Genomic DNA, 72,089 nt, shown 5'->3' on the forward strand with positions numbered 1-72,089 from the left:
ATTAATTACTAAATTGTTTATTTTCTATTTTAATAAATATTTTAAATTGTTTATTTAATTCATTAATTACTAAAACTTGAGGAAAGTTTGAAAAAATTACGCTCAGGGTATTATTTTGTTCAATTTTGCAAAACACAGGGTCCAAATTGTCATTTAACAAAATAGATAGTTTGATTGATAACTTTTGTATAACATAGGGGCCAAAATGATATTTACCCTTATTGTAATGCCCCGGATTCCTAATTGTGGTTAATGGCTGGATTAGTAGGCCGGGAGGGCCATAACTGTTTAATTATGCCATTAAATGTGTTTATGCATGTTTATGAGAAGTATATTATAATATGATGTTAAATGCGTGCATGTGAGTCCACATTTGTTTATAGGGGTATTTTGGTAATTTGGCCCGTTGAGGGTATAATTGTATATTTGTATACGCATTGATAATATATTGTGAGACCACATTATAATGTGGATTGGTTCGAGTATTTCGACATGAGACGATCTTTAAACATTATTTATCGGTTTGGTCATAACAGGTTTGAGCTCGGGGCTCGGGGTGAGTCTCGGGGTGTTATTAATGACTATAGCGTTACCGGGGATTTTAGGGTAACGGGATGTGAATTATTGGTGTTTGAGGATATTGAGGTTAGCGGGAATTGGGAAGCGTTAATTATAATTAACGGGTTTAGCGGAATGTACCAATTTTGCCCTTGAGTTGGTTTAAAAGGCTTAGGATGACACAAGGGTATTTTGGTCTTTTTGGGAGGATATATGTGACTTAAGTGGCTTAGAAAGCTGTAGAATAAACAGAGTAAAAACAGGGGTTTGCCTCCTTCTCTTCCCGTACCTTCTCCTTGCTTCATCCTTTTCATTTCTCCTTTGAGGTTTTGAGCTCTAGGTGTGGATTCAAGCTAGGGAAAACTTAAAGGCTGGGTTGGGGACTTGGTTCAGCTTGTAAGGGAGGTTCAAAACAGATTTCAAGGTGAGTTTTGGCCATTTTGCACAGCTGGTGCTCTGTTTTCGTTTAAGTTGTTAGTTCATGGTTTTTGTTGTGGGGAGTGAGGATTAAAGGGAGTTTTTTATGTTGTTTTGATTGGGGTTTGATGAGGGTGAGCTATGGGTGTTATTTGGGGGTTTAATTGTGTGTTTGGAAGAAGTTTAGAGAGGGTTTGAAGGGCTGGTTTGAGAGGAAAGAGCTCAGGAAAAAAAAACTAGTTCGTGTGGCCGATTTAGCCATTCTGGGCTGAGCGCCGCGGCGCAGCAGGGGAGCGCCGCGGCCCTTGGCGTCTGGCAGATGGGGAGCCTCTCTGTTTGGAGGCGCGCCGTGTGACGTGCTGCGTCATGGCACATCTCCAAGGGGCCATTTTGTATGTATGAGCATGCCTTGGTGCTTGATCATTAGTCAAGTCTTGCACCAAGTAACCTCAGGGGTAGAGAATGGCACTTTTGTAATTATGCATATGTCTCCCAGACAAAAATCATATATGTTCCTTGGAAGACTTTATTTGCTTAGAATGCTCCTTAGGGGGGGTGACCTGGTGACTTAGGGAAGCACCATGGCCACCAGCAGATAGGGGCATAAGCTGTGTACTCCCTTGCCCTATCAAGGCCTTATATGAATAAAATGATGCTTTGCCATGTCCCTTTGTGTATGCATTCTTTATAGTCTATGTGTTGCTTGTTTGTTACCTTCGTTGGGCCATTGCGTGCCACTTGACTGTGTTGTTGGCTCTGATTGTTGTGTGGGATGTTGCCTCTGGATAGTTTGCCTCGTGTTTGCTCCCGCTTCATAATTGCCCTTACTTGTGTGAGACTTGTAATGTGGCTAACCATTGAGTTTGCTTGCCGCAGGTGTGAATTCTAGGCTGACTTGCTAGTTGAAAGTGCTAACAAGTGCCGCACGTTTCGCCCATTCGAGTATCGAAGTTGGCGGCCCGTGACAGTTGGTATCAGAGCTTAGATTGAGAAAGCTTGGGGACTCTGCAGGATGGTGAGCAACACTCAACGGATTGAAGCGCTGGAGAGGCGCGTTGGAGAGCTTGATGGCCTGAACGAGAGAGTCAGGGATCTCAGATCTGCCAGGCTAGAAGCAGAGACGACTAACGCACTAAGCCGCGTGGCTGTGTTGGAGCGGGATACGACCAATCTACTGGCCCGCATAACAGCAATCGAGAGGAGAGAAAACTTTTCAAGCACATCCCATAGTCCTCCGAGGGAGGAACGTATGGAGGCAATGGAACGAGCGATGAAGGACCTACAAGAATCACTAAATGACCTTGTAGAGAATTGCAGGGTGTCGGTTGAGGCAATCAAAGAAGAAATGTTGCAGATGAACACCAAGCTAAACCTCACCATGAGGGCAGTTGGGAGCCAGCCTGCAACCGGACCCATTGGCATGGAATATGGCAGAGTAAAAGTCTCGGAGCCGAGGCCCTATGGTGGGGCTAGAGACGCGAAGGACTTGGAGAATTTCCTTTTTGATATGGAGCATTACTTCCGAGCCGTGAGAGCTGAATCGGAAGATGGCAAGGTGGCCATGGCGACGATGTACTTGTCTGCGGATGCCAAAGTGTGGTGGAGGACAAAGTATGACGATATTCAGAACGGCAGATGCACCATAACAACCTGGGAAGATCTCAAGAGAGAGCTGAAGACACAGTTTCTCCCAGAAAATGTCGCCTACATAGCTCGACGCCAGTTGAGAGAGCTGAAGCACACTGGCACAATCCGAGAATATGTTAAGAAATTCTCTGGATTGATGCTAGATATAAAAGACATGTCCGAAGTGGACAAACTCTTTGCGTTTTTAGAAGGTCTAAAACCGTGGGCAAAGCAAGAGCTCGAGAGACAGAGGGTGGCCGACCTAGCCACTGCTCAGGCTGCTGCTGAACGATTAACTGATTACTCATCAGGGAACATTCAATCCAAGAAGACCAATCCGTCGACCAGTGGAAGTAATGCTGGGAGTAAAAAGTTTGGGAAATCTTGGCAGAGCAAGAGTGGGGGAGGAGAGAAAAGAATTGTGGAGTCTAGCGCTCCTAGCAAAGGCGGCAACCCCCAGTTCAAGAAGCCTCTTACATGTTGGATCTGTACCGGGCCTCATAAGTCAATAGAGTGCCCTCACAAAGGCCAGATGAGTGCCCTCCAGGCGACATTTGCCCAAGCAGAACAAAATAACGTAGAGGAGGAGGAGGAGGAGGAGTATACGCACATGGGTGCCCTCAGGATGCTGAATGCTCTCAAGAAACACGGTGCGAAAGTGAAGAAGACCCCCGGAAAGGGATTAATGTATGTGGACGCCGCCCTAAACGGTAAGATGGCCGGAAGTGTGATGATCGACACGGGCGCCACTCACAACTTCATTTCGGAGATCGAAGCTAGACGTTTGGGACTAAAATGGGAGAATGACCATGGCCGCATGAAAGCGGTTAACTCAGAAGCCTTGGCCACAACCGGCGTGGCTAAAAAGGTGAACATGAAGATTGGCTCGTGGGAGGGGCAGACCGACTTGGTTGTCGTGCGAATGGACGACTTTGATGTGATATTGGGTATGGACTTCCTTACGGAAAAGGGAGCCATTCCCATCCCTGCTACGGGAAGCTTACTCATAATGGGGGAGACACCTGCAGTGGTGCCTGCTAAAGTAGAGTAGCCCCCAGAAACCAAGCTGCTGTCAGCCTTGCAGTTGAAGAAGGGCGTGAGAAGACAAGAGCCCACGTATATTATCCTACCCACAATATACGAGGATACGGTGGATGAAGTCATCCCACCAGAAATTCGATTGGTCTTGAAGAAGTATGGGGATGTGATGCCGGACCAACTCCCCAAAGCCTTACCACCTAGAAGGGGGATTGATCACCAGATTGAGCTGGTGCCGGGAGCCAAACCACCTGCAAAGGCGGCCTATAGAATGGCGCCCCCCGAACTAGCAGAACTGAGGAAGCAGTTGAAGGACTTACTAGAGGCAGGCTTCATCAGGCCATCGAAGGCACCATATGGTGCACCCGTGCTATTTCAGAAAAAGCACGACGGGAGCTTGAGACTATGTATTGATTACCGGGCTCTCAATAAGGTGACAGTGCGTAATACATACCCCATTCCCTTGATCGCCGACTTATTCGACCAGTTGAGTGGAGCGAAATTCTTTACAAAACTGGACTTAAGATCAGGCTACTATCAAGTGCGGATAGCAGAAGGGGATGAGCCGAAGACAACGTGTGTGACTCGATATGGGGCATACGAGTTCCGAGTCATGCCGTTTGGGTTAACAAACGCACCAGCCACATTCTGTACGTTGATGAACCAAGTCTTCCAGGAATACTTAGACAAGTTTGTGGTAGTCTACTTGGATGACATTGTGGTCTATAGCTCTACAATAGAAGAACATCAACGACACTTATCTCAAGTGTTTCAGAAATTGAGAGAGAACCAACTCTATGTGAAGCGAGAGAAATGCTCCTTCGCACAGGAGAGAATCAAGTTCCTAGGCCACATAGTAGAATGTGGTCGGATCCGCATGGATCTAGAGAAGGTGCGGGCCATTCAAGACTGGAAGGCCCCCACAAATTTGAAGGAATTACGCTCTTTCCTTGGTCTAGCCAACTATTATCGGAGATTTGTTGAGGGCTATTCAAGAAGGGCGACACCCTTGACAGAGTTGTTGAAGAAGGGTGTAACTTGGACGTGGACCGATAGATGTGTAGAAGCATTTGAGAGTCTGAAGGAAGCCATGATGCGAGATCCTGTCCTAGCCTTACCAGATGTTGGTAGGCCCTTTGAAGTGCAGACAGATGCGTCTGATTTTGCCTTGGGAGGGGTGCTTGTACAAGAGGGCCACCCCGTAGCTTACGAAAGCCGCAAACTCACGGAGGTAGAGAGGCGGTACACTGCCCAAGAGAAGGAGCTTCTCGCAGTAATTCATTGTCTACGAGTGTGGAGGCACTACTTGTTGGGGTCGAAGTTTGTGGTGAAGACAGATAATGCTGCAGTGAGTCATTTCCTCACCCAGCCAAAGCTTACCCCTAAGCAAGCACGTTGGCAGGAGTTCATAGCAGAGTTCGACTTTCATTTCGAACACAAGGCGGGCCGTCTAAACCAGGCAGCTGATGCCCTGAGTCGCAAAGCTGAGTTAGCGGCTCTAAAATTGCTGGCTAATATGTCGGCTAGCATGGTGACCACTCCACTCCGAAGGCGCATTAAGGAGAACCTGGAGAAAGACCCGGTGGTGAAGACCATCATGAATCTCGCAAAAGAGGGAAAGACTCGCCAATTTTGGGTAGAAGACGATCTTTTGTGGGCCAAGGGTGGCCGCTTATATGTTCCCAAGATGGGAGATTTGCGGAGGACACTAATGAGTGAGTGTCACGACACCTTGTGGGCGGGTCATCCAGGGTGGCAGAGAACCCATGCCTTGTTGAAGCAGGGATATTACTGGCCACAAATGCGCGACGATATCGTGGAGTATACCAAAACTTGTCTCACCTGCCAGCAAGACAAAGTGGAGAGACACAAGACGCCAGGGTTGTTAGAACCTTTGTTAGTCCCAAGCCGACCATGGGGGAGTGTGTCGCTTGACTTCATTACAAGTTTACCAAAGAAGGGAGACTTGAGTGCGATCTTAGTGATCGTGGACAGATTTTCAAAGTATGCAACCTTCATACCGGTGTCAAAGTATTGCTCGGCAGAAGAGACAGCAAGACTTTTCTTCAAGTATGTAGTTAAGTATTGGGGAGTACCCCAAAATATGGTTAGTGACCGTGATGGGAGATTCACAGGGACCTTTTGGTCGAAGTTATTCAACCTTTTGGGGTCACAACTAAATATTTCCTCGAGCTACCATCCTCAAACTGATGGACAAACTGAAAGATTCAATGGGATGCTAGAAGAGTATTTGCGGCACTTCGTCAGTGCTAACCAAAAGAATTGGCCGCAACTACTAGATGTAGCTCAATTTTGTTTCAACTCTCAGAAGAGTTCTTCATCAAACAAGAGCGCTTTTGAAGTTGTTAATGGTCAGCAACCGCTGTTACCCCACACAGTGGATGAGTATCGCGGAAGAAATCCGAGAGCCTTTAATTTCACAAAAGACTGGAAGAAAACCACCGAGATTGCCCGAGCCTACCTGGAGAAGGCATCAAAGAGAATGAAAAAATGGGCGGATCAGAAGAGGCGACCGCCGGAATTCAAAGCAGGCGACTTAGTGATGATCAAGCTGAGGCCCGAACAACTGAGATTCCGAGGGAATAAGGACATCAGACTCGTCCGAAAATACGAGGGTCCTGTTCCAGTCATCTCGAAAGTGGGCCTGACCTCCTACAAAGTCAGCTTACCAGAATGGATGAAGATACACCCGGTCTTGCACGTCAGCAACCTCAAACCGTATCACGAAGATCCAGAAGAGCCAGCGCGTAACCAGTCTACCAGAGAAGGAGTCAGCATCAAGCCACGAAGCAGCAGACAACCTGAAGAAATCCTAGCAGAGAGGACCGTGGTCGTGGATAGAAAGAAGAAGAAAGAGTTTCTGGTGAAGTGGAAAGGGCTCGGGGATGAAGAAATTTGCTGGGAAAGGGCGGAGGACTTGCACAAGCATACGCAGAAGATTGAAGATCAGCATGGGGCAAGTTCGTCGAGGACGCCGAAGATTTAAGTGGGGGAGAGTGTGATGTGCTGCGTCATGGCACATCTCCAAGGGGCCATTTTGTATGTATGAGCATGCCTTGGTGCTTGATCATTAGTCAAGTCTTGCACCAAGTAACCTCAGGGGTAGGGAATGGCACTTTTGTAATTATGCATATGTCTCCCAGACAAAAATCATATATGTTCCTGGGAAGACTTTATTTGCTTAGAATGCTCCTTAGGGGGGGGTGACCTGGTGACTTAGGGAAGCACCATGGCCACCAGCAGATAGGGGCATAAGCTGTGTACTCCCTTGCCCTATCAAGGCCTTATATGAATAAAATGATGCTTTGCCATGTCCCTTTGTGTATGCATTCTTTATAGTCTATGTGTTGCTTGTTTGTTACCTTCGTTGGGCCATTGCGTGCCACTTGACTGTGTTGTTGGCTCTGATTGTTGTGTGGGATGTTGCCTCTGGATAGTTTGCCTCGTGTTTGCTCCCGCTTCATAATTGCCCTTACTTGTGTGAGACTTGTAATGTGGCTAACCATTGAGTTTGCTTGCCGCAGGTGTGAATTCTAGGCTGACTTGCTAGTTGAAAGTGCTAACAAGTGCCGCACGTTTCGCCCATTTGAGTATCGAAGTTGGCGGCCCGTGACACGCCGCAGCGTAGCAGAGGGGGGCCGCGGCCCTTAAGGCCAATTTTGCTAAAATGTGGTTTTTAGCTTAGGGATTCAAACCATAGGCCTCGGGGTTGGATCTAGTACCCGGTTGGGTAGTATTTGATGTCTCAGGGGCTAGGATTTGAGTTTAGGAACCCTCGATTATCATTTTTATTGATAAATTCTATAATTTGGTTATGACCAGGTGACCGTCAAGGATTTTAAAGGTTGATCGTTCTCAGGGGTCGTTCATATAATATTCTCACTCGAACTAGAGGTAAGAAAACAGTGTATGAATACAGTTGCACCCTGTATAGGTATATGACATGCATGGTTTGATATTGAGGCATGTTGGTTGATTTATGTGGACATGGATTGCATGTTAAATGCTAGTGAACGCCGATTACCTGTTTGAGACACTGACTAGTCAGGGACCGACTCTAAAGTCGATGACCACGCATTGAATGGCTCTATGGCATTAATGTGGGACTGACCCTAAGGTCGAAGAACTTGTAAGCACTTGCCTGGTCTACGACCAGATGACTATAGCCAAGGTATATGACCCCGGTGACCGTTTGTCACGTGGCTAAGGGACGTTGTCCATAGTTTCGACCCTAGAGTCGTGAGGAAGGTTATGTTGGCGACCAATCACCATGCACCTGTCCTGAACATGCTTATGAAAGAAATCACCTATCAGTTAAGCCCTGGTGACCCTATCGTCACATGGCTAGAGGGAGCGATGCTCATTATTGTGACTTTTGGCTATTGTCACCTATTTGTTGGACTGATAGTCCTGAATGGTTATTGTGATTGTTGTTGATATTACATCATGTTTTATTATGTTTTCTTGCTGGGCCTCGGCTCATGGGTGCTATGTGGTGCAGGTAAAGGAAAGGAAAAGCTTGGCCAGCCTTGAGTGGAAAGCTTGGGCGATGTGATGTACATACAGGGCCGCTTGACTGCTACGGTCAAGGAGTTCTCAGAGGGACTAGGGGTTTGCCCTATTTTTGCCGCTTAGGCCGGCGGGGATTGTAAATTTGAAACTGTAGCGACTCTTTTGTATTATGAACACCTTGTAAACGTTTTAAAAGGCTCATGAGCTGTTTATCTACTTAATGAAATGTACCCTTTCCTTTTTATTGGTTTTTCACCTTAACCTGTTAATGGTACCTAGATCACGTTTTTAACCAAAGGACTCGGGTAGCGAGTCAAATTTCCGGTTCACCGTTCACCGTTCACCGTAACTGTTCTGGGGTAACCAGGGCGTTACACTTATATATATATATATATATCTTCTATATAAAATATGTGTAGATAACCGAAATTCTTGGTTTTAACCGTTTCTTTTGTTAACTTTAACAAAATATTTTGAATATTTAACAAAATAAATTCAAATATTATAAAATATCATTAGATATTTATTAATTATATTAATATAAATTTAAATGTTATAAAATATCATTATTAAATTTTAATACTATAAAATATTATTACATATTATAAATTCAAATATTATAAAATATCATTATTATAATAATATTTAATAGTTAGACTAGATATTTAATAATTATATTAATATAAATTCCAATGTTATAAAATATTATTATTATTATAATGTATAATACATAATAAATATATTATATATAAGTGTAGTGTGCAAAAGTAGTATGACTGTGTTAAATAAGAAATTAGAATAACATTTATCTTCTATTAAGAATAAAAAAGTTTATTATTTAATTATTGAGATGTGATTTAAATAATATCATGGATGTTTTGTACCTTAAATAATGTAGTTTATGATCTAAAAGATTATCGTATTATTTATTTAAAAAAAAACCATAAACAATATTTTGGTTAAAATTTTCTTTTAATACGTTTATGTCATTATTTTATATATAATATTATTTATTTAAAATTTATATGACAATCATAAAAAATTAATAAATTTTCTAAATAAAATTAAGCACCTAGCATATATCTCTTCTATATAATAAGTGTGTAGATAACAGAAATTCTTGGTTTTAACAGTTTTTTATTTTTTTTAATGTTAACTTTAACGAAATATTCTTATATTTTAACGGTAGTTTGTAGATACTTAAACTTAAATAAAATAAAATAAAAAATTAAAATATGATATTTTTGAGATATTTTACTATGATAATTATTTAAAAATAATTAATAATTAAACAAATTAAAATATGATATATTTTTAGATATTTTACAATAACAATTATTTAAAAATAATAAAATTATTTTATAACTTAAATAAAAATTAATTTAATTTAAACTCACTTATTAGAATAATATCATATTAAATATATAATATAATCTACTGTCAATTAGTAACAAATTAATTTTTTAAAAAAACTAGCAAGAAACTTAAATTTAAAATATATGTATAATATTTAATATTACATTAAAGATATAATATATAATTGTCACTTCCAAATTCAAAAAATAGAACTAACATAAACTTAAACAAAAATAAATAAATTATTTAATTAAAATATGATATTTATTTAAAATTTATATGACATTAATATAAATTTAATAAAAATAATTAATAAATTCTATAGATGAAACTAAGCAAAAATGCTATTATAATTATAAACATATAACAAAAGATAAAAATGAGGGAAAATTTTATATGAAAATTTTATATTATATATACATATATAATTATATTGGAATAATTGTAATAAAGTATAATATTATGATTATTTATTTTATTAAAATAAATATTATTAAAAAATTAACACATGTCATTAAACTAAAAAAAAATGCAAAAGAGACATATAGAGGTTGTGCTTAGCACTCCTCTTTTAAGTATTGTACTATAGATACTCCTCATTAAGAAGATTTTATATATAATAATAATAATCTTACTCGTGAGACTTTTTCATAAGTTAACTAATAAGTTTAATTAAGTTTTTGTGAGAATTTTATTTTTAAATATTGAATATTTAACCATCAATATAACATATACGCCATTGTTTTTTTTAACAATTTTAATTCATTTTAAAATATAAAAAAGCTAAGAAAAATCAATTAATTTATTAAGAAAGAAAGTAATTTGAGCATTATGAAAAAATTGTTGACCAAAATAATGCCGAGTGGTTTATTATTAATTTTACAAATATAGAATACCCGATATGAATTTTTCATATTAAAAGACATCAAAGTTATATTTCAATAAAACACATTATGCACGGCAAATATTTATGAATTGAGTGAAAAAAAAAAAAAAAAATTTTACCCCTACTATTATTTTGAGTTTTTTTTTTGGATAAAATTTTGAGTTTTTTTAACAGTGTGGTTTAGTCTAGAAATTTTTTCAAATAATAGGCAAACTTGATATTATCTTATTCTATATAATAATAACAATTATTGAGGCGAAAGATCCATGCCAACCGACAAAAGGTTGCTAATTGGCGGAAGAGAAACATAACCAGAAACAACAATAATCATACAATTTTATAAACAATTGAATATTTGTGATATATATAACATATTCATCGTCCTCAATGTATTGATGAGATACAGCCAATTATATGTTTGTCACCGTCCCCACCACCACCAGTGAGCTTGTAATCAATGTGTCCTAAGATAAATACCATCGATCTCTATTCTCTTCGTTGATCACATATAATTACTAATCAGACCGAGTCTCAGATTGTTTCAGTCCCACAAGGCATGGATGTACGAACGAAAGAAGAACAAGAACCACTACTACTATCCAGAAGCTACTGGCGATGGACCAAGCAAGACTTCTTCCCGGAGCCTTCTTTCGAGAGCTTCGCATCATACGGAGCAGCCGTCTCTGACACCTACTCTCGCTTCAAGGAGCGCCTTCTCCACCGCACCACCGAAACCACGGAGCTTGTCCACCTCCGCAGAGAGAGCGGCCACGACATGAACCGTTGCCTAACATGGTGGGACCTCATCTGGCTCAGCTTTGGCGCCGTCGTTGGCACCGCCGTATTCACTATCACAGGCCAAGAAGCTCACGACCACGCCGGACCCGCTATTGTTCTCTCATACGCTGTCTCAGGCCTCTCTGCTATGCTCTCTGTCTTCTGCTACACCGAATTCGCAGTCGAGATTCCCACCGCTGGAGGCTCGTTCTCCTATTTGAGGATAGAGTTAGGGGACTTCATCGCGTTCATTGCCGCCGGTAACCTTATATTGGAAGCCATAATCGGCGCGGCCGCAGTGGGTCGGTCCTGGTCATCTTACTTCGCCAGTTTGTTAACAAACGACTCTGATTATCTTCGAATTCGGGTAAATTATTTCCCTAAAGGCTTTGATCTTTTGGACCCAGTTGCCTTTTTGGTTATCGTTATCACAAATGCAATAGCAATAAGTGGGACTAAAAGGACCTCTGTCTTGAATTGGATCAGTTGCATACTTAGTCTTATGGTTATTGTGTTCATAATAGTTATGGGAATTGTTCATGGTGAGGTTTCGAATCTGAAACCATATTTCCCAAATGGAGAGAAGGGTGTTTTTGAGGCTGCAGCCATTGTATACATGTCATATGTAGGTTTCGATATGGTGGCCACCATGGCAGAGGAAACTAAGCAACCCTCTAGAGATATCCCAATTGGTTTGGTCGGTTCAATGGGTATGATCACTGTGATTTATTGCCTAATGGCTTTGTCATTGACCATGCTGCAGAAATACACTGATATAGATCGAAACGCAGCGTTTTCAGTTGCTTTTGGAAAGATTGGCATGAATTGGGCTAAGTATTTGGTCGGTATATGTGCCCTCAAGGGTATGACTTCGAGTATGCTTGTTATGTCCCTCGGCCAAGCTCGCTACATCACTCAAATTGCAAGAGCTCATATGATTCCACCATGGTTTGCTCTTGTTCATCCAAAATCTGGTACCCCAGTTTATGCTACTCTTCTGATAACCATTACTGGCTCAGTCATAACATTTTTTACGAGTTTACGTGTTTTGTCAAGCGTTATCTCGATCAGTACGCTCTCTATTTTTATGCTTATAGCTATTGCATTGCTAGTCAGGAGGTACTACATTAGGGAAGTTACAGAAAAGGAAGATTTGATCAAGTTTATTACTTGTTTATCTCTTGTGATTGGTTCTTCTATTGGATTTACTATACTTAGGAACATGAATAGGCGAGGGTGGATTGAGTATTGTGTGGCTGCTTTGATTTGGTTTGTGGGGAATTTAGGGATGACACTGCTTCCAAAGCAGAGAGTTCCAAAGGTTGGGGAGTTCCTATGGTTCCATGGCTGCCATCACTGTCTATTGTGGTGAATATTTTTCTTATGGGGTCTTTGGGAATGGTGGCATTCTTGAGGTTCTTCGTATGCACTGCGCTGATGCTTCTTTACTATTTGTTTGTTGGTCTCCATGCAACCTATGATGTAGGCGTAGCTTGTTCCATATGAATAAAAGTAAAAAAATTGAACATTCTTTGTGTGTGTGCCGGCGGGGGGTAATTAACTGTTAAAGTTACTTGCTTTTACAAATGTAGCATTTAAGTTTTTTTTTTCTGGCAAAAGACTCTAATATTACATATTTATTATACATTTTTTTTATACTGTTATCCGTTGGTTAAAATAGGAACTTCAGATATGGACTATTGCCGTTAAAATAGAAAATATTGGGAACTTAAATATTTCAATTTTAAAAAAACCAGGACTCAGTCACCAATTTCTATATAATTATTTTTTTCAAGAAGATTAAATACTCTATAATTGACATATAAAAAAATATTTAGTAGATTTTTTTAAGGGGAATTGACTATCCTAGACAAGTTGTGGTTTTGACACTATTTAATCTCCTATTATTTTTTAATTTACAAAATTAAGACAAAATAATTTGTTTACCACATACGAGTTTCTCTATATTTTTCTTCACATCATTCAAATATTATATACTTAAACATTTTTATTAATTAAAATAACAGAAAAAAATAAATTAAAAACTAATAAATTTGGAGAGAGATAAAGAAAATTGAATAATTTATATAGTATTTAATATTCTTGAAAATAAAATAATTATATGGAAATTGGCAGCTAAAGTCTTCGTTTTTTCAAAATTGAATCATTTAAGTCTCTGATCCTTTCTTTTTTAGCAACAATATAGTCCCTAATATTCATGTTTAGTTCTCATTTTATCCGACAGATAACAGTATGAGGAAAATGTGCAACAATTATGTAACGTTAGGGACTTTTGTAAGCAAAATAAAAATTAAATAAAGAACTTAAAATGCTACACTTGTAAAATAACGTAAACTTAAAACGCTAATAACCCTTCTTTCTCCCCCCACAATGTTTTGGTTTATGGCAAACAATGAAAAATCTCAAATTTTTACTTTTATGCATATGGAACAGGCTACGCGTGCATCATAGGTTGCACGGAGACTAACAAATCTAAGAAACCATTTTTTATAGGTTAATTATATAGTATTTAATATTCTTGAAAATAAAATAATTATATGGAAATTGGTAGCTAAAGTCCTTGTTTCTTCAAAATTGAATTATTTAAGTCACCGATCATTTCTTTTTTAGCGGCAATAGTCCCTAACATTCTGTAGAGGCTGATTCCTAAAATTGATTAAATTGGCACATTAACCTGTCAAGAACAAAGAAGGAGGCGAAAGTTTAATTGGGAGCACCGGTGGAGTGTCAGCCAAAGGAACCTCGATGCTCAAGTTAGTCAGATTGTAGTGAAAGATAACTAAAAAGTAAAATAATAACGTAAGTAATAGTGAATGAGTGAGTAGAATGATGAACGGGTGATGACGGAGCTTCACAGCCCGATCAGGTCAGTCTGACTAGTTCGTGGTCAAGTGAGGCGGAGCTCGACAGTCTGGTCAGGTAAGTTGGACTGGTTCGACTTGCTTGACAGGATAAACTCGAGAGAATATTGCTAGTCAAAGAGAGTATCCAGAGTAATGGTTATCAGATGGATTACTACTTTCCCCTTAGCGTCTTCCATATAGTCTTTTTCTTTATTGTTGATCCTCCACCTTCCTAATCTGCCTCACTTGCTCCCACTGGTTCTCCTCTGAAATTCATGGAAAATGTTATATGTATCTTGAGTGTTTCAAGGTCCCTAACTGTAACGCCCTAATTTCTCATAATATTACTGAGAACACAACATTGAATCATAAACATAAATGTTTCTCTTTTATTTAAGAAAATACTATAAAATAAAGGGATCATATGTTCTTACAAAATAAATAAGGTTTTTAACAAAATTAAATAAGCAACATTCGAATAAATGAAATAAAAATCCTTAAAGAAAATGCTTTCATAAATAAAATCATAGGCTCTTTGTAATAACCTGTAATTTTTTTTATTTATTTTGTTTCATGTAAAAATTATTATGTGAATTAATTTTTTTATTAAGAGTATGAATAATAATTAAAATAATAATTGGTGAATATTATTTTAATTAAATAAGAGTGAGTTGATCGCTTTAGATCATAGTGTGAGGATTTAGATGTGAAATAAATCTAAGATGAGAAATATTTATTTTAAAGTCCCTAGAATAATCTTAAAATTTTAATTGGAGGCACATTAGAATTTTGGACATCTAGTTCAAAGGGTTTTAGTATATGATTTTATGTGTTTGGAATCCACATAAAATCATAGAATCATCATTTTAGACTATGATTTTATGACTTATTCACTTAGAGTCTATGAATAATTCAAGAAGAATTTTATGGCATTAAGGTTATGATTTTATGTTGAAATGACTCACATAAAATCATAGACATAAGTTAAACCAAAGTTGCATTGTTTAGTGCTTAGAACATTGTAATGCCTCAAATTTCCTAATAAGGTTTAGGACCTTGATTAGGAGTCTAAGAGGGACATAATTGATTTATTATGCAATTAAATGATAATATGCATGTTTAGGTGTATTAAATATGCATGTGAGCCAATTTTTGATTAATTTGGTGATTTTCATATTTTGGCCATTTCAGGCATATTTGGCATATATGTGATATGTGTGTGGTGCTTCATTATTTGGATATGCTAGGGTTACTCTGCACGAGATGATCCTAGGAGGTAAGCTAGTGGGAAAGTCACAACGAGATTTATACTTGATTAGTTGTGAGTCAATGGGTATTTAGCACATTACCGAGTTATTGGGTAATGATAATAAATATTTGATGATAAATTGAGAGTGTTATCCCCAAAATTTCAGTTCGATGATGTGACAATCAGAAGTGACAAGTGGCAATGCATGGTCAATAAATGACACATTAATAGTCAATAAATGTATTGGCTCTTCGGAGTTGTGATATTACTGGTCATGAAAATTATTTATTTGGTTTGGAAGTGATTTGACCGACCAGGTAGAATTTTTGTCTGACCGGTAAATATTTTTGACTGACCAGTAAAATGTTCTAGCCGACCGGTCATTTGTTTTGCCCGACCAGTAAAGTGTTTTCTTAGACCAGAAATGTCTCATGCTAGACTAGAAATATGTCATGCTAGACCAGAGATGTGTCATGCTAGACCAGAGGTGTGCTAGAGGAGTGCTTTGCCTATACCGACCAGAGGTGTGCTTTGCCTATACCGACCAGAGGTGTGCTTTGCCTATGCCGACGAGAGGTGCTTGCCTATGTCTACCGGTGAGTTGTCTTGGCCGATCAGTCACTTTGGGGATGGATTTGGTTGGTCCACGGATCATAATCTCAGAAGTTACCGTCTAGTGACTCTTCAGTAAAGCCTCAGTATCAGCTTCAATCCGAATCATTCTCAACTGCCGCAGGAATCTCTCAGATATCCCGGAATAATAGATATATTATTGTAATTTAAATTTATTTATATTTTATTAATTAAAGTCTGTTGGAAGAACCAAGGACATGATCAACATTTTTGGTGCTTTCATTGAGAGTGAAGAGAAGAAACACACTGCTACCTTACCAATATGGCTCCCAAGAATACCAGCATGACCTCTAAAAAACTGAGTATGTCAAAAAAGCCTGCTAGAATAGAAGGTCTTGGACCGCAGAACCCAGAAACTGAGCCCAGGGTCTTTCTCGAGGAGACCACTCTAGAAGTTGAACAACTCCAGGAAGAAATAGGCATTTTCCAAGAGGAGATGATGCAATTCAATGCTCGACAGGAGTCTTTCGCTGAAGAGATGGCTAGGCAGAGAGCTACGTTAGAGCAGCAAAGACGCGATATGGAGGCAAGAAGCGAAGAGATTAGACAACGACATGAGGAAGTCGACCGGAGACATCGTGAAACAACACTTGCTCTAGAAGCGGCTACCCAATTGGCCCAAGCCAATGCTCATGCCGCGGTACAAGCATCCACCCAGGGAGCAAGAAATAATAATGCTGGTCGGAGGACCACTAGCAGAACTAATTCTTGGGGACCGGATAGAAGCAGGAGTAACCCCCCTGGTCGAGAAGATGATGGGGTCCGATCCGAAACTGCCTCAACTCCAAGGGAGAACTCTAGAACCCCCTCCAGGAGCCACCAATCAGAAACTTCTAGATCAGGGAGTCACCGATCGGGCAGTAAAAAGACTCCACCCAGGCAGGATCAGACCAGGACTCCTCGACATAAAAGGACTTCATAGTTCAAAGATGGGCATGGTCAAGATGAGGCCGATAGTCATCACACCGACCGGTAAAAAGATAAAGAAGACAGCAACCCACAAGGAGGAAAAGACTGCCCAGGACGTACCGAAAAGCCTCCACTGCACCCCGGCCAGCAGCGTAGTGGGAGAGAGCAAGTCTCGCGTAGTAAGCCCTCTGAAAAATAAAAAAGTATGGTGTTCGATCGGGTAGGAGAGCGTGCTTCCCGGAAGGATCTAAGGGACGTTATCACCAACAAGAGGAGGACCGTCCCGGTTGAAGGGAAAAATTTTAACCGCCCTGCCAGTCAAGTAGGAATACTTGACGACAGTGCACCAAATGGTAATGCCCGACTAGGCGGTCAAGGCCTTGAAACTTCGTCAGTTGCACCAGCCATCCAAGCCCAGCTTGACGTGCTAACGGCTGCAGTGCAAGGTTTGTCAAAATGACCTTCCGGGATGGATGCGATAGACCACCGGAGTGGCAGCCCATTTTGTGCCCAGATTAGAGTAGCCCAGCCGCGAGAAAAATATAAAGCACTGGTGCTACCAGTATATACAGAAAAGACAAATCCCATTAGACATGTTGGGAAATTCAAGGACCAGATGGAACTGCTCGGGGTAAGTGGCGATTATCGGTATAGAGTTTTCCCAACTACATTGTCGGATACTGCCCAGGAATGGTATTGGAAGTTTAAGCCGAAATCCATTACCTCTTGGGAAGCATTTAGGAAGGAGTTTTGTAAACAATTCAGTGCTGCTCGGACTCCACCAGTTTATGCCAACCACTTGGCTGATATCAAACAAGGGAAGGATGAATCTCTAAAGAATTATATACAAAGATTCATGAGAGAAGCCAATAGAGCAATTGTTGTCGGAGACGAGGGGAAGATGGTTGCCATATCCTCTGGAATCACTTATTGAAGCCCTTTGTGGGATAGTATACATAGAAATCCAATTTCAACACTTCAACAATTTCTTGACCGAGCAGACAAGTATATGAAATTGGATGATGCAATCGACAAATAGGAGAATGGCATAAACAATCCGGGCGGATCAGCTGACCCTCCTAAGAATGGTGGAAAGAAACGTGGGAATAACAGGTTTGATCACCATGAAGAAAAGAAGGCTAAGTTGAGTTCAAACGAAAAGCCAACCAAGTATGAGCCTCAGTTCACTAATTACACCACTCTCTCGACTAGCCGAGCGGAAATATATCTTGCTAGTCATGAAAAGGTTCCCTACAAGAAACCTCCACCCATCAGGAAAGAGATGAGTAAGAGAGACATGAATAAGTTTGGTCGTTTCCATGGAGATTATGGTCATGGCACGAATGAATGCAATCACCTCAAGGACAAGATAGAATTTATTCTCTGGTCGGGCAAGTTGAGAAAGTACTGGGCAGAGACACCCCAAGGAGAAGGAGGCAACAACAATTATGGGTTCAAACGACAGAGATCTCCACCCTTGCAACCTGGACCTGTGGACTTTACCTTAGACACTATATGTGGAGGTCCACACTACTTGGTTGAGGATAATAACAAAGCAAGGGAGAGGTATGCCCAGATACTTTGACATGAGTTGGAGTGCTAGGATTAGATTGGGTGAATGGAGCTTGATCAAGAACCACTGGAATGGCGAGCATCGGATGATATATTATCACTAAATACCGCTTTCAGAGTGGTAGTTTAATTTCATGTTGTTTAACTTGTTATTTAAATTTGGTTTATGAGATGGTTATTTGCTGACCAGTCATCTATTTTTGAACAACTTTTGTTTTTTAAGACTCGTTATTAGACACATTTTGACCTTTTTTAATTTACGAGTAATAAAAGAGATTACGCGTAGCGTGGTCGATAAAATCGGACAGTGTTCAACTGGCCGATACGTTCAAGCAGTGTTCAACTGCTCGAATAATTTCAATATATTCTATGTGTTTCACGAGCAATTAACTGCTCGAACAGATTTGGTCAAGTAGCAAGTGACCAAGGATCTTTCAACCCTCGATCACTTGGGGGGCACATGGGGTATACTGGTATATAATTTAACACAGGCAATAAGAGCACGAGTTAAGATATCTGTTTTTAGGCTGACTTGTAAATTTTCGAAGTCAAAAAAGGTCATTAAGCTAACTTGTTTGACAAAGCTTAAGTAACTTGGAATTTTTTAAAATTTCAAGTTAGAAGCATATATTCGTGTGATAATAAACATTATGCTCATAAAATGTTAGAGCAATAATAGTGTGAGAATGTTTACTTAGTAGGGACTTATGAAATGTCTAGAATTTCTAAGTTAGAAAACTAAGTACTCATGCGAAAATATAAGACATACATCAGAGTGACTTTACTATTCACAAAAAACTTATAATGTTTTAAGTCTAAAAAGACTTAGCATGTTTCAAGTTAGCAAAGAAAAGTGAAGTATAAATGCCAAAAACTCGACCATACAAGAAAAATATCAAAGCTACTAAGCAGCAGTTGTCTTCACAAAAGTATAAGAAAAAAAGAGTAAACTACTAGCCAGATACAAAGTTCAGCTGGTAAGGTGCAAAGTTTTCCTGGTCGGGAGAGCAGATACAACTTCCCTGATCGACTGAGCATGTTTCACTAGTTGAGTAGGAAACTCTGTTGATGGATAGGAAGCTCTCAGGTCGGCTAAGAGTGTCTACAGGTCTGGTAAATTAGTCCCTGACTGGTTAACCCCATCGTTGACATTCAAAACCTTGACCAGCTCCTTATAGTCTATTACTCGGTGTTGAGCATGACTAACAGTGATGAGTGAACCAAACAAACACAAACAAATGAATGCAAAGAAAAAATATTTACTACCCAGATAAAAATTTATGAGAGCAACAACAATAATCATAAATTTTTGGTGCCTAAATGCATAAGCCATAAAGTTTTGTACAAGCCCAAGGAGCTAGGAGGGCCATGTATCCGAGCGGCTTGAAGGGGCATGCCGAGGACCTGAAGGCAGGAGCCCGAGCGGGTTCGTGCGCATCCCAAGGCTAGTGCATCCGAGGAGCAACTGCGCGTGCGTCTGAGCGGCAGGGCGTGTCCGAGGAGCTTAGGTGCGTGCGTCCGAATGACTAGGTGCGTGAGTTCGGGCGGCAGGGCGTGTCCGAGGAGCTTAGGTGCATGCGTCCAAACGACTAGGTGCGTGCATCTGGGGGACAGGGCATGTCCGAGGAGCTTAGGTGCGTGTGTCCGGATGGCTAGGTGCATACGTCCGAGCGGCAGGGCGTGTCCTACGAATTTAGGTGCATGCATCCGAGCGGCTGGGGTGGTGTCCGAGAAGCTGAGGGGCATCCGAGGAGCTGGTAGGTGCGCATCCGAGTGGCTGTGCCGCACGTCCGAGAAGCCAGGTGCACCAAGGGAGGCGCGCATCCGAGGAGCTCTGCCCTGATGCCGAGGAGCCAACATGCCAAGGGCTGCTATCCGAGGAGGTTATGTGCCCCAAACAGAGATGGCATCCCCAAGGAGCAAGGCGGAAGTCTAAGCAACAGGAAACAAAGCACCCAAGGGTCAGCAGTTAAGAAATTATTTGCGTCCCGAGGACCAAATAGGCATTTCCAATTAGCTAAGCAAGCACAAGTTTACTAAAAAACGTGGAGCAAACATGTTTTCCTACTCATGGGGTACTACAACAAGATCAACAAATGGAATTTGAAGAATTCAAAAGAAAAGTTCAATCTTGGGTTTACTACAAAAGTGAAAGTTACTGACCGGATGGAAGCTTTTGGATGACCTCAAAAAAAATTTGCTAGAGAAAAAGTTTATCATACGAGTAAATCATATAATAAACTTAGGGGGCAAATGCTATCCCTAAAATTTCAGTTCGATGACGTGGCAATCAGAAGTGACAAGTGGCAATGCATGGTCAGTAAATGACACATTAATAGTCAGTAAATGTATTGGCTCTTCGGAGTTGTGATATTACTGGTCATGAAAATTATTTATCTGGTTTGGAAGTGGTTTGACCGACCAGGTAGAATTTTTGTCCGACCGGTAAATATTTTTGACTGACCAGTAAAATGTTCTAGCCGACCAGTGGAGTATTTTGGCCGACTAGTCATTTGTTTTTCCCGACCAGTAAAGTGTTTTGCTAGACCAGAAATGTCTCATGCTAGACTAGAAATATGTCATTCTAGACCAGAGGTGTGCTAGAGGAGTGCTTTGCCTATATCGACCAGAGGTGTGCTTTGCCTATGCCGACGAGAGGTGCTTGCTTATGTCTACCGGTGAGTTGTCTTGGCCGATCACTCACTTTGGGGATGGATTTGGTTGATCCACGGATCAGAATCTCAGAAGTTACCGTCTAGTGACTCTTCAGTAAAGCCTTAGTACCAGCTTCAACCCGAATCATTCTCAACTGCCGCAGGAATCTCTCAGATATCCCGGAATAATAGATATATTATTGTAATTTAAATTTATTTATATTTTATTAATTAAAGTCTGTTGGAAGAACCAAGGACCCAGTCAAAGGGATATATCTAATGTACGATCCATGAGCCTATAAATAAATGGCTCATGGCATCATTTAGGAGGATCTGATCTTTTGAGACTGAGAAAACTCTCTAGTTTTGAGACTTTGGGATTGTTACTTGGGGCATTTTCTAAGAGCTTAGCGAGATAAAGCTTGTATTCTCTAGAGAGAGAAACTCTGTATTTTTCTACTTACACCTAAGAAACTTAGTTGGCACAAGTTCATTTGATCTTAAGTGTAGGCTAAATATATTACAACTCCAAGTGGATTAGGCTATTACCAACAATTTGGGGCTGAACCACTATAAAAATTACGTGTGTTATTTACTTTCTATTCAAGGCTTACTGTAGTTTTGACATCTATTCGTCGTTGGCCAAAATTGTGGTCAACAAATTACATGAGTACATGAAATATATATAAAATATAATAATATTTAAAAAGAAATTAATAATAGAAATAAAATAAGAATAGAAAAAGTCATGGTGTAGACAGTAGTTGTTTACCGAGATTTTTGGAAACCACACTAATGAATATTAACTAAGAATAATGATATGGAAAGTAGAAGATTAACACAAGATTTTTATGTGGTTGGGGCGTTAATAAGCCTTAGTCCACGAGTCAGTTGTATTAGAGCTTGTAAAGTCTTTTACAATGGAGTTTCTCTCTATTTTTTGACTAAGTAACTGTATAAAAGTCGAAGAGAGGTCCTTTTTCCAGTGTTCTATCGCCTGTATTTATAGGCTCATAGGAACACTGGGTCTGGGTCGGGTATGACCCGGGCCCATCAAAGGTGTGAATGCTCTTGGCTTCTCTGGCGGAAGCCCAATATAAAAGATAAAAACATACATAAGTTCAAGACTAATTAAGGCCCAATAGGGCGGCCCAAGAACTATATTTCGCCCGAAAAAATGGTGCTTTTGGTCTGGACACTTCGAGTTACGAGACTGATTCAGGGGACCAAACCAGTCAGAGTACTTGTCAGTGAAGGTCTGAAACAGAGGCGTGCAATCCCGAGGTGGCCTTTTCCGCAGGTGAAAAGTGGGGACAACCCCCACGCGTCGTGGGGCGGCTTCAGGGTCACGGATGCTTTTCCTTGCCAAACTGGGAGGACCTGATCCGGGTTCGTTTACCTTTGTCCCTCTTCGTTTACCGCAGGCCCAGACCGTTTACCAGGCTCCGGGATCACTTTACGTATGCTTCAATTACGATCTGAACCATCTGTACGTCTCCCCGGATGACTGTCCTGGATCACCATCCTGGTCCAGAATCACATTAGGGTCGTGGCCCTTGGTTACTCCTGTACCAAACAGGCTTGGGTCGGGCCCAAATCCGAACGCCCAGACCATGGGCCTGGACCATCGTCCCGGGCCCATGACAGGAAATGGGGATAACATTTACCCCCCAAGCCTTCGCCTGGGGCCGCCAGGTGGAGGCTTGCATTGTTCCCAGACGCTCCACGGTTGTCTTCCCAGTTCCTACTTGGAATCGTGGGTCCATGACAAAGGGCTGTGACGCTGGCCGTATGCTGGGCCCGGTCCATTTACCAGTGTCCGGGTACGTTTTACCTAAGTCCCGCTTCGTGGCAGGGGTACACGTGTCGCCAGGTGACTGTTGCATGGATGGGTCTCTACCGTGAAAGGTCACCTAGCCACCTTAAGGGTCGCTAAGCCTAGGCTAGTGTGTCAGCACAGATCTCGAAGCGTCCCATCCGCATGGGGGTCCATTATTATTACTTCTAGGTTGATGTGGACCGTAGGATGGGGCGACCTTTGGCATACGCCCCTCCTGGGCTGTTTGATCTGAGATGGCGATGATCCAGCTTGAGAGGGCTCATAAATACCCCTGCACGATTATGGACCGTTCGATGGGGAGATACCTATCCGTTGGATCAGAGGCCAGGACTTGGGCCTTTATAAAAACCCCACAGGCGCACATTTGACATTTTTACACTCTCGAGCCATTTCAAGAACTGATAAGCTTTGCCTAAGCTTTGCATGTTCGATATCGCCGGCGACATCCACCATCATCTGCTAACTCTACGTCGTCGCCTATTCCCCACGGCCCCAGCGTCTGCCCATCCGCCTGAGAACACGTCCTGGGTCTGTCCTATCGACGAATTGCTGAACCGGCTACACCATTTCAAGAACAAAGTTCTGCAGTTCTTACCGTCGGACAACCACCATCTTCTACGGCCAACAACTCACAGCAAGTCATTCTGACCTTCTTGACGAATATATGAACTTAGGTTGTTCTTCTAATTCGCATGTTTAGGCTGCTAGAATCTGATTTCATTTAGGAGTTTTTAGGAAGGCCGCCTGGTTCGGGCTGCTCCGTATCTGGATGCTTCCCGGACAGATGGCGGAGTCTTAGTGGCTCTTTTTCCGTTCCTGATCGGGGTCTCGTGGTTCCTTGGTGATCCCGGACCCGATCCAAAGGGGCTCCAAGCAGTCCTTAGGAGACCCCTCGTACCTTAACCGACTTTCTTGGGTTTAGGTACTGACTGCTTGGCTTTCTTTTCTTGTTCCCAGATCATCAACTATGGCAACGGGCGTCACTCTCCACTCCGAGGAGGAAGTCAACAGGGCCCCCGTCGTCGTCTCCGGGTCCCGGACACCCAAGGGCAATAGGTGGGAAATGGATGTGGTGCCCAACCTGTTCCAGAATTACCAGATGATGTACTTATTGGAGAAGTGCCTGGGCATAGAGTCCACTCCTGGACTCTTCCACAATCGCATGGCTAGGATCGAGGAGCGGGCGCACTCGTCCATAGATGGGTTCGGGGCCTGAAGCGCTGGCCACATCAGTGCGGGAGCCATGCTCCCGCTTCACGACTACTTCGTGCGATTCCTAATGTATGTGGGGATCGCACCGTTCCAGCTCCTACCACAAGCATACAGGCTACTCGCAGGATGGCCAGTATTCTGCATCGCGAGGGGAGATTGCGGAGCCGCCCCTGCGAAAATCTTGTATTTCTACAAGATGGAGCCGCAGGTCAACGTCAAGACCTTGGACGGCTTCTACAGACTGAAGCCGCGAGGTAGTTTCCCTGCTCCCACCAGTTCCTAGAAGCATCCCCCAGACGTCCGTCATTACTGGTTTATGACGACCGGGTTCCTCGTGGAGAAGAACCCCACGCTGCTGCTGGACTTCCAGCGAGTGGGTAAGTGCTTTCCCGATCCTTCTCCTCTTTTTGTTTTATTTTTTCTTTCTTTTTCTATATTTCTCATCATGTCCCTCCGGGTAACAGGGCCATTCGCTCAAACTCCCCTCACCAAGTTCATCATGGAAAAGAGGAAGTTCTACTCCGAGCTGAGCGCGGAGGACTTGGACATGGGAGGCTACGTCAACACGGACAACCTCCGACTGGTCGGGATGCTCGCGGCCACTCAAATCATTGTCATCCCGAACCTTCGGTGCATCTAGTGCGAGAAGAACGTCGCCATCCGGGAGCAACTGGCCTTGGACCACATTACAGAAGTAGAGAAGGCAGCGCGAGCTGACGTGGCCCAGCGAGAGAAGGACCAGGCCCAAACGGAGGCGGCCACTTCGGAGGAGCTAGAGGAGCTCTTCGAGGATGCCCTACCGAACACAGGGACTCCCAGGGCTAGCGTATTGGGGCGAGGTAACTCCCCTTTAATCTTGACTTATGCTCCCCAAGTCGGGGACTTAGCTAAGGATAGGCTAGTACTCCGAGGCCCTGTATTCGGGGCTGACGGGGAGACGAGACCTTCGACTCCCGTCCTCGTGGGCTTGGAGGTTCTTATGTTCTTATCCAGGTTCCTTCAATACGGGAATTTCCTGAACCTGGACGATATGGGGGATCGAGTCCATTCCTTCGCTTTAAAGGAGTTGATTCGTGCCCAGGGCATAGATAAGGGTTCGTCCCGGGTCATTATTAGTTCTGATGTTGATATTTATTTTTTTCTTTTTTGTTTGGTTTGCCATACTAATTCCCTTTTCGGTGCTTTTGCAGGAGACTCCGGCATGTCTACTCTCGCCAGCGAAATGATGCAGCTCCTCAAGGACAGGGCGGCCAAGAAAGCTGCCAGGAAGGCAAACGAGGCGACGGGCCCGGAGCCCAGCCTCAACAAGGAAGTGTCCGGGACAGAACTTCGTCCCGGCGAGGGAGCCCTCACCACAGTCCCCATTCAATCCGTGGAGCCAGCTGTAGTCTCTGGCCCTGCCCATCACCCGGTGATAGACTTGGAGGCGGGTGCAGCGGCCAACCACAGCTCCGGGAAAAGGGGCCTGGATGCTGGCGCTGAGGAGGCCAACACCGGGAAGAGGCCCCGGATGAGGCGGGTTGGCTCGGCCGACGAGTCGCATGGCGAGAGTGAGCTCATAGCGAAAGAGATCCCCGCCCCGCCAATTCTCCCCATACGTCCGACTCTTCTCGAGGAGGGGAGGCCGTTGTGCGGGATGAGCAGTCCCGGCTGATCAACCGGACTTGGGAAAATGGTCGAGGCTGAAGGGACGAAACTTAAAAGGCCCTGAAAATCCACCGTCAAGTAGAATTTGCGGAGCGCTCGGCGGCGTTCAGCGCCCCTCAGCGATCGTGGATCGGCCAGCCGCCGAGACGGGCTTCCGCCCCAAGCTCGGGCAGGACACGACCCCCTTGGCAGCGGACCTATTGGACTAGGTGGGGAACACTATGTCCAACCTCCAGCTCAAGCGGCCAACCCTGACGTTCTGTTCATCTCCCAGGCTCTCCGCCACCAGGCCACCGCGGTAAGTTTTACTCGTCATTTTCTTTCCCCTTCTTACTTGTTAATAAGGATTTCTCCTAACTTTTATTTGCTCCAGGTTGAAATGTTGTCCCATCGGAGTGCCGATCTGGTGGCTGAACTGGCCATGAAGATGGAGACGGCCAAGCTGGAGCTCGAGGCGGCCGTGTATTAGAGGGAGGCCGCCAAGGGGGCCCTTGGCCGAGAGATGGCCCAGGCCCGGGCGGATCGTGAGGAGTTCGACCGCGTCAAGGCCGGACTGGAAGAGGCTCTGTCCCGGAAGGGAAATGATTCCGATGAGAGGGCAACACTCCTGGAGGCGGCCGCAGCTCAGTCGGTTCGGGACAAGGAGGAGATCCAGACCTTGACGGCACGGGTCCGCGAACTGGACGATTCACTTTGTGAGGAGAAGGCGGGGCACGAAGCATCCCGCCACGAGAAGGAGGAGGCGGAGGGCCTGCTGGAGGTCACCTTCGAGGAGGCCATTTACATGGCTTGGTGCAAGGACAAGAGTATGAACCTCCTGGTCTTCCCCGATCCGGAATCGAAGCGGGCCAAATTCGAGGCCAAGGAGAAGGAAGACGTGGAACTCTTGGGGGATGAAGCCTAGGCCCGGATCCTCACTTTGTCTCCTTTACCTCTTTTCTCTTTGTAATTTTGTTAACTTTTTTGGATGCGTACGCGTCCAAAACACTATGTTGCTTTCTCCGGTTTCTATATACAGTTTTTTTTGTTATTCCCTGAGTAGAAATTTCACTTTAATGCCGTGCCTGATTGATTCTGAGGGTTTGGTCCTGGTTCCAAGGGCCTGGACTAGACCAACTGCCTAGCTTGTCGAGTTTTCAGAACTAACCGCCAAGTTTCTAATCCCGGCACCAATAGCCAGGGCCAACGCAACTGAGTTTATTTATGGAGCCTTGTTCTCCCTTTACAAGTTGTAGGCCATGGCTTTGCCCTGGGGTATACCGGATGCTTCTCTCTCCCGAACATCGCTCGTCCGGAGAGGGACCAGCCTTGGGCTCGGTCCTTTTAACTTATGCCCCCAGACATCGCTCGTCCGAGGTGGGATTAGCCTTGGGCTTGGTCCCTTTGATTTATAACCCCGGACATCGCTCGTCCGGGGTGGGACCAGCCTTGGGCTTGGTCCCTTTAATTTATACCCCCGGACATCGTCCGTCTGGGGTGGGACCAGCCTCGGGCTTGGTCTCTTTAATTTTATACCCCCGGACATCGCTCGTCCGGGGTGGGACCAGCCTCGGGCTTGGTCTCTTTAATTTTATACCCCCGGACATCTCTTATCCGGGGTGGGACTAGCCTCGGGCTTGGTCTCTTTAATTTTGTATTCCCGAACATCGCTCGTCCAGGGTGGGACTAGCCTTGGGCTTGGTCCCTTTAATTTTATACCCCCGGACATCGCTCGTCCGGGGTCGGACCAGCCTTGGGCTTGGTCCCTTTAATTTATACCCCCCAGACATCGTTCGTCCGGGGCAGGACCGACATTGGGCCTGGTCCCTTTAATTTATAACCCCCGGACATCGTTCGTCCGAGGCGGGACCGACCTTGGGCTTGGTCCCTTTAATTTTATACCCCTGGACATCGCTCGTCCAAGGTGGGACCAGCCTTAAGCTTGGTCCCTTTAATTTATACCCCCTAGAAACCGTTCGTCCGGGGCGGGACCGGCCTCGGGCTTGGTCCCTTTAATTTTATACCCCCGGACTTCGTTCGTCTGGGGCGAGACCGGCCTTGGGCTTGGTCCATTTAATTTTATACCCCCAGACATCGTTCGTCCGGGGTAGGACCAGCATTGGGCTTGGTGCCACGGGGTTTGTATCACCCGGACATCGCTAGTCCGAGCAGGGACTAGCCTGAGCTTGCACCCCGTCGGGTATTTTCTTATACCCGGGATACCCCCCGCAAGTGAGCGGAGACTGGTCTGGGGTCACTTGAGAAAGATTATCATTGTTTTACAATATTTCTTTATGACGTTTTGTACACACCATTTTTATTATTCGAAAGGGGTCGCCCTGAGGCGTACATTGTTTACAATGAAAATACTAAATTGGAACACGCTCTCCTGACTATTGATAGTATTATGGAGATGTTCCGCATTCCAGGCTCGCGGGACTTCCGAGCCATCGAGCCGCCTTAAGCGGTATGTCCCGGGGCATACTTCATGTTGGATCTCATATGGCCCCTCCCAATTCAGGCCCAAAACCCCCACTCCTGGATCTTGAGTAGCAGGGAAAACTCTTCGCAAGACTAAGTCGCCAGTTCCGAACTTTCGGCTCTTGACTTTCGAGTTGAAGTACCGCGTGATCTTGCCTTGGTACATCTTCAGCTGTACCTGCGACTCCTCCCGGATATCCTCGATGAGATATAATGATTCTTGGAGTAAGGCATGGTTCTGGGTGGGGTCATACGTGTCTCATCGGTGAGACAGGATGGTCGTTTCGATGGGGATGACGGCTTCGCATCCATAGACCATGGAGTAAGGAGTGTGGCCGGTCGATGTCCTCTCGGTCGTCCGGTAAGCCCACAGCACTCGGGGCAGCTCCTCGGGCCATTTTCTCTTGCAGGCCTGGAGATTTTTCTTCAGCGTCCCTTTTAGGATTTTGTTCACAGCTTCTGCCTGCCCGTTTGCTTGGGGCCGGGCGACCGTGGAGAAGCTCTAGACGATACCATGTCTCTCGCAAAAATCCGTGAAGTGGACGCTGTCGAACTGCTTCCCGTTATCAGATACAATTTTGTAGGGGTGGCCGTATCGACACACTATGTTGTTGATGACGAAATCCAATGCCTTCTTCGAAGTGATTGTGTTCATGGGCTCCGCCTCGACCCACTTGTTGTAGTAGTTCACGACCACGATGGCGTACTTCACCCCTCCCTTCCCAGTTGGCAGCGATCCTTCCAGATCGATCCCCCACACTGCGAAGGGCCAGGGGCTAGTCATCAAGGTTATTTCTGTCGGGGGGGCCCGCGGGACCTTCGCGTACCGCTGGCATTGTTCTCACTTGCGGACGTAATCGATACAATCTTTCTTCATGGTCGGCCAGAAGTATCCTTGGCGCAAGATCTTCTTGGACAGACTGGGCCCAGCCGTGTGATCTCCACAAAAGCCTTCGTGCACTTTATGCATGATGGCGCTTAGCTCAATCCCGGACACACACCTGAGGTAAGGCATGGACAACCCCCGGCGATAGAGTTTTCCGTCCATCATGACATATCAGTGGACTTGGTATTGGAGCTTCCTGGCTGCGGCCCTGTCGGCTGGTACCTCCCCGGCTGTCAGGTAGCGGAGAAGTGGTCCCATCCAAGACGTGGAGTGATCGACGGTGTGGACCGCGGGGGCCCTGATGCTTGGGACGGGGAGATGGTTGACGGGGACTAACCTGGCTAGCTCCGCCTCATCGTCGGTGGCTAGCTTTGCTAGTGTGTCCGCGAAGACATTTTGCTCTCTGGGGATCTAGCGAATGGAGTGCTTTGTAAACGCCTGCAGCATCTCTCTCGTCTGGGTCACGTAAGCCGCCATTCTCTCTCCTTTAGTTTGATATTCCCCCGAGATTTGCCTGGCAACCAGCTGGGAATCGCTGCAGATTTCTAAGTTCTCTGCCCCTACTTCCCGTCATCTCTCTCGTCTAGGTCACATAAGCCGCCATTCTCTCTCCTTTAGTTTGATATTCCCCTGAGATTTTCCTGACAACCAGCTGGGAATCGCTGTAGATTTCTAAGTTCTCTGCCCCTACTTCCCGGGCCAAACGCAGCCCGGCTAGGACAGCTTCGTGCTCCGCTTCGTTATTCGATGCCTTGAACTTGAAACGAAGGGCATTTTGTAATTTGTGTCCCTGCGGTGACACCAAGATGATCTCGGCCCCGTTCTCATTCGAGGCACCATCCACGAAGACCTTCCAAACGGGGGCTGCGGGATCATTGTCTTCCTGAGATACCCCGGAACATTCAACGATGAAATCGGCCAGGGCTTGTCCCTTGATGGACACTCTAGGGACGTAGGATATATCGAACTGACTTAGCTCCATGGCCCACTTTAGGAGCCTTCCCGATGACTCAGGCTTATGTAACACTTCTGCAGGGGGTGGTTGGTCAGGACCTTTATGTTGTGGGCCTGGAAGTAAGGTTGGATTTTCGGGATGCCATCAGCAGGCAAAAGGTCAGATTTTCGATTAATGGATACCGAGACTCAGCGTCCATGTAACGCCCCAACTCCAGGGACCGTTACGGTGTGCCTTGTAAACAGTGCTAAACTCGCTAATCGAGTCATTTGGCCAAAATCGTGTAACTAAGTATGATTAGAGGTTTAGGGTTTAAAAATTTTGGTTAAGATGTAACGTTTCATTAGAACGTTTAATATATATGTTGGGATCCCAAAATTATAATTTCAGAGTCTATTACAAGAAAATATTTACAATAGTCCAAGCAAATAGGTGACTATCACAAAAAGTCACAAATATGGGGACAACACCCTTTAGCCATGTGATGATAGGATCACCAGGGATTAACAGATAACAAAAGTCACTAATATGGGAACAACACCCTTTAGCCATGTGACGATAGGATCACCAAGGCTTAACAAATAAGTGAGCATCTCACTAGCTTTAACAGGATAGGTGCATGGTGATTAGTCACCAACATAACCTTCCTCCTGACTCTATCGTCATAACTGTGGAACAGCGTTCCCTAGCCATGTGACAAACAGTCACCGGGGCCATATGCCCTGGCTCTGAATAACTAGTCTCAGACTAGCCAAGCGCTTATAATTTTCATTGACCTTCCGGTCGGTCCAGCATTAATACCCCATATGAGTCATTCAATGCTGATATCGATTAGATCTAATCTTCATTTGGCTCGGCGTTCATGACGCTGTTGGGTTTTATGCCCTTATAAAACCATGTCGGACATGTAGCATGATTTCATATTATCAATAAAAGTAGTAGAAATCATTTAGTTTGACAACCGTGTTGCTTGCTTGTTTTATTACATGATTATTGAAATAATACAAACATTTATAAAATCCCAAACATATGGATAGTTACAATTATAGTGACTAGGTCACAGTGGATTATAGTTGTAATTATATGTTCAAAAGAACGAGTCCTAAGATTAGATCAGTGCATTGGATTTTCACTGATTAGGCAATCTACGATATGATCTACTTACACATTCAGGGTGTGATGTCTTGTCCAAGACATCGACCAAGTAGATAAGATCGGATGTATTTAGTTACATCGGACTAGGACCGATATTGATTATTGATTGATAAATAAGTATCGTTGTTATCAAATCTAATCAATGTCACAATGTTGACCATATATTAAGCCGATCTTAATTCTGAGTGATAATATTCTGCTAATTATATTATTTAAATCTTTTGACTTGTTCGTTACCAGCTTACCCTACGGTCTAGCCCATACTTACATCTTGGAGATTTATTAGTGTAATTGAGTGGGAGTATTATTCATAGATACAAAATCTATAACTTCTGTATGAGAAGTGAAAAGATGATTTCCTTAATTGCTTTGTTCAAAAGGTTAAATGATTGAGATCTTATTTCTGTGATTAAGTTCACGGAAATATCATTTATAAGGAACTTAGTGGGAGTTAAGGATAAAATACTGATGAGGGGTAAAACGGTAATTTGCACCCAGCTCGTTAGTAAGTCATCGATAGAGGATTGACTGATTGTAATGGTTATAACAATGGATAACGTATTTATGGTTTTGAAAATACGTTCTATGAATTCAAGAGTTCAATTCCGAGTCTATATTGGAGTCACGAGGAATTAATAAGGTAGTGAAATTATTCGTAAATAAATTCACAGTAACTTGTTGGAGCTTGATTTCATGGATCCATGGTCCCCGCATCACCTTTGAGTAAATCATCTAGAATGTCTCAATTAATTGATTTAATTATCAATTAGGATTTTTAAAGTTGACTAGGTCAATTTTGGAAAATTTACAGAGATATGAGATTTAGAGAATAAAAGAGAATATTTGGGTAAGTTTATTAATATTGATAAATTGGTATCAATATAAATAAATAATATTAAATCAAGTTTCAAATTATAATTAGTTAATTTGAATAAGGATTTAATTAATTAATTAAAAAATAAATAAATAAAAGGTTTTGAATTTAGGCCCAGTTGGGATTTAAATTCAAAATAAAGAGATTGGGCCCAAGTTCATTTATGGCAGCCCAAGGCTTTTAGTTTTGTTTATTGTTTTTAATTAATTTAAATTTAAATAAATCCCATTAAGTTGCCTATATAAGGAATATGATATCTAGGGTTTTCAGAAGCAAGTAAGTCTCAGTTGATTTGGGTAAGTGAAAACCTAGACACTCTAAACCTTTCTTGGCCACTCTCTCTTCTTCTTCTCTTCAAGATCTCTATCTCATGTGTTGAGAACCAGCCCACACTAGTTCTAGGTTGATCAAAGGCTTGGTGAGGAAGACTGTGTTGCTGATCTTGTTCAATCTCTTGATAATACTCTGCTACAGAAAGGAACCAAGGGTTAGAGAGATTGAAGGATGGAGTTGTTCCAGTTCCACTACGTAATGTAAGTTTTTACTTTACTTTGTATTTGTATCAATTTCATAGGAGCATGTTCTAGGAATTTGCATGTTTGTTTGATAATATGTAAATTGCATGAAAATAAATAAAGATCATGCAATGAGTTTTTCCTACAGACGCTATGCCATTTCTAACTCTTAGGTCAGTAAAACACGACCAGTGTTCAACTCATTGTGAACTTGACTAATAAATCACAGCTTCACAGATGGATCTAACACCATTGCCGATTCTGACTAATAAGTCAGTGCCATACACCAGTAAGCCATGCCACCAAACATGTATCATATATCCAATATCCTTAACAAGGTATTCAGCATGCTTACTTAACAAGTACTAGTACAATTAGGACTATGCACGAACACAGAGGCTCAAGCTCTGAACAACATCGTACTCAATGTGTAAAGCATGTCCTATTCACATGTTTCTTGTGCATCATATGCATTATATTCAACAATCCAACATGCACCAATAATAGCCATGCATGTCATACTTAATAATCAACCAATATGCATCAAGAATAGCCATGCATGTCACATATACACAGGGTGCAGTTTTCTTACCTCAGATTCGAGCTAGAACCAATATAAGAACGACCCTTGAGAACGATCAACCTTTAAGCCCTTAGCGGTCACCTAGTCACAACAAAATATGGGACATCATCAATAAAATGATCAACAAAGGTTACCAACCAAAATCTAGCCTCCGGGACAACAATCCAAACTAATCCAAGTAGTAGGAACACTCCCGAGGCCTATAGCTAAGTTTCCGGGGTCAAAACGAGCAAACGGGGTGAAAACAGGGCAAGGGCTGTGACCCTAGCACCTTGGGCTGCGGCCCCCAGAATTTTCTGAGCCAAGGGTCGCGGCGCCCAGCAGGTTCCTCTTCCCCACCTGCTTCATCAAAGCAGGGCTGCGGCACCCCAAGAACAGGGCTGCGACCCCCAACTTTGGGCCATTCCCAAACGTATTTTTAACACTCCAAAGCCTCCAAAATCATACCTAAACATTCCCCAATCATCAAATCAAAGTTCCCAAGCTTCCCAAAGTTCCAAAACCCTCCAAACCCAAGGTTCAAACCAACCAACAACTCAACAATTTACAAAATCTAATTCAAAGCTTAGAAACTCGAAAAACTCAAAACTCAAACTTCGATTACCTTCGATTGAGTTATTTTCCATCGAATCCTTCAGTTAAGAAGCTTCTAATATTTCCTAGGATTGCTATACCTCGATCCTTGCTTGATTCTGACTCCTAGAACTCGAGATTCCTTTAAGAAAGCTTTGAACGGTAAAATAGGCTATCGGGAAGGGAGAGAGAGATTTTCTAACGTACGTTCTTATCTGACAAGCTACTTCAAGCTTAAGTAACCTCAAATAAATCCTAAGGCTCGGGGTCCCGAAAACACCCCCGAGTACATTATAGTCAAAACTTCCAGAATTCCATCCTGATCTCAAATACTCCCAATTTATCATCAAATAAATATTTCTATCACCCCAAACTTGACCCCGTTATGACAAAACCACTAACTCATAATCTATGATCGTCTTATGCCAAATAGCTCGAATATATCTCCATAATAATAAAATCTCATTCACAAATTACAACATGCACCCAATTTACAAATATGCCCTCAACAGTCCAAATTACCAAAATGCCCTTATCATTATAAACACACCCATATGCATGCATTTATCATCATATAATAATATAATTCACATTAACACGCATATTGTAACGACCCAAATTCACTAATAAGGCTTAAGGGCCTTGATTAGTGTGCCAGGAGGGCATTACTGGAATAATTGTGATTTAATGAGTTATTATATGTTTAATGATGCTTATATGATAATTGATTATATTATGTGGTAATATGATATGTGATATATGCGAGAACCACATTATGATGTGGATAAATCTGCAGCCGACGACTCGAGGCGATCCTAGGGCTAGATAGCGGGAAAAGTCACAACGGGGTATTATAATTGACTTTGGACAAGTCAAGGGTATTTTAGGTATCGGGTAGTGATTTAGACTATCGAGTGATGAAAATAAATAATTGGAGATATATTTGAGGTTAGGATGTCTAGGCGGGATTATTGGGGGATTTTACCGTTTTGGCCTCGGGGACGTTTCCGGCACCCCGAGCTTTGGGATTAGTTTAATAAACTAAGGGTATACTAAGACTTAGGAAAATGCTAGATAGAAAAGTGTAAACCGACCTTAACTTTCCTTCTCTCTCTCTTCTCTCTTGGCTAAGGAAGAACTTCTGAACTTGAGAGGGAATTGCTGGAATTAAGCTAAAATTTGGGGAAATAGTCTGGAGGATTAGCCCAGGAACTGATCAAGGTCTGAGCTAGTGCTAAGGTAAGTATTGAATTTTCGTTTCTAAGGTTAGGAATTCAAAGAAAATGGCTGAATTTTAAATATCTGTGGTTTTTGGAATTTAAGGTGGGATTGAGGCTTGAAACTTTGAAAATAGGTCAGGGGACTCTTGGAGAATCGATTCTACTGCTGAGGTAAGGTTTAATTTAAAGTTTGATGGTTGAATTTGAGAGTTTTCATGGATGGTTTTGAGTTCTGTGGGTTTGAAATTTCAGAAATTAGAATTGGGATTTTAGTGAGTCTTAGGTTGGATTTCTGGTTGGATTACGTTGTTTTAATCATTCTAATGTCGTTATTATTAATTGGTTTTGAGTTAGGGGCTTTGGGGTGGCTTAAGGTGAGGTTTAGGGATTGAAAATGGTGTTTTTTTCTGGGTTCGAAGGGTCGAGTCGCGGCATGATTCTTGGAGAGCCGCAGCCCTTCGAAATGGTTGCATGCTGAAGAAGAAGGGCGGGCCGCGGCATGGCCCAAGCAATGCCGCGGCCCTTACCTGTTTTTGAGACTTTGGAGGTTCTGTTTGGGGGCCATGCCGCGGCATGGGTGGCCTATGCCGCGGCGCTTAAGGGATTTTAAGATTTTAGGCTTGGAAATTTAACCTAAGGTGCTCGGGGTTGAGTCTTTTACTATATTTGGTGAAGTTCAATGTTCCGAGTACTAGATTTGGCTTAGAAACTCATTTAAGGTTGTAACTGTGTCTTTCCTCATGGTTGTGACTAGGTGTCTAGCTAGGACTCGAGGATCAGATCGCGCTCAAGGAGTGTCGCCCGTAGCTAATTCATCTGAAAGCTAAAGGTAAGAAAACTGCACCCGGTTGTATGTTTGTGATGGGACTAAGTGCTCCCGAGAATTGTATCGTGTCAATGATGGTATTACGCCATGGGACATGTAAAAGCGGCCTAAGAGTGTCGTACATGATATTAGCGCACAGGGCGCAGATTGGGCACTGGTAGCCAAAGACAACGGGATAACAGAGGGGGCAGCCTGAGGGCGCCAACCCTAGTTATCATTTGTAAACTGTAAATGACGTGAATTGATATGCTTATTATTTGAAATACTTGATTATACCGATTGATGACATGGTTGAGATTATGTAGTGCGATGTGAGATATTGACTTGTTGCTAATTGCTTATGCTTTGTTGTTATTGTGTTTTCTTGCTGGGCCTTGGCTCACGGGTGCTACGTGGTGCAGGTAAAGGCAAGGGCAAGCTGGACCAAGCCTGAGGTGGAGAGCTCCGAAGTGAAATGTACATAGCCAGCTGTTCGATCGCCATGGTCGAGGAGTGAGTCAGGACAGGGATTACCTAACTGCTCGTTTTGCCTTAGTATGGCTGGTTTATGTATTTGAACCTTGTAACTTTTGTAAATGGCCTTTAAACTGATATTTTTGGGATCCCGTGTTAGTGAACAATGTTTCTTAATGAAAATGTAGCTTTTGAGACCAAAATATCTTAAACCCTAGTACCTTTACAGTTTCGTAGACACGCTTTCAACTAATAGACTTGACTAGCAAGTCTGGCACTTTACAAACACACAGTGTAACGGTCTTGGCTATCCAGGGCGTTACACATATAGTCATTTAATACCATAATAAATCAATTATGGCCCTCCCGGCCTCCTAATCAAGGTCCTAACCCTTATTAGGAAATTCGAGGCATTATATTCCAGCAATCGCTTACTCACGTAGTACACCGGGAGCTGCATCCTTTCCTCCTCTCGCACCAACGCAGCGCTGATCGCGTGCTCGGTCACTGCCAGATATAGGTACAGAGGTTCCCCGTCTACTGGTTTCGCCAGGATTGGCGCTTGGGCCAGGTGTTCTTTCAGCTTACGAAAGGCCTCTTCGCATTCGACTGACCATTCGAACCGCTGGCTTCCCCGAAGGACGTTAAAGAACGGGATGCACTTGTCCGTGGCTTTGGAAACGAAACGGCTTAAGGCGGCTATCCGCCCGGTCAGGCTTTGCACGTCCTTATGCTTCCGGGGAGAGGGCATATCAATCAGTGCCTTGATCTTATCCGGATTGGCCTCTATTCCCTGGAAACTCACTATGAAGCCCAAGAACTTCCCGGAGGCCACACCTAAGGTGCACTTCTTGGGATTCAGCTTCATCCCGTACTTCTGAATGACTGCGAAAGCTTCCGCCAAGTCGTCCGAATGCTTTCCGGACATCTTGGACTTGACCAGCATGTCTTCGATGTAGACTTCCATGTTTCGCCCTAGCTGGGCCCGGAACATTCGATTGACGAGCCTTTGGTAGGTTGCTCCGGCGTTCTTCAGTCCGAAGGGCATGACTATGTAGCAGTTTATTCCCTTGTCAGTTTGGAAACTGGTGTGCTCCTGGTCTGCCACATGTAGAGAGATCTGATTGTAGCCGGAATAAGCGTCCATGAAGCTTAAGATCTCGTACCCGAACGTAGCATCCACCATTTGGTCGATCCTGGGCAGCGGGAAACAATCCTTCGGACAGGTTTTGTTGAGATCCGTGAAGTCGATACACGTTCTCCATGTCCTGTTTGGTTTTGACACCAGGACGAGATTGGCTAGCCACACAAGGTACACAACCTCGCGAATGAAGTTGATTGAAGACAGCTTCTTAACTTCCAGCTTAAGGGCCTTGGCCTTCTCCGCCCCCTAAGGCCTGCGTTTCTGGCGGACCGGGGTTGCGTTTGGGTCAATACTCAACGCGTGGAAAATAATGTTGCAGTCAATCCCTGTCATGTCTGAGTGAGACCAGGCTAGGATATCCTGGTTCTTCTTAACTTGGGCGATGATGGCAGCCCGAACATCCGCCGGCAAATTTTTCCCGACTTAGATGACCCAGGTCGATCGGTGTCGCTGATGCACACCTCCTCTATCTTGTCCATTGGCTCTAGGACGCGGTCGTCCCCTATCCTCAGGTCCGGTCATCTTCTTCCCGGACCATCCTCTCAGCAGGTGGGGGAGGAATCGGGTCGATGAAGTCCTCAACGGGTTCGTCCCGGACCATATATATTGGCCGGGCCGACACGTGGTAGCACTTCTGGGCGCTCTTTTGATCTCCCCGGACAGTCCCAACCCCTCCGTTGTCGCAAGGGAACTTCATGCAAAGATGACGGATGGAGGCGATGGCCCTGAACTCGACTAATGTGGGCCGGCCAAAAATGACGTTGTAAGCGGTGGGGCAGTCCACCACTACAAAGGTGCAGAACTTGAATGAGTGCTGCAACTCACTTCCCAGTGTAACGGGCAGCTGGATCTTCCCCATGGGGAGTAGTGCGTCTCCGTTGAAGCCATAAATCTGGGTCGGGCACGATGCCAGATCCGCTGCGGTCAAGCCAATGGCGGCGAAGGCGGGCTTGAATAAGAGGTTGACGAAGCTCCCGTCGTCCACCAAAACGCGGGACACAAACTTGTTGGCGATTTGGGCATCTTTGACCAGCGGGTCATGGTGCAGAAAATGGACATTGCGGGCGTCGTCCTCCGTGAAGGTGATGGGGAGGTTCATAAATTTAGGGCGCTGAGCCGGGGCCTGGACAATGGCGCATACCTCCTGATCATGGTCTAGTTCGCTCAGGTAGAGCTTTTGGTCGTTCCTGGACGATCCTCCCAGGTGAGGTCCGCCCGAGATGGTGGCCACATGCCCATCCAATCGAGGGGGTACGACCCTGGATGGGTAAGGAATTCCAGGGCCGGGAGCCTGCGCGATGGGGACCCCCTGAGGGGCCTGCGCCGTCGGCCCCTGTGCATACCCTCCCTGAGGCGGGTATGCCCTGGGTGCTCCCGGGACCGTGGGTTGTAATGCCCCGGATTCCCTATTATGGTTAACGGCTGGATTAGTAGGCCGGGAGGGCCACAATTGTTTAATTATGCCGTTGAATGTGTTTATGCAAGCTTATGAGAATTATATTATAATATAATGTTAATTGTATGCATGTTGACGATATATGTTGAGACCACATTATGATGTGGGTTTGTTCGAGCTATTCGACATGAGACGATTGTAGAATATTGATTAGCGGTTTAGTCACAACAGGTTTAAATGTCGGGACTTGGGTTGAGTCTCGGGGTGATTTTGATGATTAGGGCGTTACCGGGTGTTATAGGGTAACGGGATGTGAATTATTGGTATTTGGGAACATTAAGAATAACAGGAATTGGAGAGCTTTAATTATGATTAACGAGTTAGGAGGAAAATAAAAAATATGCCCTTGGGAGCCTTTAGAAAGTATTAATTGACCTAGGGGTAAAATGGACATTTCACCCCTAGGATAGATATAACCTTTGTCAGCTGAAGAAAGTGGTGGAAAAACAGAGTATGCAAAAGAGTTCTCCCGTACCTTCTTTTCTTCATTTTTCTTTGTGGTTTCTGAACTAATTTTGAGGATTCAAGCTTAGGAAGCAAGCCTTGGGAGTTTAGGAGTGTGTTCCACCATTGAAGGCCATCATAAGCCAAGCTTTGGGTAAGTTTCTAACCATGCTTTTCTCTGGTTTGCCCTGTTCTGGTTTTGTTTTGTAGCTGAGATTTCTAGGATGAATTCATGGTTTTGTTGGGAGTTTTGGCTAGGGTTCCCATGCTTGTGATGTTTGGGGTGTGTTAGGATGGTTTTTGGGTTCATTTGGCATCAAGAATAGGATTTGGAAGCTTGGGAATCGAGTTAGAATCGAAGGAGTTGAAGAAGGTCGGTTCAGGGGAGTTTGGGCCTGGAGGTAGCGCTACAGCGCCCACCTTAGGGCGCTAAAGCGCTCCTCAGGGGGCTTTCTGGCGCTTGGGAGGTTCTGAGTAGAGCGCTGTGGCGCTAGGGGTTGAGCGCCGTAGCGCTACCCTGTTCCTTCCAAACCCCGTTTTGAGTGTTTTTAAGGGTTTTTGACTTAGGGTTTCAATCCTTAAGGCCCGGGATCGAATCTACTCACCGTGTGGGCATGTTTCGAGGTCCCGAGGGTGGTGCTAAGGTTAAGACCCTATTATTGTGGATTCTCATTAATGGAGGTTATAATTGGTTGTGATTAGGTAACCGCTAAGGAACTAAAAGATCGATCGTTCTCAGGGGTCGTCCTTATCATACTTCTCACTCGAACCTAAGGTAAGAAAACAGTGTATGGACACAGTTGCACCCTGTACAGGTATATGACATGCATGGTTTGATATTGAAGCATGTTGGTTGGTATATGTGGACGTGGATTGCATATTAAATGCTAATGAACGCTGATTACCTGTTTATGACACTGACTAGTCAGGGACCGACTCTAAAGTCGATGATCACGCATTGAATGGCTCTATGGCATTAATGCGGGACCATCCCTAAGGTCGAAGAACTTATAAGCGCTTGCCTAGTCTACGACCAGATGACTATAGCCAAGGTATATGACCCCGGTGACCGTTTGTCACGTGGCTAAGGGACGTTGTCCACAGTTTCGACCCTAGAGTCGTGAGGAAGGTTATGTTGGTGACCAATCACCATGCACCTGTCCTGAACAAGCTTATGAAAGAAATCACTTACCAGTTAAGCCCTGGTGACCCTATCGTCACATGGCTAGAGGGAGCGATGCTCATTATTGTGACTTTTGGCTATTGTCACCTATTTGTTGGACTGATAGTCTTGAATGGTTATTATGATCGTTGTTGATATTATATCATGTTCTATTATGTTTTCTTGCTGGGCCTTGACTCATGGGTGCTATGTGGTGCAGGTAAAGGGAAGGAAAAGCTTAACCAACCCTGAGTGGAGAGCTTGGGCGATGTGGTGTACATACAGGGCCGCTTGACCGCCACGGTCAAGGAGTTCTCAGAGGGACTAGGGGTTTACCCTATTTTTGCCGCTTAGGCCGGCGGGGACTGTAAATTTAAAACATTAGCGACTCTTTTGTATTACGAACTACCTGTAAACATTTTGAAAGGCTCATGAGCAGTTTATTTACTTAATGAAATGTACCCTTTCTTTTTACTGGTTTTCACCTTAACCTGATATTAACACTAGATCACGTTTTTAACCAAAGGACTCGGGTAGTGGGTCAAATTTCTGGTTCATCGTTCACCGTAACTGTTCTGGGGTAACCAGGGCGTTACAGGGACTCCCACGAGCATCTTGACCCATTGGTGGAGATGCCCAACCTTGATGATATTTTCGATCTCGTCCTTGAGCTACCGGCATTATTCGGTGGTGTGGCCTACATCTTTATGATAGGCGCACCTCTTGCTGGTATCCCTCGGATTCCTTCCCCCCTTGAACATGGGGCTAGGCTTCCAGTAGTGAACCGCCCTTTTGGTGGCCAGGTAGATGTTCTCCCTGGTGTCCACCAGATTAGTGTACTTTTAATATTGGGGCTCGTAGCCCCTTTTTCCCTTCTTGACTGGCTCGGGCCGGTTCTGGCCTTTAGGGGTGCACACGGGTCAGATTTTCAGGTTTCGGGCTCATCGCGTTCGGGTTTTGCGGGTTTCGGGTTAAGAAAAATGGTACCGAAACCGAACCGAAAATTTCGGGTTCGGGTTCACACGGGTTCGGGTTCGAGTGTAATTTCGGGTTTGCTGGGCCATTTGTGATTTTGGGCCGAAAAGCCCAGATTTGCAAAAAATGCCATTTTTTACACTTTTTTTTTCAAAAATACCAATTTTTTTCAAATATGCCATTTTTTTTTTCAGATTTCAGGTTTGATTTTGGGTTGGGCTAAGCCTATTGGGTTTTGGGCCGAAAAGCTAAAATTTTCAAAAATACAATTTTTTACACTTTTTTTCAAAAATACCATTTTTTTTTCGGATTTCGGGTTTGAACCCGAACCCGAGGCTAACAAATTTTCAAACCCGAACCCGACCCGACTTTTGTCGAGTTCAGGTCGGATTTCACCCGATTTCGACGGGTTTTCCCAAAAACGGGTTTTCGGGCTGCGGGTCGGGCGAGTTTGCGGGTTTTTCGGGTAAAATGTTCACCCCTACTGGCCTTTGCCAGATCGCTTCCCCCGGGAGGGGTTCACACTCGCTTCCTTCACTCCCGCCTGTGACTGCTGAGCCCCGACAGGGGCGACGTTGTGCCCTGCTAGCGCGGCTCCATATCCGGAGAAGTGTGTGGATTGGGCCGGGGCATATCCCGAAGCGGCAGGACCGTACACCGTAGGGGTGTAGGTGATTCCAGGCGTAACGGATGGTCCCGGGGCGATCGGGGGCGCGGCATAGGATTGCGTCGGGAACTGCACCACATACCCCGGGAATGCTTGGGCGCTGGCCTGTGGAGCCAGAGGCCACCCGAAAGCCTGAATCTGGGCCTCTTCCTAATTGATGAATCCTTGGGCCTTCCTGATGAACTCTTCTAGGGTGTTTGCCTTGTTACCCTGCATGTCATCCTAGAGAGGGGACCCGGCCCAGATTCCAGACTGCAATGCTGATGGACCCAAAACGGGTATGTTTTAAATATTTATACTCGCAAGCGCACGAATCGTATTTATAGAATAGTGTTCGTGTAAGCACGAGGTCGAACCCAAAGGAGTTGACTTAAATCAAAAGAGAAAACTATTTTTACCAAAGTGAAATAAATTTCTAACCTAGTTCCAAAGATTGATGTGTTTTGTTTTAAAATAAAGAAAGAAAATACTAAAAAAAATTAAAATAAATAAACTAAAAAGATTTGTTTTTAATAGTTATTTATAAAATTATTAAGATTTTAGAATCCACAAAATATAAATAATAATATTTATTAATATGTTGACTTCCCAATTTTTAGTGATAATTGAAATTAATCTAATTACCTTTTCCAAAACATTATTCTTCCTTTAAGCTCTCTTTAATTCAAAAAATATAGATTTTCCTTCACTTCAATAGTATAACTTTAAAGCATTAGTTGTGAATCAATTTAATGAAACTACAAAAAAATCAAATAATGTTATTTCTAAAGCAAAATATAGTATTTTTGTTCTAAGCATTGGATGTGAACAATTTAATGACACATCTTAATCAAAGAATACTATGTTTTTGCACAATTAAGAACCAAGTAAAATATGTTCTAACAATCTAAAATACATGATATTATAGATGAAAGAAATATTTAGAAGAAGAAAAATCATAAACTTTATTGCTCATTTTGGGAGGTCAACATAAAATAAACACTATATAGTTATATCTTGGTTCATCCTCCACCTTAATAATTTTAAGTGGATTAGAAACCCATAACTATCAAAAACAAAAATAAAAATTACAACATAAATAGGAAAATTTGGAGGAGGAACCTCCAAATTATTCCTCTAAAAATACATAAAAACTAATCTAAGAAAAGAAAAAGATGGAGAGAATAGAGAGATGGAAGAAGTGGTGTAAGAGAAGGTGTGCTTGAAATGGTGAAATGAGACTCCTATTTATAGATAAATTCTTTGGTAAAGGATAACACTCCTATTAGTCTAAAAAAAAGCACATGGATTCATGCTCAAAATTGTCATCTTTTCCTATAGTTACAAATCCAATGGTGGAGAAAGAAGCACATGGATTGATGACATGGCATTGTCAAGAATTGGATTGGGCCTTTCATTTTGGGCTTGCTTTCTTCATTTCTTTATACCAACATTTTATCAACATTTCATTTGCCCCAACAAATACACCTACATAAAGAAATTAAACACACATAAATTAGTAACAACATAATTAAACAAAATAAATACAAAAAATAAATAAAAATACATAAAATCAAAATAAAACTAATAAATTCAAAATTACTTAAAAAATTGATAAATTAATTTAAAACTCAAGAACTAAGCAACAATTGACTTATAAAATGTGGTAAAATAACTCTATTTTGTAGAGTTATCACACCCCCAAACTTAATGTTTTGCTAGTCCTCAAGCAAAAGAGAAATTAAAAACACACTTTTTTTTTTTTTAATTGGAGATATCAAATGTTTTCCTCAAAAATTGCATAATGAAAGTAGCTCAAAGAAAATTATGAAGAGACATTAAGCTCATGTAATTAATCCAATAGTCAATCTTGCTTTCAACAACTAATTTTCAATATGGAAACACAAAACTATTTACCAAGTAATCATGTGGAATTTTGGAAAAATTTATGCAAAGATAAAATAATTAAATCTCAAGGAATGATGAATTATTATTTTTTTGTACCAAAGTCCCATAGGTTCGTTTTTCTTATCTCTCTCCACTAATGTAGAACAACACAAAATCAATGATCAATAGGACTTTATAGGCTTGTAATGTGCGGGTAAAGAAAAAGGTGAGAAAAATGATATTGAATTTAAGCTTAGATCACTTATTCCTAACACATGAGTATTTCCGAACTTTTCACTAGACATCACAATATTTCAAGTATACGCCATAACATTTCCATAGTAATTCTTTCCATCCATTTGGAATCTTTAATTTTTTTTTTTAGCTTGCCACAATATATATATATTTTTTTAAGATGTGGCTTTCCGAATTTCTTTCCTATTTTCACTTTGGTAACAAATCAAGATGCATAGCTCTATGATATTTTCTCATGTGTAAAGAATGAAATTTATGAAGAAGTTTTAGATTTCACATATGGGTAAAACAATAACAAGGCTCGTGTTTGGCTCAAATGGGGTAAACTAGGGAATAATGTGCGTAACGGTGATTAAGTCAAAAGGCTCAAACGTTCCAAAGATAGCCTAAATCATTTCCCTAATGATGTGCTTTTCTAGGATTTCGCCTCAAGAGATAATTAATCGAATTCTAGGACTTGTGAGATTTACAAAATTTTATGCTTATATAAATTAATCTAAATTACACAAAAATTCTTAGAAAGATAGAAAGTGTTCTTTTATGAAAAATCTATATTTAAGCAAGACTAACCCAAAGATTAAAAATAGAGCTTAAGAAATATTCACATTTTTCTAAGAACTAAATTCAAATTCAATTTATCATCTAAAAATGAAAAATCACCAATTTTTTTTTTTTTGAACATTTTATATAAAAAAAAAACACACAACACTACCCCCAAACTTAAACAAAACATTGTCCTCAATGAGCAATAAATTTGAAAAAGTTAAGAAAACTCCCTTGAATGTATGCTTTCATGATTTGGCTCCTTCGTTTTTGGGCTAAAAGTTTCCTTCAAACTTATTTGAACTTGAAAAACATGAAACAAACACACAACAAACGTGAAATACAAAAGGAAATACAAAATGGAACTTGAAACTTATGGGTTGCCTCCCACAAAGCGCTTTAGTTTATAGTCTTTAGCCCGACTATTTTTTTTTTTTTTATCCTACACCCAATCGATGGTGTAGAATTTCATTTGTAGGGTGAACTATAATGTTGATGCAAATGCCATAAATGAGAATTGAAAGCATCACACCTACAAAATAATTAGAGACATGCAATTTTGGTGGCATTTCAATGAAGTAAGAAAATTGCACATCTTTTTTATTCTCCTTTGGACTTTGAGTGAATATGTAAATTGGTTCAACTATTGGCTCATGAAATACAACAATATCTTTTTCTTTTTCATCATGAGCCACAACAATCATTTCATCCAACTTCTTAGTTTCAAGAATTGGTTGGATGCTTATCAACGGTTCTCCTACAACTTCATTCATTTTTTCACTCTCATTTTGACTTAATGGGTCGTGAATGGGTTGACTAGGAAGAACTTGTTTTTCTGACTCGATCATAATAGTTGCAAGTTGACTCATTTGTGTCTCAATTTTCAAAAGGGATTGAGATTGATGATGCAAAATTTGTTGGGTCAATTGCATGAACTGTTGTAGGGTATCCTCTAGAGATTGATTAATTTTTGGTTGAGGAGGATATGACAGATCGGGTTGGGCATAACCCAGATTAGGCGTGTTGAATTGATGCACATGGTTCATTGGAGACATGTTTTGACTCCATGTAGAATTTGGATTATAGGTGGGATCAAATGGGATTTCTGAGGAATTCTCATAAGCATGCACATCATTGGTTTCATTATAATCAAAGTGCGATGATGCATAATAGTTGTACTCAGGCTTCCAACTAAAATCAATGGGATTTTCCAAGGGATGACTACAATTCTCATGGTGATGAGAGTGAAATGCACTATTTATCTCCCTATGGTCATCTTGAGTTTGCCTAGCTTGTAAGACATCTAGTGTTCTAGACAAATTTTCTATTTGAGCGTTGATGTCTTCTCTTTCCCTAGGATGATATGCATTGTTAAAATTCCTAGTACTATTCCAAGGGCATCCATTTTGGCTCATGTAACCTATGCTACCAATAGGAAACATGGCAATAACTCAATGACAATTTTTTTTGTGAAAATCTCAAGAAACCTTTTCTGATATGGAAGGTCAATTGAAATTGCAACCATAGAGCATAATTAGAATTTCAAGAGATTTAAATTTTTTTTTTTTTTTTTTTGCAAATTAAAATTACAAGAAATAAACACAATTAAATAACAAAACAAAATTAGCAAACATAAATGAAAAATAAAATTAAATGACAAAGACAAGAAACATTTTCTGATGTGGAAGATCAGTCGAAACCGCAACCACAGAGCATACTTAGATTTTTTTTTTTTTTTTTTTGACAATAAAAAATAAAATAACTAGTAGAAGAATTTTACTCACCTTGACACAAATTGTTTCTCTTCTTTGCAACTCCCCGGCAACGGCGCCAAAAACTTGATGGACCCAAAACGAGTATGTTTTAAATATTTATACTCGCAAGCGCACGAATCGTATTTATAGAATAGTGTTCGTGTAAGCACGAGGTCGAACCCAAAGGAGTTGACTTAAATCAAAAGAGAAAACTATTTTTACCAAAGTGAAATAAATTTCTAACCTAGTTCCAAAGATTGATGTGTTTTGTTTTAAAATAAAGAAAGAAAATACTAAAAAAAATTAAAATAAATAAACTAAAAAGATTTGTTTTTAATAGTTATTTATAAAATTATTAAGATTTTAGAATCCACAAAATATAAATAATAATATTTATTAATATGTTGACTTCCCAATTTTTAGTGATAATTGAAATTAATCTAATTACCTTTTCCAAAACATTATTCTTCCTTTAAGCTCTCTTTAATTCAAAAAATATAGATTTTCCTTCACTTCAATAGTATAACTTTAAAGCATTAGTTGTGAATCAATTTAATGAAACTACAAAAAAATCAAATAATGTTATTTCTAAAGCAAAATATAGTATTTTTGTTCTAAGCATTGGATGTGAACAATTTAATGACACATCTTAATCAAAGAATACTATGTTTTTGCACAATTAAGAACCAAGTAAAATATGTTCTAACAATCTAAAATACATGATATTATAGATGAAAGAAATATTTAGAAGAAGAAAAATCATAAACTTTATTGCTCATTTTGGGAGGTCAACATAAAATAAACACTATATAGTTATATCTTGGTTCATCCTCCACCTTAATAATTTTAAGTGGATTAGAAACCCATAACTATCAAAAACAAAAATAAAAATTACAACATAAATAGGAAAATTTGGAGGAGGAACCTCCAAATTATTCCTCTAAAAATACATAAAAACTAATCTAAGAAAAGAAAAAGATGGAGAGAATAGAGAGATGGAAGAAGTGGTGTAAGAGAAGGTGTGCTTGAAATGGTGAAATGAGACTCCTATTTATAGATAAATTCTTTGGTAAAGGATAACACTCCTATTAGTCTAAAAAAAAGCACATGGATTCATGCTCAAAATTGTCATCTTTTCCTATAGTTACAAATCCAATGGTGGAGAAAGAAGCACATGGATTGATGACATGGCATTGTCAAGAATTGGATTGGGCCTTTCATTTTGGGCTTGCTTTCTTCATTTCTTTATACCAACATTTTATCAACATTTCATTTGCCCCAACAAATACACCTACATAAAGAAATTAAACACACATAAATTAGTAACAACATAATTAAACAAAATAAATACAAAAAATAAATAAAAATACATAAAATCAAAATAAAACTAATAAATTCAAAATTACTTAAAAAATTGATAAATTAATTTAAAACTCAAGAACTAAGCAACAATTGACTTATAAAATGTGGTAAAATAACTCTATTTTGTAGAGTTATCAAATGCCACCAGGCGCTATCCGTCGTCCACCTTTGTCTTGGAGGCTTCTTCAGTGAAGCGCTAGATGTAGGCCCTCAGAGTCTCTGTGGGGAGCTGTTTGATATTTGCGAGGGCGCTGATCTGCATGTCCATCCTCATGGCGGCCACGAACTGCTTGCGAAAAGCTGACTACAGTCCGGACTAGGATTGGATGGATCCCGGCTTAAGTCTTTTCCACCACTCCTCGCGCGGGACCACCTAGAGTGGTCGAGAAACAGAGGCATTTGTCGTCGTCACTGACGTGGGCCACTGTGATATGCCGTTTGTATTGGGACAGATGGTCCCTGGGGTCGGTGTTTCCAGTATAGGCGGTGAGACTTGGCATCTTGAACCCCTTGGGGAGTACAGCGTCCAGGATGTGCCTCGCGCAGCGCTCTTTATCTTCCTCATCGGAGTCGGTATCCACTCCTTCCTGCTTGCGGACCAAGCGGTCCGTGACCATTTTCAGAGCGGCCAGCTGCTCCATGAGTTGTCTGGCCGTGCCGTCTTCCAGGGGGATTCTTTCGTTCCTCCTGTCGTTGATGTTGTTTCTGAGGTCGCCACCTTGGGGGAGAATCTTTTCCTTACGGGCCCGTTCTTTCCGAGCGTTCAGTCCGTCGCGTAGGTCTATCCGGGACGTATCGTCCCCTGAACTGAGGGCATGATGCTCCTCGCTGCGCGGTCGCTCCCGATGGTTCTTGTTAACCGAGGCACTTGGGTGCAAAGATCTTTCCCGTTCGTCTCGCCCTGGGGCGTGTCGCGGTCGTGCGTTCTGCGGCCGCGTCCCCTGCGGATCGATCGGGTGGCCTCGTCCTGGGATGGAGCGCACCTTTTCTTTCCTAGGGAGCGACCGGGAACGGGTCCCGGATTTCGTGACGAGGGTGTTCTTTTCTCAGGTCTTTCCACCGGCCTTCTTTTTCTCCCTGTCCGGGTTCCTTGGGGCTGGCTCAGGAAACTGCTCCGGGGGAGGGGTCGGCCTTGCTTCTTCGGGGGCCCCGGCTCGGGCTTGCGGAGCAGGTTGCTGCACTCCCAGGAGTGGGCCAGTTGTAGGATTGGTTGCCGGACCCTGCGCGGCTATGAACGCCTGCAGGGCTTGGAGAGACTCTTGCATCCGTCGATGCGCCTCTGCTTGCTCAGAGATCCTGGCCTCCTGGTCCAGGACTTGCTGCTTCAGTCTAGTCACCTCCAGGTCTTGCTGGTTGGGCTCTCCTTCAGAGATCTCGGGATCCGCAGCTTCGTCGTGGTACTCCCCCTCATTTTCCTATTCATAATATTCCTCCTCATTCTCTTCTTCGTATTCTGTCCCACCCTCATAGTCTTGTGACTCGTCATGGTGAGATGTTTAAGGAGGCGCGTTCTCGGGCAGATTCTGAGGAAGGTGCTAAGAAGGCAACGGATCTCCATTGCCCTGCTCTGGATTGCTAGGGTCGAAGGTTGTGTGTCGTGTGTTCACCATTGTAGTAAAGGCTTGATGTTAGTACTAGCTTTCTTCAGCTCTCAATGAAAGCACCAAAATGTTTACCGAGATTTTTGGAAACCACACTAATGAATATTAACTAAGAATAATGATATGGAAAGTAGAAGATTAACACAGGATTTTTACGTGGTTGGGGCGTTAATAAGCCTTAGTCCACGAGTCAGTTGTATTAGAGCTTGGAAAGTCTTTTACAATGGAGTTTCTCTCTATTTTTTGACAGAGTAACTGTATATAAGTCGAAGAGAGGTCTTTTTTCCAGTGTTCTATCGCCTGTATTTATAGGCTCATAGGAACACTGGGTCCGGGACGGGTATGACCCGGGCCCATCAAAGGTGTGAATACTCTTGGCTTCTCTGGCGGAAGCCCAATATAAAAGATAAAACATACATAAGTTCAAGACTAATTAAGGCCCAATAGGGCGGCCCAAGAACTATATTTCGCCCAACAAAATGGTGCTTTTGGTCTGGACACTTCGAGTTACGAGACTGATTCAGGGGACCAAACCAGTCAGAGTACTTGCCAGTGCAGGTCTGAAACAGCGGCGTGCAATCCCGAGGTGGCCTTTTCCGCAGGTGAAAAGTGGGGACAACCCCCACGCGTCGTGGGGCGGCTTCAGGGTCACGGATGCTTTTCCTTGCCAAACCGGGAGGACCTGATCCGGGTTCGTTTACCTTTGTCCCTCTTCATTTACCTCAGGCCCGGACCGTTTACCAAGCTCCGGGATCACTTTACGTATGCTTCAATTACGATCCGAACCATCTGTACGTCTCCCCGAACGACTGTCCTGGATCACCATCCCGGACACCATCCGGGTCCAGAATCACATTAGGGCTGTGGCCCTTGGTTACTCCTGTACCAAACGGGCTTGGGCCGGGCCCACATCCGAACGCCCAGAGCATGGGCCTGGACCATCGTCCCGGGCCCACGACAGGAAATAGGGATAACAGTAGTATACATGTATCAATTATTTATAGTTTTTAATGTATCTCATAATGTCCTTTGGTGAATTTGATGAAGAAAAAGAGTTTCAACCACTTGATAAAAAACACACTGTTACACAAATTTATAAGATAAAAAAACGATATGTATGCTTTTATTATTTTAAGGGATAGTTACAACATAAATACCCAATGTTTTACACTTGTTACAGTTAAATACCTAATATTTTATTTTTATGGCAAAAATACTCAATGCTCAATATATGTTAAAGATAAATACGTAATCCTTTTTCTTTGTGGCAAAAATACCTAGTTTTTAAAACATTACTTTTTCAATACCTCATCTGTTGGAGTTGTCAATTGACTCACCAGATATGTATCACTCTGTAATTTAGGTATTTTTGTTACCAATATACGTATTTTTAAAATTTGTATTGATTTAAAATGTCTTTTCAATTCATTTTTCTAATTTAAAATATTTAAAAAAATAAATAAATATGAAATGGACCGATTACAGAATGACAAATGTCTGCTTAGTCATTATGCTTAACAGTTCCAACACAGGAGGTACTGACAAAAGTAATGTTTTAGCAACTTTATGTATTTTTGCAGCAAAAAAAAAAATTAGGTATTTATCGTTAACATATATATTGAACATTGAGTATTTTTGCCGTAAAAATAAAAGATTAGGTATTTAACTATAACAAATGTAAAATATTGGATATTTATGCCACAAATACCCCTTATTTTAATATAAATATGATTTAATTATTTAAATTATCATAAAATATCTTTAAAATATCATATTTTAATTAATTAATTAATTTTTGTTTAATCTTATACAACAAAATATTATATATATTATATATTATATGTTTAATATAATATTAAGTTTAAGTTTAATTAAATTTTATTTAAGTTATAAAATATATAGTTTTATTATTTTTAAATCATTATTATTGTAAAATATATTATTTTAATTTGTTTAATAATTTATTAATTTAATTTTATTTAAGTTTGTCATATTTATAATCTACCGTTAAATATAAAAATATTCAGTTAAATATAAAAATATTTCGCTAAAATTAACAACAACAAAAAATTAAAAATTTTCGTTATCTTCAAACTTATAAATATTGGTCTCACTTAACTTCATCTCCTATTCCTAAGGAAACTTACAACAAACCAAACTAATGTCTTAAGTTTGAATTTCCTAACTTGTCTATCTGATTGTAACTTAATGATAAATTCTATATATGATCTAAATATTTAAGTGCATAAATTTCTCTTCCTATTCCCACATAACTTAATATCATCTATATTATTTAATAATTTTGCTCTAAAAAAAAATTAAAGTCCTTTATATACACCACCCGAAACTCTAACTATTTAACCTTAATCCTATATTCTCTCAATACCATCTCAACCACTCAACTCCATTATAATATCTTTATATATTTTTTGTTATTCAATTATTCAAATTCAAACTCTTAATCCATTGGTCATAACCGTATCCTTTAAACGCTACTAAACTTAACTAAACTAGCTAAACTATTAGTCGCATGTCTTCAATATCTCTTAACAAATGATCTGGTCATTTGCTGTGAATCTATATAATTCACTTGTTATAATCTACCAATATTTAAAAAAAAAAAAATTATAATATCTCATAAATTGTAACTAGATCCATAAGAATCTAGTCCTCAAAATTTTCTAATTTATCATTATTATTTTACTCATTACGTTTGACAATCCAAAATCAAATAGTTAAACACCTAACTAATTAATAACAATACCATCTTATCATCTATTAAGCAAATATTATTTCTCAACTTCAAAATGTTTATAACTTGAAACTAACTTAGTTAATTGATTGGTACTATACGCTAACTCAAATTTAAATTTACTAACAACTAAATAATCGTGACTACTCTAGATTAAATAATTATTATTTAACTAAAATAATAACAACACCCATTAAAAATCTATTCTCCATAATTATTCAATTATTTTTTAAACTAGACATAATTTGATACTAATTTATCTAATAAGCTAGTTCTATGATACTCTATGCAATTATCTCTCTTTTTTAAAATTAATTAAAATAATACCATAACTAAAAGTATTACCACAACTGATTGGGTGAGTGTATTCGGATTCAGGTCCAAGTTTAGATTGTTCATTCGGATGGTTTTATATGTGAGTTTGTTTGCATCAGATTATATCATACTAAATTTTAACATACGGATAATAATTTAAAAAAAATGTGCAACAATTATGTATCGTCCAATGCTACAATTGTTAAAAAAAAACTTTAGCTGCCAAATGCCTGAGAAAGAATCATTATGAAAAATAAGTGTATTTTAATTAAATCCCAAAATGCTCCAAACCAAGCAATAAAAGAAATGGGCACTCATGCATAGACAAATTTGCATTCGCAAAAAGACAAAGACTATCATCACAAAGAAATAGTTTCAGTCAAATTATTACGATTAATGAGATTTTAATTAAAATCAATTAGTGATGATCAGAATGTTTGACTTTTTATTTGTTTTTTCAAGATAGTTATTTATTTTTTTACTCATCAACTTCAAATCTATAATAATATGTATATTTTAAAAAAAAATTACTAGCATTTTGGATTAAATGTTGGTTTGGGCTATAGAATTTTGATATTATGTTAAATCAATATATTTTCTTTTCAAAGTTGATTAATGATAAATGGGATGAGAGATTCCTGTACAAACATTTTTTTGTGGGATGAAAATTGAAATGTTCATCATTCATATGCGCATTTCCACTAATAAATAGTATAAAAAATCCCACCATGAATTAGTTTGTGGAGAAGGAAGGAATGCAGTAATTGGCTACGACTACGGTGGACTTGAATGCTCTTCCGCACTTGATAGATACCCAATCCATCATTCATCCACCCACCCTCTTAAATAATCGCAAACGTGAGTAACTGACGACTCCAACTGGCCAATAGTACTCCGCCACATAAGACGCATCAGTTCTTGTGAATCCAACAAACTTTTTTTTTTTTAATTCATTCATTCAGGCACATGTTACAATACATTTTGAAGCCGAATGAATGTGAAATAAAAAGATTGTACGTGGATGCGATTCCAGTCAATATTCAAATAACGGTCCAGATCCAAAACAAAGTTAGAAATTTTCTTAAAGCTTTTGCCAGTTGTGTGAGTGAGTCCATATGGTATCACTCATCAATGGCGGATTGAATCAAATCGAATGGAATCGAATCCCACGAACCTTCTCAGTCTAAGGGACTGATACCAACCGCCCAACGTTCTCCTCTTCACTCTGCAAAGCGCCATGGATGTACGGGCGGAAGAAGGAGACCCACGACTTCAAAGAAGCTACTGGCGGTGGAGCAAGCGAGACTTTTTCCCCGAGCCTTCTTTCGAGAACTTCTCTTCTTACAGAGCCGCTGTCTCCGATACATGTTCTCGCCTCAAGGACCGTCTTCTAGATCGGTCGACTGACGCCACAGAGCTCGTCGAGCTCCGTAAAGAGAGTGGCCATGAGATGAAGCGTTGCCTCACGTGGTGGGACTTGATTTGGCTCAGCTTCGGCGCCGTCGTCGGCTCTGGAATCTTCACCATCACTGGTCAAGAGGCCCGTGTAGACGCCGGACCTGCCATTATAGTCTCTTATGCCATCTCCGGCATCACTGCTCTGCTCTCCGTCTTCTGCTATACCGAATTCGCCGTCGAAGTTCCCGTAGCCGGAGGCTCCTTTTCCTATCTGAGGATCGAGTTAGGGGATTTCGTGGCGTTTATTGCCGCCGGGAACATTCTCTTGGAAGCCCTCGTCGGCGCCGCCGGGCTGGGTAGGTCATGGAGTTCGTATTTCGCCAGTATGATCAATGACGATCCTAATTTTCTTCGATTTCGGGTAAACTATTTCGCTGAAGGCTTTAATTTTTTAGACCCAATTGCCGTTTTAGTTCTCTTAATCGCAAATGGTATAGCAATGAGTGGTACAAAGAGGACATCTTTCTTGAATTGGGTCACCTCCATACTTAGTAGTATAATCATTGTGTTTATAATAGTTGTGGGATTTGTTCGTGGCAAGACTTCGAATCTGAGCCCTTTTTTCCCATATGGGGCTGAAGGTGTCTTTAGAGCTTCAGCTGTTGTGTATTGGTCTTATACCGGTTTTGATATGGTGGCCACTATGGCCGAGGAAACTAAGCAGCCATCTAGAGATATACCAATTGGTTTGGTTGGTTCAATGAGTATAATCACTGTGGTTTATTGCCTAATGGCTTTGGCGTTGACCATGCTGCAGAAGTACACTGAAATAGATATAAATGCTGCCTATTCTGTTGCTTTTGGAAATATTGGCATGAATTGGGCTAAGTATGTGGTTAGTATATGTGCTCTTAAGGGAATGACCACAAGTTTGCTTGTTGGGTCTCTCGGCCAAGCTCGGTACACCACTCAGATTGCAAGATCACATATGATTCCACCTTGGTTTGCTCTTGTTCATCCGAAGACTGGGACCCCAATTTATGCTACACTTTTGGTAACCATTACTAGCGCAATAATTGCATTCTTTACGAGTTTGGATGTTTTGTCTAGTGTCTTCTCGTTTAGTACACTCTCCATTTTTATGCTTATGGCTGTCGCTTTGCTAGTCAGGAGGTACTATGTTAGGGAAGTGACAGAAAAGGTTGATTTGCTCAAGTTTCTTGCTTGTTTATCTCTTGTGATTGGTTCTTCTATTGGAGTAACTATACTTTGGAATACAAGTACGCGAAGTTGGATTGGTTATTCAGTGACAGGTTTTGTTTGGCTTGTGGGGAATTTGGGGATGGCTTTGCTTCCAAAGCAAAGAGCTCCAAAGGTTTGGGGAGTTCCTCTTGTTCCATGGCTGCCTTCATTGTCCATTGGTATGAATCTTTTTCTCATTGGATCTTTGGGAGTTGTTGCATTCTGGAGGTTCTTCATCTGCACGGCTCTTATGCTTATTTATTATATGCTTGTTGGTCTCCATGCAACTTATGATATGGCTAATTCGTATGAACAAAAGTGAAAAACAGATGCAAATAGTGTGGCAGTCAGGTGTGCATACTTACAGATCTTGTACATGGCTTAAGATATTTGGTGGGAATAATACAAAGGGAATTTCTTTTACAGTCTGTCATCTTCAAATAAGATTTTGCCCGAACAGCTAGATAATATTCTGTTTCCCTGTAGTTATGGTAAGGCACTATTTTTTCAAGTTATTGATTTATCAATGTGATTCAGTATTCATTAAAAACTTGATCATAGAAAGTTAAGATATGCAATCTCTGTATCAATGCTCTGAGATACATGAACCGTTGTATACCAATTGTTAGATATGTACCCAGGATGTCATGCCTCATTTATTCTGATCGAGACATCTAAGATCCTTTCAGTTTACGTTGCCAAATGTGAGACACAATACATGTCTAAGTTTTATTTTATTTTGAATAATATATTAATTCTTACCAAATTAATATATTATTCAAAATAAAATAAAAATAGCAAGTACTACATTTTGTACTGTTCCTCTGCAATGATTTCATTGATGATTGCTGGTTGGTGGAAGTTCATTAGTTTAGTATTGGTACTCTTGCTATGTTTAACGCTCAATTACCATTTTTGGAGTAATTACCGATTATGTTGGCTCCAAAACCCCTTATAATTCCTACAATGATCTGTTCACCATCAGTTTAATCTTATTTATTTTGCCTTCTCGCAACTTGTAATCTTCTTCTTTTAAGAATAATCCATAATCATTCAGGTCAAGATTTTGCTCTGTCCACATTCCAATTTTTTTTTTTTTCAATTGCTTTTTCCTTCTTACACCTTATCATGTCATCTTTCTTTTTAGAAAACTCTTACCTTTTTTTTCTCCCTTCAAGATCTCTCTGTCCATGTTTATTTCTTTGTTGTAGTTTAAGATCTACAAAAGCTCAATTTGTATAATAAAATCGCCAATCTTCCAATTTTGCTCTCATTTTCATATTGCTTCATTGATGAATTCAGGAAAAATTACAGTCGAAGAGTGCATATACACTACAAACATATCACTAGAGGATATACTAATACAAATATCTCAATATATAATATTTTTTTTGGATAGAGCATTGCTTTTACTACCATATGAGCATTTTTTATTTTCGGCACTTAAAAAAATTATAATTCAATTTTTTTTGCATGATAACTTATATTATAATTATAACAAGTATCTCGCTAATTTTCGGGAAATTAAAATTCAATCAGTCAGTTGTACACTTGTCTAATTTTTGTTATACTGGTGAAAAACAGATTATTTAAACTCTGATTTCGGCACGAATTTTTTTAAAATTGGCGGGATATCTACTTTAAAAATATCATGTACGCTGTTAGTTTATAATTTTTCTAAGTACTGAAAACAAAAAATGCCTATACTAGGGCAAAAGTAATGCCTCTACCTAATAAGCTCACCATATATATGTAATATAATTCATTGGAAAATCTTATGTTTTTTGCATATCAATATACAAATAGCAAATGTTGATGAACTTTAGTTTATGTAAGAATAGGCCACTTGAGAGCTAGTTCAATTTGGGCCTAAATTTGTATTTATGTCAACTGTTTCCAAGGTTTCAAACTTGCAAAAGTAGATCATCAAGGGTCAACTTTTTTTCTTCTTTATTCTACTCTTTATTTATTGTTAAGTTTTAATTTTTTTCTTTATAACATATTCTTATGTCATTTGACATAAATATCTCCTCTTACATTATACCTTCATTTAGGATTAGGGTTAATAAATCAAGAACCCTGACAAGAATAACTCCACATTGTTTGAAGAAAAAGAGAAAGATAGGAGGAAAATTACAATCTAGTTTTAACCTTTCAAATTGATGTAGGATAAATATTAAGTAGTATAGTGAGGAATAGTATAGAATAGTAATTTGTTATAGTCTAGTAGGTTATTAAGTACATTAAGAAAAATGTATTGAGGGATTTAATTGAGAGAATTTTATGTGAACTGGGTCTGCTTTTTTGTCATATTTATTAATAAACAAATTAATCACACTAAGGGTTTATTTGGCATTGCCTTAAAAATACTCTCAGCTTCAAAGATACTTTGGTTAGTATTTGGATCATTTTTCAAAAGTATTTTTTGTATTTGAAAACTCATCCTAAAATACAAGTCGCTACAAACTTCTTCAAAAAAGCTCTTTTGAAAAGAAAAGAAAAAAAACAACAAAAAGTGTTTTTAATGACATTTTAAAGTTTCTCATTTTATCTACTTTATAATAATAGATTTCTTATTTTAGCCTTATTCTAACTATAATATTAAATTATATTTTTATGGAAAAAATCTACAGGATACGCCTTTTTATTTTATCGGCAGGGCACAACCATGTTTTAAGTACGTAAATTAAATATAATCCAAAAAAAATTTTATGATGGTGTTTATTGAAATCATAGAATACCCTCTACAAATTTTTTAAAAATTCCAAATAATTTATGGTGCCGAAATAAAGTTCAAACTTTAAACAATCGGTTACATGTACGTTGAAAATAAACTTTTTAAACCATGAATGCAACATCATAAAATATTCAAAATTTTCCAAAAATATATAAAAGGCATGCTATGATTATAATAAACACATCATTAAAAAAAATAGGGTTATTATTAACTAACGTACCTAAAACAAGGTTGTGCACTACAGATAAGATAAAAAAACGTACCTTATTCTAGAATTTCTCGCTAGTAGACTATCCAAATTGTAACAAAACAAAAATTTAACTTTTATTTTTCTACTGTTTAAAAAATAGAAATGAAAGTTGTACCAACAAACTCTAATAAATTTTGGTTTAGAGTAGTTGAAAATGCAGTTGTAGGCCATGTGAATCAATCCTCTAAGCTGAGTAAATTTAAGAGCATCCTAATCAAACTAGGGTTTGTATATTTTTTGACCCTGTATTTTATCTCATTATTTGTTTGGACCCTGTATGTTGATAAATTACTTTTTAGACTCTATGTTTTGTAAAATAGAACTCTAAACTCAATTTTGATGAAGAAAAAATTGAATATAACAACACAATTTTTAAGCATAATGAAATTATTTTTGTTTTGAATTGTTAGTTTGGTAAATTATTTGTGATTTTAGTTGAGAAAACATTGACCAAAATCGGGTTTATGGTTCTATTTTAACCATTTTACAAAACATAGGGTCCAAAAAGTAATTTGTTAAAACACAGAGTCCAAACAGGTAATGAGACAAAACATAGGGTCCAAAAAAGTATAAACCCATCAAAGTAATACACGAAACAAAAGCTGTAAAAGGTTACATTATATTGGATTAAAAAAATGAAGAAAAAAAAGTTGCGAAAGGTTTCATTAGAGTTAGTGATGCACATGGGGCGGAGAATTGGCAGGGAGTGCTCCCCCGTCCCCGTACCCATTTATATTTCTAATCCCTGTCCCCGCCCGATCCCCGCTTATTCCCCATCGAGGACGGGGTGGGGAATCCCCTATTAGGGCGGCGAATCCCCACGGGGAACTCATTTATTTAAAAAATAAACTTTAAAATAAAATTCGTAAATTATATATAAATTAAAATATTTCACAATATTTATTATTTAAAATATTAAACACTATCCTAACTAAATTTTAAAATATTAAAAAAGTTACTACTATACTACAAAAACACATAAAGAAAAATATAAAAATTTAAACGGGCCACGTCGAGACGGGGAGTGCTATCCCCGTCCCCGCCCTATTTAAGACTCGGGGATTGAAAGTTATCCCCGTCTTGTTCCCCATTTAGACGGGGATTTCCCACCCCATTAGGGGCGGGTCCGCGCGGGGCCCCGTTCCCATGGGGAAAATATACATCCCTAATTATAGTAGATTAAAAAAATGGAAAATTACACTATAAATTACGTTAATAATAACGTTTATACTAATTACAATAATTTATACATATCATACCACTTATTTTTTATTTTAATTAAAAAGATTCCTTTTTAAAATTTATTATTTTTATATTATTTTAAATGAAGTAATATTCTAATTTGGGGAAATGAACAATTTTTTTTGTAATTGAATAGATTGGGATATATTTAATGGATTGTGTAATTAATGTGTATTTTTACCAATCACTCACAGTAAAAGCCCATTAACTTTCCATTTCAGTTATACACAAAAGCAAAGGAACTATTTTTACAAAAAAATATCGACTTCTCTATTAATTAGCCATACCCAAATGCTTAGATTTTTCTATCAAAATATACTTAATTGTTTATGCTTATGTGAAAACAAAATATACTAAATTGTTTTGTCATTTTTGTTATACTAAGTATACTTATTAGATGTTTATTTTCATTAAAAATACACTAAACTGTTTATGTTTATGTGAAAAAAATTATAATAATATTAAAAAATAAAATGAATAAATGAAAACTAAAATGTATTTAACTATTTTATTTTAAAAATAAACATTTTAAATATTATAATTATACTTTTTATTAAGTAATTTGAGAAAATAAACAAAAAAAGTTACGACATTTTTTGTTGTGACTAAAAAGTGACCAAAGTCATAGAAAAATTATGTTGGGTCACTAAATGATAATTTTTAGTGAAATTTTCATTTGACATTATCTTTCTCATTTTATTAAAAAAACTAATTTCGAAACAAATATATAAAAAAATATTGAATCAAGCATACCAAAATATGAGGGTTTCTCACTTTTTTTCACTTTCTCTTGCCCAACCTAGATGTCGACCACTGTGCTACCAATAACCACACTATTACTGAAGGAAAAAGGAGTTGATGACGAGCTTCTTGCCGATATCTCACCACCAAACTTCACTAGACGCTGCCGCACACGCTAGTCAAAGGTGGCGCCACGTGAAGTTTGGTTGCATTTTCCGTCCATCTCCAGCCACTGCAAGGCCGAGAGTTAATACCATTGGAATGAGATTTTTGAGTTAAACAAATTCCAGCCACCAATTTCCCCTATATCGTCATTAGTTTCCGAAATGGATTAGTTTTGTGCTGTGATTCAAAAGTAAAATTTTAATTTGCTTCAGTAAACATTAATTTCAATGGTTCAAAATATGTATTTTTACTATAATTCAAAAAAATTATTTGGATGATAAAAAAATTGCTATAATTTAAGCGTAAATTGCATAGTTTTGAAAAAAGAAGAAGCGTAAATAGTAACTAAAAAGTGTTTTTTTTTATTATTTTATATTTCAAAGTTATATAGTATCCTAAATAGTAACAGTTTTAATAAGCTATGTGATAGCTTTTTATATCATATATCTCTATAAATAAAAAAAAGTGTAAATAAAAGAAATTATTAATTTTAACGGGTTCTTTTGTTAACTTTAACAAAATATTCTAAATATTTAACGGAATATAATTTTAAAACAAATTAAAAATATTATATTTTAATATAAATTTAAATATTATAAAATATTATTATTATAACTAGATATTTATTATTTATATTAATATAAATTCAAATCTTATAAAATATAATTATTATAATAATATTTAATACAAAACTAGATATTTAATAATTATATTAATATAAATTCACATGCTATAAAATATTATTATTACAATAATATATAATACATAATAAATATTTTATATATAAGTGTTCTATGTGTACAAATACTATGAGTGCGTAACTAAATAAAAAATTATAATAATATTTATCTTCTATCAAGAATAAACAAATTTATTCTCCAATCATTGATGTGTGAATTGAATAATATCATAGATATTTTGTATATTAAATATGCTAGTTTGTGATCTAAAATATTATCGTATTATTTTTAAAAAAAATATATAAATAATGTTTTGGATTAATTTTTCTTTTAATATGTTTATGTAATTTTTTTTTATATAAAATATTGATTATTTATTCAAAATTAATATGAAAATCATAAAAACTTAATAAAAATAATTAATAAATTTTCTAAATAAAACAAACTAAACGTGCATTGCACGTTGCCTTACACCCACTACTACAAAAAGGGCGAAGCGAGCCCTAAAAAACTCTATAGGGCTTGCGGGGCGCGAGTTCTCTATTAAGAGCCTTAAAAACTTAGTTTTTTAGGACTTGCACGACGTGCCCTAAAAGAATGTCCGCGTGTCCTAAAAGATTCTACCGAGTGCCTTTAAGTAAGGATTTTAGGGCTCTTTTCGTGTGTCCTTAAAAATTATATATTTAATTTTTGAAAAAATTATTTATTTTTATTTTAAATTAAAAATTATGATTTAAATGAAACATTTATATACAAATTTGAAAATTTATATATTAAAATAACAAAATTTATACAAAGTATTTACAAATCTAATAAAACAAATTTTGGAACAAATATAACACTACTAATTGACTCAAAAATCATACAGTCTTGTCTATAAACATAATCGTCTTAATTTTTAAAATAATATAAGCAGATATACAAAGTAAATAATTAACCACTCAAAAAAGAAACCTTTACTCTAATAAAAATTACAAATAAAATAAAACACTAAATTCATTGTCAAACAATATATCTTTCTTCTTCTTGTCCGTGTACTCACCCTCGTCACCAATAGTCTTTACAAAGTAAGGATTGACTGCTATTAATTTCTTTTTAAAATCATCCCTGAAATATGAAAAATCACATTATAATACACCAAATATGAAAACTTATAACTAGATTTTTATTGTAGTGTAAATAAATAAGTTTACTCACAATTGTTACACAACTCTCTTGCTACCAATGTCTCAGTCCAAGTGTGACAACATATTCATTGCGATATCATTTCTATAGAAAATCGAACACCATATCTCCAAATTTACTAACCTAGCCATCTGTCACAGTCAACACAAACAACACACAGGCACACACAAAATTCTCAGAACCTACTTCACTAATACATGCAATTTTCAACATTCTATTATCATCGCGACACACAGATTTCTCAAAACCTACTTCACTACAGATGGATATCTAGGATATCCAAACTCCACTAAAGTTATACAATTTATATTCAAGATTGTGAAAGATTTGAAAATAAAAAAAATTCAAATACAATATATCTCTTGTAACCCACCTACCATTCCAATGTTTTAAGATCAATCGAAATATTAACCTAAACATTATAACAAAAGAAAAATGTTAGATGTTACCATTTAATTTTGTAAAAGTTCACATATATATATCATATATTATTAGAATTAAACCAATAAAAAAATAATCACTCAAGAAAATAATGAGAAAATGAAACTAATAACAACTATATTTTTTTCAAGAATAATCATATATTATTAGAATTAAATCAATCAAATAATAATAACTCAGAGTATAACAATAAAGATTATAATTAATTGAAAAAAAAATAAAGAAAAATCAATTACTATCTATTATAAAAATAAAGATTTACATAATATGCGTTATGTATATGTATCTGTAGGAGCTTGACTTTAAGCTCTACTGGTGGGGCTCTCAGTATTCTCGACATTTGAACAGTTTTCGTTTTTTTATGACCGTGTATATTGTAGCTATTTAGAGCATCATGCGCGTGGAAATCAACATGTTTGAACCAAGTTTTCGATACTGTAAATTATTCGGAATTTTCTAAAAATTTGCAGGATGCTCTAAATAGTTACAATATACACAGTCATAACATAAATCGCATCAACTGAAAGCCCTACCGGCATGGCTTAAAGTGAAATTCTATAAAAGAATTGTCCCTATATTATATATACAATTACTATAACTTTCAAATTTTTAGTAATAAAAAATAAAAAATTAAATCCAAAATTAATATTTAAAAATTATCAAATAATCAATCTAAAAATAGGTATCTACACTCTAAAAACATACCCAATATTAAAAATCAAGAAAATATACATAATTTTAAATTAACATTTAAATATAAATAATTATTAACTAAACAACTAAAAAAAATGCTCGCCCCAGCCGAGGACCACCGCCCCACCTGCATAGCCGAGGACCACCGGCGCTGAGAGCTGCTGTCGCCGTCAACGCCGAGACCCAGCCGACGCCCTGCACAGCTACTTCGTCGCCGTGGAGCGACAACCCCGAGACCCCGACGCCCACCTGCACAAGACCCAGCCGAGGCCCACCTGCACAGTCACACCTACGCTGTCGACCTCCGCCTGCATCGAGCCCACGGGTCGCCTGCCGTCGTCGACACCCAGCCGCCACCCCTGCCTTGCGTCGAGCCGAGCCCACGAGTCGTCTCTGCCTAGGCCGAGCCCACAGGTCGCCTCCGCCCCTCCGCCTGTGCGCCTCTTTCGAGCCAGCCACCACCATGACCCCCTTAGCCCAAACTCCAACCAGCCGAGACCCCCTTAGCCCCTCCTTCTCTTTTCTTTCTTCTTTGTAGCTGCAGAAAAAAATTAACCTAAACCCTTCTAAAAGCCCTAAATCGATTTAAGTGCGGTCTACTATCCCTTAAAAGTTTTTAGAGCACATGTTGCAAGTCCTTAATTTTGCACTTCCTGCAATACAAACCCTTAATTTTGCAAGCACTCAAAAGCCACTAACTAATTTTTTTTTCTCATGTTGTTTTAGGACTCATATATTTTACTAGAACACTCGTTGAAAGCGTTAAAATTTATTTTTTAAGGACTCAAAAAGTAGCCTAAAAATTTCATAAGTATTTTGAAAGGTTTGTATTTAAATACGTGTCCTAATAATATGATCCGCAAAATATATTTTGTAGTAATGACTTAGTATAATTATATATATATATATATGTGAGAACTTATTAGTTTCTAAAGTAGACTCAAAGATATGTATCATAAATAATAATATAACCTAAAAATAAAATTGTGTGTAAAAAATAATCAATCTATCTTAAGGTAACCATAATATTTCTTAAATTATAAAATATCATAATATAATCTAAAAACAAAATCATTTTTGAAATGGTAATTAATTGTATCTTTAACAATAAAAAGGCAGTATTCAAAAAATTGAGAAAATGAGAAAAAATCCGAGTTGACATTGTTTTATCTTTTTACATGATGAGTTGGCAAATCATATTTTTTGTGGGATTCTGTCCCATTTATGGGATGTATTACTACTTTTGACTTATTTTCTTAAAAATTGGGTATATATAAAGATAACTATTTTTAAATTGAGTATCTATTTTTGTTTTGTATTTTGGGTAGTTATTTATTTTTGTAAATAAAATGTATTTTAAGTATACTATATTGTAAAGATTCCTCTCCTTTATACTGCCTTGAAATATGCATGTATGTGCGAATACACGTTGGGAGCAAAAACTGTGAATCTTCGAAGAAAATAAAAATCAAAATAAGAGTATTATCCCCAAAAAAAAACGTGGGTTTATTAATTATTAAGAAAAGGGGGGTCATAGTCCCACTTGTCCGTGGAATTTTTTCCCTATTGGTATGGCGCGCTATAATTTTCATACATGTTGATAAATTATAATTTAATTTATTTATATGATGTTATTCGTTGTTAACAACTTTTTGTATATTTTTTGAAAATTTTAAATAATATACTGTGCTAAAATAAAATATTTGAAATTCCAAAACTACTAGCCATGCAAAAAAAAATATATTTCAACTTTATTTTTAGTACATTAAATTATTAAAAAAATAATATACCAGAAAATTACCATAATTACATCGAACACAGTAATGTAAAAAAAAAAATCATAACTTATGTGGCTATTTCAATATGAAGTAGACCTTACAAAAAAATGTATCCTACTCAGGACATCCCAAGAATTTATATGCGACAAATAGTGCAAATTTATGACATCGTGACAGTGTATAGTATTAGTAGGTAGTATAGCTTATACAATACCTACCACGTACGGCTAACTAATTAATAGTCCATTTATTGAGCATGATTATTTGAATTCAATGTATCTATTATTCACCATCCACCTCTCAATCCATTTAATTCGAACTACGAAATGTTCCTCCTTTAATGTCAAGATAATTAGATGCACAAATTAATATATATAATATTCTATTACGTACTTACTCAAGTGGTGTTACCATTATTATTAATTATGACTTAGTAGTCTCTGATTCATCATACCCACTAAATCTTTTTAAGTCACGGATGCAACCTCACATGTCACAACATCGAGCTAGCTACCTGAATTTATTTATGGAAATAATTGAATTTGTGAGGGACAATCTTCATTTTAGAGTAAGATATTTCATCATTACTTTTTCCTTTTTCCATTGTTGAGGTGGCTATTCATAGTAGATGCCTTTTAATTGTCATTGCTTATCACTATGTTTATGTTTGGTAGAAAGGAAAAACAATTGGATGTAAGGAAAAAATAGGAAAGAGAAAGAATTTGTAAAATGAAAAAGAAACGGTAAATAGTACCTGAGGTTATAAATATTTTATGATTTTTTTATAAATTTATATATATATATATACACGAGTGTAATACTATTATATTTAATTATTTTATTTTTTAAAATGAATAAAATATTTTTAAAAAATATAATATTTAAATGATGTAGAGAAAAAATAGAGAAGTTGATATATAATATAATGTAAAAATTTGAGATAAATTATAAAAAAATATATGTTTTGGTGATATATTTTATAATACACTTTCTCTATAATATTTAGCTAAAACTCACAAAAACACATTTCATCAGCTCCTTTATACATATATTTATAATAGCTATGCACAAACTCCAATTAATCAATATCTATATTTACATAACATTTACGTAGCCTTTATATAATATTTTAATATTATTTTTCTTTATAAGTTTTCTCTCTTATTTAGTATATATATTTATTATTTCTTTTTTTTAATTATTTTATTTTACTTTAATTAATAAAATATGTTTAAAGATATAATATTTAAATGATGTAGAGAAATATATAGAGAAACTGATGTATGATATAATGTAAAACTTAGAGGTAAAATAGAAAAAAAGTGTTTTTAGAGGTATTTTAAATGATGGAGTAAATCATCCATTGTGAGTGCTCTTAGGTTCCTATTTTAAATTTTGTAGCACACAAATACCCATTTTTTTAAATGCTATAATTTATTCCCTATACCCTATTTACTATTTTAAAAACATTGAATTTAATAAGAAATCTATAATTATAGTATTTTTATTTTTTTTAATACAGTGAATAGAAAAAATTGGTGAATAATGAGATTATAATTTTTTTTATAGATAAACCTCAATTTTTTACACTTGATTAAGGTTCAAACATTTTATTTCACCTACATGCAACAGTTGTTCGAACCATATTTTCGGCACAATAAATTATTCATAATTTCTTAAAAACTCTGTCATATAAATTTTTTTTTGAGGTTATAACTCCTCTATATAGCAAAAATAGAAAGGAGTAGTACCACTTAAAAAATCTCTAAACTTTAAGGTTTGAAAAAAAAATATTACAATCATAAAATGACGGAGAGCAAAACAAACAACTAATATATAAGACAAATAATACAAAAAAACTATAATTATTGTTTTTCTTTTAAATTTAATAATTTTTAAATGCTAAATAGGATGTAAGGACTAACTTGCAGCATTTACTTAAAAAATGGGGACTTATGTGTTACAAAATTTAAAATGGGAATCTAAGTGATACTATTGGTATAAAAGAGGGACCTCAAGTGTTATTTAACAAAAAATATGTTTCTACTAGAATTGTTTGGTAGAAAAGAAGGAAAGAAAGTTAGATCATTTTATAATTATTTATATACCATTTTATTTTTATTTTAAAATTAGATAAGTAATGTTATATTAGTAATTTAGTATTCTTATTATTTTGAAGAAGAAAAAAATGTGTAATTGTATTTGCACCCCAAAAATATATAAAGATACCCCATTAATTATAAAAAATAAAATTTTAAAATCATTTTTAACTTTTTTTCTCAATATTTTTTTGACATTCTTTAATTATTTTTATATCAATTTTAATAATTTTATTATATCTTGTTTTCATATATTTTTTAAAAAAAATAATGTATAACTTTTAACAAGTTTTTATATATCTTTTGTTTTAATTTTTATTTTATTTAAATATTTAAAATATATATTATTTATATGTATTTTTATGAATATGAAAAAGAAAAAAAATAGAAAAATATGAGCATAAGTTGAACAAAAATAAATTATATATTAATTTTTAATAAAAATGGATGTCTTATCAAATTTTTGGGAGCAAAAATATAATTCCAAAAAAATCCACTCGTCTAAATCTTTTGGTGAGACCAACACAATTTTTTCAACATTTTTTTTCTTTCAATCTATTCACTTTTCTCTCCAATTTTTTATTTCTTTTACCTTTTCTACTTTACCAAACTCTAGTCAATCAGGCTTTTTGGGTTTCAAGTTTGAGTCTAGAATCTCTAATCTTGCTCATTCTTTAGCAAAGAAGGCCTTGAACAAAATAAGGCTTGTGGGCTAGGTGGAATGAGGTGCTACCCTCCCCTCCTGTGCATGTGATGTCTATTTGGCAGACATGTCTATTCCTGTGTAATTTGTTTGTACAATGAAATATTTCCCTTTCAAAAAAAAAAAAAAAAAAAGGCTAAGAAAGAGATACTAATTAATAAGATTAGTGAGTAATTAATGAAAAAATTGTACCATAACCCCTTTATGGCCGGCCAAATAGGAAAATATTGACCATATATATAAGAATAAATAGGATTTTTGTCCCTTGAACTATTACCACTGTCTGATCGTGCCTCTGATTTGTTCACGTTGTTAAAAATTCATCTCAAACTATTCACGTTACTGAGTTATGAGACTTCTGTTACTTTCTATCGCTAATGAACATCTGATGTGACACAATGGGTATTGGCCGGGCATTGCCACGTGATTGTCATGTGTATAATTCTATTAAAAAAATAAAAAATATAGTTATTTAATATTAAATATTTAAATATTATTTTAATAGTGAAATCATAAAAATTACCAATATTTTTTTTTAATATTTATTTTTATAAATATAAAATAAAAAAAAAAATTAAACTAAGTTAATGTTTTTCCCCTCTCTCCGATCTCTTTCTCTCTTACCCGACTGTAACGCCCTACTTCCTGAGAGCCGTTACTAAGTGAGTTTAAAACGTACTTTTAACTCGCTAATCGAGGTTTTAAGGTAAACGTGTAATTAAATCATAAACAGAGACATAAACTTTGAAAATAATTCCACTTACTGAAAATTGTAAAACACTTAACGTTTGACATTTGGGATCCCAAAATACTATTTATAAATATTTACAACTCAAAATATATTTAAAGTCGACTAAACGACAAAATAGAATTATTTACAAACAACTTCCAAATAATACCCCTGGCCGTGGCAGCCAGGCAGACCAGACATGTACGCATCGCGTCACGCTCTCCATACTCATGGTCGGTTGACTTTCTCCTTGCCCATACCTGCACCACAGAGCACCCGTGAGCCGAAGCCCAGCAAGAAAACTCCACATAAACAGATAATATACGCATATGAACCATTTAGCATATAACCAATTTTTCCATAAACTAAACACATACGACCATGCCGTCTCAGGCGCTTTACCAGGCCCTGAGTTACGGTCTACACCGTAAGGATATCCCAGGTATCCTTTAGGGTCTTACCCTGGCAACTCGCACTCCGCGTGCTGAACGTTGCTCCCGGCCCCTTGCCGTTCTCGGCCTTCGCCGTTCCCGGTTCTAGCCGATCATTCACATATATGCATACACAGCATAATTTAAACATAACTTAGACATACACTAACATATTCAATGGGCTACACCCAACACATAATCATATAGGGTCGTGCCCTACAACACAACTATGGGGCCTCGCCCTGCTCTATGGGTACAGCAGTTTTCTTACCTGTGTCCCGAGCTTCTTGAGCACTGAACCCTCGAGCACAGTCATCTAATCTGAGCCTCTCCGAGAACCTAGCCACAACACACAAATAGCATCCCCATTACTAACCAATTCAAAAGCGTCTCCCGGAACCAAACCCAAGCCCTCGGGACCTCCCGGAACCCCACACAAAGTGGCGGAAGCGTCCCTCGAGCCCCCTGGGCAAAAGCCTAAAAACCACAATTTTCCCCTGCCCAGAAATGGCCTAGTGTCGTGGCGCCACCCTATGAGGGCCGCGGCGCCCAGAAGGGCCCCTGTCCACTAATGCATAGCGCCGCGGCGCAGAAGAACAGGGCCGCGACGCCCCTTCGCAAACCCAGAAATCTGGGTTTCCCCAAATATTTTCCCCGAGCCAAAACACTCCCAAATCATTACCAAGACTTACCTAAGTCCCAAATTAGATTCAAAACCCCACATAGACCATCTAACAACTCAAAAACATCAACAATAAGCTCAATCACACAATCAAACCTACAATTCACAATTTGGTTTAAAACTTCAAAAACTTAAACCAAGCCTTTCAAAACTTAAACCAGAACTTGTAAAACTTAAACCATTCCTCAGAATTCTTAAACCACACCAGCAATCGACCAAACAGAGATGCATGAAACCCTTACCTCAAGTGGAGATTTGACCTTGAGCTGCTTCCCAATCAAATTCCAAGCTTAACTCTCAAAATTCAAGCTGAACCTAACCACAATTCACCCCAAGAATTCACCAAACAAAACACACAATTTAAATTCTCAAACCATGATATTCTTAGCTTGATTCTACAATACAATTACACAGAATTCCCTTACCTCAATATGCTGAACAACTCTAAGTTCTCTAGCCTTAACTCCTTTCTTGATCCCACAAAATTCAGAGCTTCCCTTCCTTCCTTCTTGCTTCTTAGCTTCTCTTCAACATTCAGCAAGAATTGAATTTTGTCTAAGTGTAGAAAACATGAATGACCTTCTCTCAGCCATAGTTATCTAAATCCTAGCCAAAGGACCCATTTGCCCTTCCATCTAACTCTCTTTCTAACTAAACCTCAAGGGCAGCCTAGACCTTTCCTATTCTTTTACATAAATACCACTTTCTCACTTAAAGTAACTATCCTCAATGGTTACCTATGGTTACCCAAGCTTCTAAAATATCATTAACCTTTAATTAAAAGTCCCCAACTAAATTTATAATATTCCCGAAATACCCCTAAGCTCCTCCCGAGCCGGGTATTTAATATCCTTGTGACTTTTAGCGAAATAGCTCTCTATGACCGTCTCGGAACGTACATCACAAATATATTACCATTATATCAAGAATATCACATATATTACATTTATGCCCTCAACGGGCTATAATTACCAATTGGCCCCTAACAATCAAACTGGGCCCACATGCATATTTAATCGCCTAAACATGCACTCTAATCACATATTCATTAAATTCACATAAATTAATATAGTATAACAATTATTGCCCTCCAGGCACACTAATCAAGGCTCCAAGACTTATTAGCAAGTTTGGGTCGCTACACCGACCATGGGGGATGTTGCTAATCTGGGCTTGCCGACTTCGATTGAAAAAGCAAGGAGCATTGTCTGGGCTCACTGCCATTAGGAGGGAAAGGGATGCTTCAAAAATCTTGGCTTGTCGGCATCGAGAGGGAAAGGGACGTTGTAGATCTGGGCTCACGGCTGGCTTCGTCAGAAGAAGGTTGCGAAGTCGTGAACGGCGACTGTGGGTGTAATGTCCCAAATTCCCTAATAAGGCTTAGTGCCTAGATTAGGGGGCCAGGAGGGTCATAATTGATTTAATGTGTTATTATGTGATTATATGCATGATTATGTGGGTTGTATTATTCTATGGCTATATTTGTATATTTATGTGCATGTATGTGTTACATGGGTGAGAACACATTATTATGTGGATATATTTGAGCTATTCGACATGAGACGATCCTAGGAAGCAAGTCAGCGGGTTAGTCATAACAGGGTTAATTACTGGGCTCGGGGTGAGCCTAGGGGTAATTTGGTGCTTAGTACATTATCGGGAATGAGCGGGTAATGGGAAATGATTTGTTAAATATTTGAGGATATTGGGAGTAACGGGAATTGAGAGACGTTAATTATGATTAACAAGGTAGGTGGTAATGATAAAATCGCCCCTGGGTGGCTTTGAGGGAATATGTTGGCGTTATGGGTATTTTAGTCATTTAAGGCTATTAGATAGGCTTGACCAAGGAGTGAAGGTTGTGGATTAAACCAGGAAACAGGGCTCTCTCTCTCTCCTCTCACGATCATTCTTCCTCGCTCTCCCTTAATTTAATTTTTGAAGCTCGGCTAAAGGATTCAAGCTTGGAGTTCTAGAGCTTGAGGTTTAGGATTGAATTGCAGCAGCTAGGAGGTGTTGATCACAACTGAGGTGAGGCTTTCAATTCTGTTTTTGACTGGTTTTCCCTATGGTTTTAGTTGTTCTTGAGTTTGGAAGTTTGATCTTGGAATTGGGTATTTGGTGGTGTTTTAAGTGTTATGAAGCTTGGGTTATACTGCTGGATTGGTGGTTATGTTGTGTTGAGGTTTGGTATTGATTTTGAGATTGTTTGGTAGAGTTTTTGGTTGAGTTTGGATTAAAGGAAAAACAGAGGTGCTGGGTTTACAATGGGCGTCGCGACCGTGTTCTTGGGCGTCGCGGCTCGTGCGAACCCCAGGGGCTTGA

The 72,089-nt window shown here is 39.2% G+C and overlaps 1 protein-coding gene, 1 long non-coding RNA gene and 1 pseudogene across 2 annotated transcripts; 2 read left to right on the forward strand and 1 right to left on the reverse strand.

Moving 5' to 3' along the window:
* Positions 1-10,763: 10,763 nt before the first annotated feature.
* Positions 10,764-12,855, forward strand: LOC133796600 (cationic amino acid transporter 8, vacuolar-like; annotated as a pseudogene).
* Positions 12,856-42,522: 29,667 nt separating this feature from the next.
* Positions 42,523-46,637, reverse strand: LOC133796601 (uncharacterized). Its single transcript, XR_009875503.1, has 2 exons — positions 46,568-46,637; positions 42,523-43,586 (listed from the first exon to the last, which is right to left on the reverse strand). It is a non-coding gene; the product is annotated as an uncharacterized LOC133796601 (long non-coding RNA).
* Positions 46,638-53,539: 6,902 nt separating this feature from the next.
* LOC133796602 (cationic amino acid transporter 8, vacuolar-like) lies at positions 53,540-56,081 on the forward strand. Its single transcript, XM_062234183.1, has one exon. It carries the CDS (start codon positions 53,805-53,807, stop codon positions 55,527-55,529), a length of 1,725 nt encoding a protein of 574 aa, XP_062090167.1. The 5' UTR covers positions 53,540-53,804; the 3' UTR covers positions 55,530-56,081.
* Positions 56,082-72,089: the final 16,008 nt, after the last annotated feature.

This window comes from Humulus lupulus, chromosome 8 (genome assembly GCF_963169125.1).
Source record: "Humulus lupulus chromosome 8, drHumLupu1.1, whole genome shotgun sequence".
Lineage (NCBI taxonomy): Eukaryota > Viridiplantae > Streptophyta > Magnoliopsida > Rosales > Cannabaceae > Humulus > Humulus lupulus.

Excerpts from the sequence above, each read along its gene's own strand:
- LOC133796602 (XM_062234183.1), top strand. The coding sequence starts at position 53,805 with ATGGATGTACGGGCGGAAGAAGGAGACCCACGACTTCAAAGAAGCTAC.